General features: G+C 32.6%; 5 protein-coding genes across 5 annotated transcripts in view; 4 read left to right on the top strand and 1 right to left on the bottom strand.

Moving 5' to 3' along the window:
* The window catches only part of LOC25482305 (putative wall-associated receptor kinase-like 16), a 3,044-nt gene extending 2,895 nt beyond the window's left edge, over positions 1-149 (top strand). The window contains exon 3 of the mRNA XM_013610855.3: positions 1-149. This exon is cut by the window's left edge and continues 1,161 nt beyond it. Coding sequence (XP_013466309.3) covers positions 1-50 — 50 coding nt within the window. The 3' untranslated portion in view covers positions 51-149.
* A 9,464-nt stretch (positions 150-9,613) lies between these two features.
* On the top strand, positions 9,614-13,875 carry LOC25482303 (putative wall-associated receptor kinase-like 16). The gene is made up of 3 exons (XM_013610853.3): positions 9,614-10,536; positions 11,951-12,112; positions 12,412-13,875. Exons 1-3 carry the CDS (start codon positions 9,660-9,662, stop codon positions 13,620-13,622), a joined length of 2,250 nt encoding a protein of 749 aa, XP_013466307.1. The 5' UTR covers positions 9,614-9,659; the 3' UTR covers positions 13,623-13,875.
* Positions 13,876-32,507: 18,632 nt separating this feature from the next.
* LOC25482300 (uncharacterized) lies at positions 32,508-46,542 on the top strand. The gene is made up of 6 exons (XM_039829986.1): positions 32,508-33,385; positions 36,083-36,244; positions 36,423-37,628; positions 42,973-43,848; positions 44,879-45,040; positions 45,248-46,542. Exons 1-6 carry the CDS (start codon positions 32,515-32,517, stop codon positions 46,456-46,458), a joined length of 4,488 nt encoding a protein of 1,495 aa, XP_039685920.1. The 5' UTR covers positions 32,508-32,514; the 3' UTR covers positions 46,459-46,542.
* Positions 46,543-49,091: 2,549 nt separating this feature from the next.
* LOC25482298 (putative wall-associated receptor kinase-like 16) lies at positions 49,092-52,514 on the top strand. The gene is made up of 3 exons (XM_013610848.3): positions 49,092-49,963; positions 50,690-50,851; positions 51,160-52,514. Exons 1-3 carry the CDS (start codon positions 49,102-49,104, stop codon positions 52,368-52,370), a joined length of 2,235 nt encoding a protein of 744 aa, XP_013466302.1. The 5' UTR covers positions 49,092-49,101; the 3' UTR covers positions 52,371-52,514.
* An 11,614-nt stretch (positions 52,515-64,128) lies between these two features.
* Positions 64,129-71,549, bottom strand: LOC25482295 (G-type lectin S-receptor-like serine/threonine-protein kinase SD2-5). The gene is made up of 4 exons (XM_024778238.2): positions 70,608-71,549; positions 70,470-70,511; positions 65,786-65,809; positions 64,129-65,520 (listed from the first exon to the last, which is right to left on the bottom strand). The coding sequence occupies exons 1-4, from the start codon at positions 71,449-71,451 to the stop codon at positions 64,274-64,276; spliced, it is 2,157 nt and encodes a 718-aa protein (XP_024634006.1). The 5' UTR covers positions 71,452-71,549; the 3' UTR covers positions 64,129-64,273.
* Between the last annotated feature and the right edge of the window lie 540 nt (positions 71,550-72,089).

Below are 72,089 nucleotides of genomic sequence, written 5' to 3'. Positions count from 1 at the left end.
ATGATAGCTTGAAAGATCAGCCATTGATTGTCTTGGATGATGGAAGATGATTGTGATATATATATACCTTTCACTATAGGATCAATTGATTTTGAAAGGGTTGGTAAAAAGACTTTCTATTGTGAATGATTGACCTAATAAATTTTTTACTTTTGATTTTATTTATTGATAAAGTCATTACATGTATGTAGTTATCACTATAGGATCAATATATAAACTTTCATTGTTAATAATTATTTTAATCATGTTACTAGTATGCAGTATCCACTAATTTCATTGTTAACAATTTGCTAAGGGTTGTCAAGAATGTCAAAAACATGCAGGAATACAACATGTGCCTCCAAGTGAACTACATTTTATTGTGAAGCCTTGGCCATCCAGAGGATGGGCTTTAGCTATGATTGGTGAAATTCACTCTTCTTCGTCGAAAGACCATCGTTTCATTTTGGTTATAATAGATTATTTCACTAACTGGATTGGAAGTTATTCATTTACCAAATGTTGATCAAGAGGCAGTAATCAGTTTTATTCAGAACTATATTAGAGTAATTAACTCCCTAACTAACTTTCTACTAGATTACTTGCTCTCCAAGATATCTAGATTGCTTGCACTCCAAGTTACCTTCTCACTATACTCTAATAAAACTCAAAGTATCAGCGTAGATAGAAACGAGCCAAGAATGTACGTAACATGATTTCCTGAACCATTTATTTTAACGCAGTGCAATTACTTTCTTCTTAAAGTGTCATTGCCTTTTAAATTCTTAGTCTTTTAGAGTTTTAATTCTTAAACACACTGTTGATTTCTGTTGAAAGGCAGTTTTCTTCATCCTTGAAAAATATTGTTTTCAATAAAGAATCATTCAAAGTCCAAGACCATCATTTTCATCACATCGTCATCTAACGACCGACACTCACAACCTCGAGCATATTTAAAAAGAGTGATTCTACAAGACCTCATATTTGAGAGCATCAAACTCTAAAATTTATTATTTGAGGGGTTCAACTAGTAACAATTTAGAATTAAAAATATAGATTGAAGGTGTTTAAGTGGCGAAATATAATAATGGAGTTGTCAAGTTCATAATAAAAAAAGCTAATAAAACAAACTGTCCACGGCAAAAAATTAAGTTTTCTGAGAAGCATTTTAAAATTCATTATTCTTAGACTGAAGATTTATTTTGGTTATTCACAATTTTTTTTATGGTTCAAGTTAGTCCCCGATAAAAATAGAATCTAACGTTGTATATGACATTTTTATATCAAGAAAAAATTAGTGTTCGATTCAGTATAACATAGGAATTAATTTGTACCTAGTATGAAAATACTAATGACTAAATGGATATTCCAACACTCCTATTTTTATATGTCAAAAATCAAGCAAATCGTTAATTAAACAAAATATTTTAATAATATACCAAATATGAGTTAACAAAAGATTTGAATAATTCAGCACTATAAGTTTATTTTTGTTTAGCATTACAAAACTCGAAATTACATGCTGCAAGTATCTTGACTTATTTGAAATATGAAAAAAAATATATATAATTTTTAGTTTTACTTTCCTGATTTTGTACGAGGGCGTAACTCCCCAAATTAATTATTTTCTCTTATATAAATGAAAAAGTAAAGAGCGACGGCTAAAAGACTATGACACTTTAAATACTTAAATACAATTTGTCCTTAATATAATTTTTCCTTTAAAAACAATTTGTCCTAAGAAAAAAAAAAAAATTGTCCTTAGAAAAAGTCAATAGCGAACGTCAATTTTGGGCACAATAATGTAGAGAGAAAAATTCAATTCCTGCTCTAGAATTTCACAGTGAATTTGACGCGGAGAAGGACAATTTTTTTTTTCCTGCTCTAGAATTTCATCATTAACTAGACTTTCCACCCGTGCTGCCGCACGGGTCATATACATTGTAGATATAGTAGATAAAAACAAATCTCAATGCATATCAAAGAGAATAAAACATGTGGTCCCAAATATATGCAGATGTTGGAATTCGAACCTCAGACACCACACTTATTTACCTTAAAAATATTAATTTTTATCAATCGTGTCTTACTTCATTCTTTTGTTAAAATTATATGTCAATGTTATATTATTGGTATGTTACTTCATCTTTTTTTTTTTTTGACAAAATGTTACTTCATTATTTTGTAAAAATTATATGTTAATGTTATATTATGTACCTAAAAATAGCTCATTCTTAACCTCAACATGTAAAATGTTTTATTTAAATAATTTTCCTTTTACCGAATATTTGACATTTACCGTAAATGATACCCTTTAACTGTTTGTTGAAATGTTTCTTCCACCTGTTTGTAATATTAACAAAAAAAAATGTTGATATAATCTTTCAAAACCCTTTTATTCCAATAAGGCGATTTGTTTTGTTGAAGAAATAGGGCGATTTGTTTTGAAGAAACAGGGGAAATAAAGCGATGCCGATTTGCCTTGTTCATGAAAATAGGAGATTAGGTGTGAGCATTAGGGTTGTTCATGAAAATAGGAGATTAGGTGTGAGCATTAGGGCCGGGTTAAAACAGTAAAATTATTCAATAGGGTTTAGGATAAAATTAGGGCTTACGGGTTAACTTTAATATATAAGAAGATTAGATGTGAGCATTAGGGTTGTTCATGAAAATAGGAGATTAGGTGTGAGCATTAGGGTTAAAATAGTAAAATTATGCAATAGGGTTTAGGTTAAAATTAGGGCTTACAGGTTAACTTTAATATATAAGAAGATATATAAGAAGGGAATTTAGCATCAAGGTTAAAATAGTAAATTTATGCAATAGGTTTAGGTTAAAATTAGGGCTAAAATATGCTTATGTGTTAACTTTAATATATAAGAAGATGTATCGAGAAATTGAGAAGGGGGAAAATTCAATAAGGTTAAACAAATGAATTTAGCATCAGGGTTTAAAATAGTAAATTTATGCAATAGGTTTAGGTTAAAATTAGGGCTAAAATATCCTTCTATGTTAACTTTAATATATAAGAAGATATATATAAGAAGGGAATTTAGCATCATAGTAAATTTATACAATAGGTTTAGGTTAAAATTAGGGGTAAAATATGCTTTTGTATTAACTTTAATATATAAGAAGATGTATCGAGAAATTGAGAAGGGGGAAAATTCAATAAGGTTAAACAAAGGAATTTAGCATCAGGGTTAAAATAGTAAATTTATGCAATAGGTTTAGGTTAAAATTAGGGCTAAAATATGCTTCTGTGTTAACTTTAATATATAAGAAGATGTATCGAGAAATTGAGAAGGGGGAAAATTCAATAAGGTTAAACAAAGGAATTTAGCATCAGGGTTAAAATAGTAAATTTATGCAATAGGTTTAGGTTAAAATTAGGGCTAAAATATGCTTCTATGTTAACTTTAATATATAATAAGAAGATGTATCGAGAAATTGAGAAGGGGGAACATTCAATAAGGTTAAACAAAGAAATTTAGCATCAGGATTAAAATAGTAAATTTATGCAATAGGTTTAGGTTAAAATTAGGGCTAAAATATGCTTCTATGTTAACTTTAATATATAAGAAGATAAGAAGATACGTAGGTGTTATCATGGTTTTTGGGTGCCAAGCCATCAATTGGACTTGAACCTTTCGACCGTTGATATCTCTCTTTTTTCTTAGGAAGGGTAAAAGGAGAAAAACCCTTCAAAAGTTCTAGATTCGGGGGTCGTTTTCGCTACGGGAAGGTGTTAGGCACCCGGAGCGATTATGGTATTCCATAAGAACCGCTCTCCTAAGTTTATTTCTACGCTTTAGTTTTATTGCTTATTTGTAAAAAAAAGAAGGTGTGATTAGTTAAGAATGGGGGGTGAGAAGAAGTAGAATTTGATTTTTATTTCGGCTTGGATGAGTTTTGACTCATTGCCTACGTACCCTTTTAAGGGATCAAAACCGTTCGTAGTTCATTCTCAAAAAGGTTTTGTTTTTGTTGGTTGATTTTAAGTTTGAAAAGAGATTTTGAAGAATAGAGATGAGAGGCCTCAAGGGCATGAGATTTGGAAAAAAAAGTGAGGTGGAATTAGCTTTTTCAAAATGAAGTCCAAGTATAGTTAAGATTTATTAGAAATTTTACTTAAGAAAATAAAAGGGGAATAAGGAGTTTTGACTCCTATTTTATTTTTGCAAAAATTGTTTTCAAGTGAGGTTATTTGCATATTTTGGAAAAAAAAATTGGATTTTCTCTAAGTGTTCAAAACTAAACGTTCATCTAATCATGCAATCCTAACCATACATCTATGCATACAATCCTAAGCATACATCTAGGGTGAGTGTGTGCGTGTCGGTGCGTCATAGTGTCCATAGTCCATATTACAAAAATTGCCAAAATACATTCTATGGCCCCTTTGCCAAGCTACAAACCAATGATAACAAATTACACCTCTAAATGAATTAATACTTGCAAAAATAAATGCTAAGCTAAAGAAAGTGGAGGAGGTAGTGAAATGCTATGAAATGTATGGCACATGAGATGAAATAGTTAGTAAAATAAAGCATAGAGTAAAAGGAGTGCACAAAAAAAATTATTAAGAGGAAAAACATAAAAGAAACTAGTAAAGTGACAAAATGTGCATGAGAATGGTCATAAGGCTCTAGCATAGATATGACCCATAATCCCTTCATCATGGCATTTTTAGAAGTCTTGTTTCGTGCCATAATGTGAAAAAATGGAACATATTTGATACTAAAGTTTATAGCACACTTTCAAGATATTGTGGCACTTTATTTACTAGCAAAATGCATACTAATTGCAAGCCAAGAATGGAGATGAAATTGAGACATACAAGCAGCAAATCAAACATATAATCAGCAACAAATTTATCACAAAATTGCATTCCAAAAGTTCAAATCACATGTCAACAATTCATGAGGGATATGCTACTAAAAAATGCACAAGTTTAGGTCTAAACACACTAATTAACCAAGAAATATCACATGCTTTTTTTTATCATTTTAAAACCATTGAGAAGTATAAAAAAGTCATGAAAATACGTCAAGAAACATGTGATAATTTTTGGAGATTTTTAGAGCAAATTTAAGCATGCAGAGGTTCAAACAGCAAAGAAACATGGTGCAAATAGCAAAAAAAACAGCAAAAATCGAAAATAATAGGCCCAAACCAAAATCAGAAAGCCTGGAAGCACAGGAAGCGTTGGATTAATCTAGCGATCAAGAGAGAAAGGAAAGAACCGAAAATAAACCGGTCCGGTTTAAAGCTCTATATATAGAGTTGGATCCCGGTTTATTTCATTTGTTTCTTTCTTTTCTCTTTCTTCCTTCCTCTAGAGAGAGAAGCTCTCCCCTCTCTCTAGAAAGATGAAGCCGTGCCGCCTTCCTCCTCCTTCTTCTCCGGCGAAACAACAAGTTCCGGCGCGGTGGCCGGTGGTGGCACCGCCGCGCCGGAGCGATCAACCTTCTCCTTTTTCAAAACAAAACACGTTTCTAGGCTTCCTCTTAGGCACTGAGTTCGATTATGAGCTTATTTTTTCGAAAACAGTTGTGGATTCTTCTAGATCTACATTTTAAAACTCGGATTCAAACTTTTTCACACACTTTCAAAACAACCTTCACATCACACACAGCTAGGAGATACGGAAAACGGAAGGAGAAGGACGGAATCGTTACCTTTTCGCTTCGGATTTGGTGCTATTGTTCTGTGATTCGAATTTTGTGTTGATTTGGACCGGATTTGCTTGCTGTTTTCTTTCGGTTTCTTTCTTCTTCTCTCCCGATTCGTCTCCTGTGCGTTTGTTTTGTTGCTGTGCGCTGCCTCGTGCTTGCTTCGTGCTTCACGCTTGTGCTTGCTGCGCTCTTGCTTCGGCTTCGTCTTCGTTGTTGCTTCAGCTTCGTTGTTGTTGCTGCGTTTTCGATTCTGTTTGCTTTCCCTCTTCTTCTCCAATCCGTCTCTGTGATCGTGCCTGGATTTGCCACTTTCGGTGGTGAATCTGCACTTGGATTGCAGAGCAAAGATTTGATGATGATGATTCAATGAATCTTCTGAGAATTGATGAGAAATTTCGGTTTTGGTTCTTTTTTGTTCTTGTGGATTTTCTGATTTGATCCTAACAGAAAGGAGAGAGAAAGATGAAATCTGTTTCTGGTGATGTGTATTGCAATGAATGGATCTGTTATAAAAATCTGACACTTATTCCCTTTTATATGCTACCATGTGTGCCTGCAAAGCCAATAAAAAAGTGACATCTGGACTGGACTAAAATTTGTGCGAAAATTTGGACCAAAATGCCCTTTGGGGCGTTTCTGCAAAAAAAGTGATAATAAAAGGACTGAAATGCAATTTTTAGAAACTTTTGGACTTAAATGTAATTTTAAAAATAAAATTGGACTAAAAAACAAATTTGATAAAACGTAAAGTGAAACAAAAATTAAAATCAATCAAAGGACTAAAACGAACCAATTACTGACATGAGGTATTTTAAAATACCTCCCTGTCGGATTTTTGGTAGGAAAAGACCAAAACGCCCCTGGGGACTAAACTGACTCGAACTGACTTAGACGCGAATTTTTTGAAATTATTCTCTTAATAAAGACTCGATAACGACTCGCAAACAATATTAAAAGCAACTCAGAGACAAACACGGGGACTAAAATGGGTTCCACTGCAGGAAATGACCAAAATACCCCTCTGTACGACTTTTTGCAAATTTTGAAATAAACTGTAGAAAAAGCAATGTAATGATTCAGAGACACTTTTGAATGACTTACAAGACAAGTAAAGACATTTTGAAAAGTTTTATGCAAGAAAAACATAAGTAAAATTGTGATTGAAAATACTGCGAGGCAGAGACAATTTGAACTGTGCAGTTGAAATTTGATAACTGACAAAGTTTGCAATGAAATTGGGCCCAGTATTTTTAGGTCCAAAAACAGGGTATAACAGTAGGGATAACTTCAATTTAAGCATTAGTCATGAGTATAGAGGGAGGAAATCATTTGTATGCTTGCTTCGAAGAAATGGTCTAGTGTACTCAAATAATATAATATAATATCTGTGTGCAGTTTTGACTAATTTAATAAATAAATATAGGGTTAAATATGTTTTTGATCATATAATATGTTAACTTTCGTTTTAGTTCCTCAGAAAAATTTCTTCAATTTTTGATCTGTAAAAAACTTTCCATCTTCACTTTTGATATAACAGTGAAAACAACGTTGTTGTATATAATGCGGGACTTATCTTAGGTCAACAAGTAGATTTGATAATCTTGTTAAAAAAAAAATGTTACAATACTTGCTCATGACAATAATTAAAAGAAACCATCATTGAAGATAAAAAGCAAAAAGTTGTGTATTTATACGCAGTACGCACACATAGATATTACATAATAAAGGTTATTTCTTTGCATATGTAGGTGTTTGATGAAAATATACATATTTAAGAAATCTCACATCACTTAGAATTGAAAAGAAAGAAGTCCAAGACTATATATATAGGATATCTCTTTTGGTGAAAGTGAGACAAATTAGAGTTTACTAAACGAGAGAATCATTAGGAAATCAAATGTTAAGGTTTGTTTCTTTAGAGATATAAACTAGGTTAGAAAATATTTGAGAAACACATTGGGGATAAATCATTGAGCCACTTGACCATGAGAAGAGAATCAAGAAAAGAAAATGGTAGAAATAAGAGTTTGTTCTTAGAGAATTTGTTGAATGGTAATTTCTTGTAAGAAAATCTTTGATAATGAATTAGAGACACTTCTCTCATCCAAAAATAGGTCAAATGTGGGTATAAATGCTCCTCCTCCTCCTCCTCCTCCTCCTCCTCTTCCTATTCTTATTCTTCCTCTTCCTCTTCCTCTTCCTCTTCATCTTCATCTTCATCTTCATCTTCCTCTTTTGATTTACTTCAGATTGAGTAATGTGGTCATATACTTTGTTGCATTGTTTTATTTTCCCCTTTGAGGTTGTTGCTTTTAGGGATGGAAATATACTATGTCGAAACAGACCTTGCTTAAATAGGTTAGACTTAGTTGAAAAAAAATAAAGTCTAAGTCAGGCCTACTAGTCTGTCAAAGGCTTCCTTTCAAACCTAACATGGCCTTTCTAAAATTCTGGTCTGACTAAAACGTCTCAATTTGGTTCTTTATCTATTATGTCGTTTCTCATTTTGGTCATCGCCGTTAGTTTTTTAATGTCTTATATTCTTGATATAATTTCAACCATTTGATTGTAGGACCATCTTATGTAACGGTGAACCACAAACACCTAATTTTTTTTGTTTTTCTTCATCTTCTTCCTTCATATTATTCTTCATCTTCATATCATTTTTCTACATCTTCATAAAAAAAAAAAGGTTAATAGTGCTTCAACCCCCTGTAATTTAGGTCATTTCTGGTTTTCCCCCCTGTAAAATAATTTTTTTGAATTTCATCCATATAATATGAAGATTTTTTGGTTTTGGACCTTCATGAAAAATTTCACCCCCTGTAATTTGAGAAAATTTATGTTTACCCCCCTTGTAATTTGAGCAAATTTCGATTTACCCCCTGTTAATTTTAGCAAATTTCGGTTTACCCCCCTGCTATATCTTCGATTTTGTACAGTCAAAATTCATGAAGGTCCAAAACCAAAAATATTCAAATTACAAGGAGGAAATCCAAAAAAAATATTTTACAGGGGGTAAAACCGAAAATGACCTATATTACAGGGGGGGTAAAACACTATTAACCCAAAAAAAAATCCAAAATTAAAACCTCATACTACGTTTTTTAAAACTCAATCTTCATCTCGTATTCTCTCAAAAACTCATAAATTCGATAAAATTAACCCATAAACATTTATTTCCTAAAAGATTAATAGGTCAATAAAATTTAAATAGAACATTTGACATATTTATAAAATGGTTAATAAGCATGTATTTCCTAAAAGACCAATAGGTCTTGCTAACCAGTGCCCTAATGATTAAGGAATCTATAAATAAAAGTTTTGTTTTGAAAATAAGAGTTTTAACTTATGATCAAGTAATAATTATACACATTTTTATCATATTTTTTTTACTTGTTTTAGCTTCTTAACCAATACCTTAGAACACTGGTGAACGTTACGTTGTCCTTTTCTTTTTTTCAGATCCTTTCGTATGCTATTTGCCTAAAAAAAAAAAAATATGCAAGTTGATCATTTACCCTAAAAAACATACAACCGAAATATTAATGAAAATGTTTGAGTTTTACCTTAACCACTTTAAAGTTGTGATGATTATTTTTGGGGTCATGCTACTAGGGCACTAGTTAAAGAAAAAAAAAAAGAAAATATTAAAAAGAGCAATTTTATCCTTGTTAAAGTTTAATTACATATCTTAAGTATAACATTTGTGCTTCTTTAACTAATGCTTTAAAGACACTAGTTTAATTTTCCTTACTTTTTACGACTCTTTTTTAAATACCCGAATGCCTTACTTTTATGTGAGCATACCCATGTCAATTTGGTTCCAAGTCAACGAAACTTAACTAGCTGTCAAAATAAAATATATATATATATATATATATATATATATATATATATATATATATAACAATATTAAAATCATATATAAATAAATGAACCCCTCTTCTCTTTTGCTTCAAATCAATCAATGCAAAGAACTAGTCAATTGAAATACACACAATGAAACTGAACACAAAGCTCACGCAATTATGCACAATTTTATTACTTACAATATTCATGGTAACAATAGTATTTGCATCCAATGAATCCTTTCCTTCATCTCTACCCGGTTGCAAAAACACATGTGGAGATGTCAAAATTCCATATCCATTCGGAATATCCAATTCATTAATACCAAATCATGGACCTTGTTTTCTAGACCCCTTCTATAACCTCACTTGTGAAAACGACACAAAATTATTGTGGAGCGATATACAAGTTTCCAACATAAGCGTCATCGAAGGACAACTTGAACTGTTGTTCTTTGTCTCCAGCAATTGTGGTAATGGTAACGGAAGTTACAATCAATCCTTTTTAGACATTTTTGATGGCAGATTCAGCTTATCAACCAGAGAAAATAAGTTTTTAACAGTTGGTTGTAACAGTATCGGTTTTCTCAGAAGCACTTACGAGAAAGAAACATTTTACACCGGTTGCTTAACAATATGCGACGGTACTCGAAACAGAATCGAAAACGGAGCATGTTCGGGTATTGGTTGTTGTCAAGTTGATATTCCACCTATGATGAGGAATATAACTATACAATCTTCTAATTATCTCGATTTAAACGAATCTTTGGGATGTAGCAATTCGTTTGTTGTTAAAAATGGATTTTATAATTTCTCTGTTTCTGATTTGGACAATTTTCCTTCTGAGAAGCTTCCTTTGATTCTTGACTGGAGTGTTGGAAGTAAACATTGTAATGCTTCAAAGATTGAAGATGGTTATGCTTGCAAGAATAATAGTGATTGTTATGATGAAGACATTGATTTTGGTTATCGATGTAAATGTAAGGACGGTTATGGAGGAAATCCGTATCATCCAGATGGCTGCACAGGTAATTTTCTTAGTCTACGACTACATCTTCCGCAATATTAGAGATCTTATTTGATAATCTACATTATTGACTTAACATATTTTATCCATATATTTCTACTAATATACAAAAGATAAATAGTACTCATTCCGTCCCTAATTATAAGACTCTTTTGAGAATTGTTTTTATCCATTTTTATAAGACCCCTTTGTTATTTCCAACTACATTAATTATTTATTTACATACATGCCCCTATTTATTATACATATTTTTCTTCAATCAGCAATAAATAACATGTTGAAAACATAAACCACCTCTCTCTCTTAAGGATAAAATTGTAAAAACAATAGTGATTACAAACAACTTTAATACAAATATTCACTTTCTTAATTCCCGTGATTTTAGCAAAAGGGTCTTATAATTAGGGACGGAGGGAGTATTATATAAGATGTTGAATTCATATTGATGAATATTTTCAAGATATTAAATTTTCATAATTTTTTTCTAATAGATAATTAAAGATATCAAAAGTAAAAAAAATATGCATTGATATATCGTCCATATTTTTTTTTCATGTAACCAAAAAAATATGTGCGACAAAGTAAACTGTGTCACTTAATATGAGATGGAATGAATATTTATTCATGTAGTTTAAAATATTTATTTCTTTTTGCAATAAGTATAATTTTTTTTTTTTGTATTTTTTGCTATCAAGTAGTTAATGGTTAGAAATTCACTATTTATAAGATGAATAAGTGGGGTATTTGGAGGTCAAACCCCATATTTTAGTACGTCAAACATTGGACAATTTATGTTATAGAATTAATTTTTATATGGTCCATATTTTAGTTGGCATATTGGACCCCTCAAAAATAAATTATTATTGGTCTTTCAATTATTTTTTTTAATTATTATTGGAAAAACATGACCCCTTAGATGAATCTCATTGACTTTGACTATAAGTTTTTGGTCTGCAATTAGTTGGCATATGTATCCCATTTACTTTTTTTTTCCCTACAATTTGACTATTGAAATAATCTTGACCATATATGTAATTTTGTAATTTCATTCACTAATTTTGTTTCAAATATACTCCTTATTCTCGGTTAGACATTCAACATGATCCCTTCCTGTGATTTTTTCACATGAGGAAATGCATTCTAAAACAAAACCATCTACTCACTTTCTATTGGAGAGTCCCACCGATGAAAAATGAGTGGTTTGTAGTTAACAAGATTATCCGATCATTGGAGAGAATCTAGATCCGACACGGAACAGATCCTCTCCCATAATTTTTTCATATGAGGGAATGTAGTGTAAATCAAAATCGTCCATTCACTTCTTATTAATTCTTTGTACAACTCAAGTGATTTCATTTTATAAACCGATTTTGTTTATGATAATACAATTATTTCTGTTGTATACATGTTTGCAGACATCGATGAATGTAAGACGGGGAATAACACATGCATAAGTGAAAAACATTGTCGCAATACTGATGGATCTCATGAATGTTTTTGTCCTGATGGACAATCTGGAAATGGAACGTTGGCAGGAGGTTGTCATAAACAAGATGTTATTACCAAGGTTGCAATTGGTAAGAACCTAAGCATAGCCTAATTTATTTTCAGTTCAAATTATATTCATGTATAGTGTGTGTCTATATATATATATATATATATATATATATATATATATATATATATATATATATATATATTTTCATCAAATGTTTTAGTTAAGATCAAATTGATCTAGAATACTTGAGTTCGATCATCCACTCTGTAACAATCTTTATTTTATACTACTATTACTTAAACTTTGGTCGAAATTAAGGCCACAAAATTTTATGGAAAAATTCATGAATCAATCAATTTCAACGCATTTCATATGCAGGAGCAAGTGCTGGAATCATTGTTCTATTTGTCGCGATTTCTTCTCTATACTTGACATACCAAAAAAGGAAACTCATCAAACTCAAGCAAAAATTCTTTCAAAAAAATGGTGGTTCCATTTTGGTACAGCAACTATCTACAAGAGAAGACACTTCTCAAGCAGCACAAATATTCACAGAAGAGGAACTTAAGAAAGCCACCAAAAAATACGACGAAAGCTTAATCATCGGTAGAGGAGGTTTTGGTACAGTTTACAAAGGAGTTTTACCTGATAACAAAATTGTCGCTGTAAAAAAATCCAAAATAATTGACGCAAATCAAATTGAGCAATTCATTAATGAGGTAGTTGTTCTGACCCAAATAAATCATAGGAATGTTGTCAAACTCCTAGGCTGTTGTCTAGAGACAGAAGTTCCTTCATTAGTGTACGAATTTGTTAGCAACGGTACACTTTTCGATTTCATACAAAGCACTAAAGATAAAACAAATAATCCAACATGGAAAACACGTTTAAGGATAGCAGCGGAGACAGCTGGAGCTTTATCATATCTACATTCAGCTGCATCAATTCCAATTATCCACAGAGATGTTAAGAGTACCAACATTCTCTTGGATGACAATTACACCGCAAAAGTTTCTGACTTTGGAGCTTCCAGATTGGTTCCACTTGATCAAACAGAGATAGCAACAATGGTGCAAGGAACACTTGGATACTTAGATCCCGAGTATATGCAAACACATCAACTAACCGAGAAAAGTGATGTTTATAGCTTTGGAGTGGTTCTTGCAGAGCTTCTAACAGGTGACAAACCTCTTTCTTTTAACAGGCAAGAAGAAACCATTAGTCTTGCTATGCACTTTTTGTCTTGTTTAAAACAAGATAAACTTTTTGATGCTATTCAAGTTGGAATTTTGGATGATGAAAACAAGAAAGAGATTAAGGAGGTTGCTATTCTTGCTGCAAGGTGTTTAAGACTTAGAGGTGATGAAAGACCTAGTATGAGGGAAGTAGCTATGGAGTTGGATGGTATAAGGTTAATGGAGAAGCATCCTTGGAATGATACAGAACAAAACTTTGAAGAGAGTCAACACTTACTTCATGAGGCATCTTGTAGTATCTACAATGAAACTGGTGATAGCTACAACCCTGGATATAGTGGGTATGATAGCTTGAAAGATCAACCATTGATTGTCTTGGATAGTGGAAGATGATTGTGATGTATATGTATGTATGTATGTATGCACTCTTTTTATTTTATTTTTTTCAATTGATTTTGAAAGGTGATGTAGGAGGGTTTCCATGGTACTTTTATTTTAGCCCGTTTTTAATAATTTATGTTTTATTTTTTATTTTGGATTTTCGGCAAATTAGGATTTTGTTATTTCACTAGTATTTAAGCTTAACATTTGTAGCCTAAGAGGCAAACTTTTATTCTTTCAATAATATTTTAGAGAGTTTTTTCAATTTCTTGTGGCTTCCGGATCTCTATTATCACAAGTTTAGTGCTTGCTAGTCTCCGCTTCTGACTGCATTAGTTTGTATCAGAGCAGGCTTTTCCTGTTCTTTTCGTAACATGTTCAACCATGGGAGTTCAACCGGTGACGAAAGCAGAGCTTGAATGCATATCCACGGCTTTTACCACGGTCATCAATGCTCTGACTACACAAGTGGAGATGTTATCAATTTAGGTGAATAACCACGCCAACAACAACATCAACAACAACAGAAAAAGTCAGAACAAGAGAGGTGGACCGATTAGGGTTCCACGTGGTGGAAACAATTGAATTATTAAGAATTTGAATTCTTCAAAGGTGGAGAAGACTACTGAGTTGATGAATGAACAATGAACGAGTCAACATCGTATCAACCAAAAACATTCATTTGGGGAATTTGATACTACACTCAAACCACAAACCACGGAAAAATAATATGGAGGGTTCAACGTCTGAAAAAACTGTAGAAACAAATTTGTCCTCTATTACAGGAACAAAGAATGAATCATCTCTCTAATATGCTGCTCCAAAACAAAAGGGAGTCGAAGAAGGAACTACATTAACTCATGCCAAGACAACAACCTTAGCTCATTTAGGATTAGTCAGTTCAGCACAGGAACACAATGTTGATTTCATAGACTCGCTGGTAACTACTAAGAAAAAATAATTACGAAGTTTGTCTAAACGGTGAAGTTTTCATGAAAAAAAAAAAGCTCAATTCCTAAGGATGTTGAATTTAGAGTTCTAGAATTTGAGCCTTCTCTGAACAATTGCATTCCTCTGCCTTTTGCATTTCAGAATCCTTTAATACCTTCTAAAGGGAACCCTTCTCAAGTAGTGGAAGACTCAAATTCTCCATCTCTTGTCATGTGGCAACTTGAGACAACATCACCGTTTCGATTCAGAGCGGAGGTTGTTCTGAATCTTGTTCAATTGCCACGGTTTCACAACCTCCAGGTTCTGCTTTCACGGATTCCTTGTTATACCGCAATATTAGTCTCTAGTCATGACAGAGTTTTTGCGTCTGACATAAGGAAATCAACTTAATCCACTAACATCATAACCTTATGCGAAACCCATTATGTGTTCGATGAAATGATATTTAGTAGCACTTGCTACATAGATTTCAAACAGAGGCATCCAGATACAACTAAGGCTTTAGTGAGTGGTTTCCCAATGACAAATTTAAGGCTTTGTTTGTGAGTTTTGAGGGGAAGGAAAGGAAAGGCTAAGGAAGGGAAGGGAAGGAAAGGGATGGAAGGGAGAAAGGAGGGAAAACCTTCCCCCCTTGTTTGCGAGTTAAAAAGCGGAAAAGAGATGGAGGGCTTATGTTATAATTTTACTATTTTACCCTTTTTTCTCTTAAAATCAATACATTGTTATACATTGTAATTTAACTTCTAATTTATTCAAAACAACTTATCTCATGAAAAACAAATTATTACGATCTATTTTTAAAAAACAACTTATTTATAAAAAAAAAAAATAAAAAAAAAACTTATTACAATCACTTTTTAAAAACAACTTATTTATACAAAACAACTTATTATGGCCTCTTTTTAAAAAACAGCTTATCTTATGAAAAACAAATTATTACGATCTTCTTTTAAAAAACAACTTATTCAAAATAGCTTATTTATACAAAACAGCTTATTATTACCTCTTTTAAAAAAAAAACAGCATATTCAAAACAGCTTAATACGATCTCTTTTTCAAAAACAACTTATCCAAAACAGCTTATGTATACAAAACAACTTATTACAACCTCTTTTCAAAAAACAACTTGTTCAAAGCAGCTTATTTATACAAAACAACTTATTACAATCTCTTTTTCAAAAACAACTTATTCAAAACAACTTATTTATACAAAACAGCTTATTACGACCTCATTTTCAAAAATCGCTTATTCAAAACAACTTATTTATACAAAACAGCTTATTATGACCTCATTTTCAAAAAACACTTATTCAAAACAACTTATTTATGCAAAACAACTTATTACGACCACTTTTTCAAAAACTGCTTATTCAAAACAGCTTATTTATCCAAAAAACCTCATTTTCAAAAACTGCTTATTCAAAACAGCTTATTTATACAAAACAGCTTATCACAACCACATTTTAAAAAATAGCTTATTCAAAACAACTTATTTATGCAAAACAGCTTATCATGACCTCATTTTCAAAAACAGCTTATTCAAATCAGCTTATTTAAACAAAACAACTTATCACGACCTCATTTTCAAAAACCGCTTATTCAAAACAACTTATTTATACAAAACTGTTTTTGAAAATAAGTTGTTTTGAATAAGAGGTTTTTGAAAATGAGGTCGTAATAAGCTGTTTTGTATAAATAAGCTGATTTGAATAAGCGATTTTTAAAAATGAGGTCGTGTTAAGCTGTTTTGTATAAATAAGTTGTTTTGAATAAGCCGTTTTTTTGAATAAGCTGTTTTTTAAAATGTGGTCGTGATAAGCTGTTTTGTATAAATAAGCTGTTTTGAATAAGATGTTTTTGAAAATGAGGTCGTGATAAGCTGTTTTGCATAAATAAGTTGTTTTGAATAAGTTGTTTTGAATAAGCTGTTTTTGAAAATGAGGTCGTAATAAGCTGTTTTGTATAAATAAGTTGTTTTGAATAAGCAGTTTTTGAAAACGAGGTCGTAATAAGCTGTTTTGTATAAATAAGTTGTTTTGAATAAGCCGTTTTTTAAAATGAGATCGTAATAAGCTGTTTTATATAAATAAGTTGTTTTGAATAAGCGGTTTTTGAAAATGAGGTCTTAATAACCTGTTTTGTATATGAATAAGCCGTTTTTGAAAATGAGGTCGTAATAAGCTGTTTTGTATAAATAAGTTGTTTTGAATAAGCAGTTTTTGAAAACGAGGTCGTAATAAGCTGTTTTGTATAAATAAGTTGTTTTGAATAAGCCGTTTTTTAAAATGAGATCGTAATAAGCTGTTTTATATAAATAAGTTGTTTTGAATAAGCGGTTTTTGAAAATGAGGTCTTAATAACCTGTTTTGTATATGAATAAGCCGTTTTTGAAAATGAGGTCGTAATAAGCTGTTTTGTATAAATAAGTTGTTTTGAATAAGCTGTTTTTGAAAATGAGGTCTTAATAAGCTGTTTTGTATAAATAAGTTGTTTTGAATAAGCAGTTTTTGAAAATGAGGTCTTAATAAGCTATTTTATATAAATAAGTTGTTTTTAAAAAAGATTGTAATAATTTTAGTAATGTCTAAAATTGGAATTTTGAATTATTAAGATTGCAAAATTGTCAATTTGTATGTTTAACCCCTCAAAATCTCCCCAATTTAGGGGAACTTTAAAATTGGACAAATGAAGCCCTTCAAAACCCCCAAAAACCTTTCCCTTGTTTTTTTAAAACTCGCAAACAAGGGTTTTGACTCCATAAGCATTTCCTTCCATTCCCCTCCCCTCCAAAACCCAACTCGCAAACAAAGCCTAAGAATCATTCTTTTGGAAGACAACACATATGTTGATCGGATTGTGAATGGCTTCATCTTCATGAGTCTTATCTTGAGTGTAGTCACACAAGTAGTGGAAAGAATTACTGTCTCGTAAGTCGTTGGCCTTGTGATGGATGGTTACTACTGGATCACTTTTCTGCGCACAAACCATATTTTAGGCTTCCTCCAACAGGTTTGGTGCATCACATGACATACAAACCACTGTCAAAAATTATTTTCTTGAAATTAATGGTTAGTTCCTTTATAGTGGATTATATGTTTGAGCATTTCTTTGTAAGATGGATACATATAACTCCAACATAAAGGGTGGCAAGTATATACAAACAGAGAAGTTAGCAACATTTTTCTCTTATTATTTAGCTACGGATTACACCTTTTATGTGACACAATTTATACTTGAGAGTTGCAACCAGGATCACTACTTTATCATGCATGATTGCCAAGGTGTCTGAAAATGGTTATTTGAAGCTCATTATTGTTCTTAATGGGATGACTTTCCTCTATGGTTATAGACAGACTAAGCTTGTAGCATTTGGAAGCTGTGTTAATTGAGTTGCACAAATGAACATGGTGGAATTTGTTCAGCAAGGAAAGGAGAAGTTTCCTAACTTAGAAGTGGCTTATATACAAAAGTTTGTTGTGGATTCTGAAATCCTATTTTCCCAGTTGGTATCCATAACTTCTTAATTACATTTCACCCAATGGAATCGAAGAAGGTGGTCTCTTATACTTTGGAGGAGTCAACATGCATGGAAGCTCTTTATCATAATGAGAATTCGGGGTTAAGTTCTACAGAGGTGGAGGAGACTGAGGTAGAAGGGTTTCCATAGTATTTTTATTTTAGCCTAATTTTAATAATTTTTGTTTTATTTTCTTTTTCGGAATTTTGGCCCATTAGAGTTTTATTATTTTCCTAGTATTTAAGCTTAACATTTGTAGCCTAAGAGACGACTTTTATTCATTCAATAATACTTTAGAGAGTTTTTTCAATTTTTGGTGGATTATTGAACCCTATTAACACATGTTTGTCGCTTGCAAACTTGTTTCATTCAATCTAGGTTTAACGTTTAATAACCTGCGCTTCTGACTGCGTCAAAAGGGTATGTTAAAAGACTTTGTATTGTGTATGATTGACCCAATAAATTTTTTTACTTTTGATTTTATTTATTAAAAAAAGTCATTACATGTATGTAATTCACTATAGGATGAATAAACTCTCAATGTTAATAATTTTTATTTTTATTAATCATGTTAATTAATAAACTCTAAGCATGCTTCTTGGAAAGGAAGCTTCTGAATAAGTATGAAATAGTCATCCTTGCTAAGGTTGTGCGTACTTCACTTCCAGCATAAACTATTCAAATTTGTTGCTATCCCCCATATGCTCGTGAAGCTCTAGATAGGACAGTGCGGAAATTCATTTGGCATGGGAAAAGGGCCAAGCCATGCACATGGTTGGTTGGAACAAGATCACAAAACCTAGGAAGCTTGGAGGTCTAGGATTTCAGCCAGCATGATAACAAAACACAACTTTGTTGGGAAAACTTGTTTGTTGTCTTAAGCAATCAGACACAAAATTATGGGTGTCTATCCTTGCCAATAAATACTTAAAAGAGGGTAAAATGTTTATATACAAATCAAGGACGGTTCGCCAATTTGGAATGCAATCCTCAAGTCTCTTGATATTTTAAAAGATGGTTTCGCCTAAAAAATTGTTGATGGAGATACAAATATGTGGTTCCATCCTTGGATCGTCAAGCATCCTCTTATTAATGTGGAACAAAATATCTCTCCCGATCATTTATGCCTTAAGATTAAGGACTTATGGGATGATGGGAAGAGCATCATTGTTGAGCTAAATCTTCTTATCCCCTGAAATTGTTGCCTCGATGCAGGAGTGGAAACCAACCATAATTACATTAATTGCTGACCCTTGGGTGTGGATAGACAATTTAAACGAAGAATACACAACAAAAAGTGCATATCACCGGCTCTTATCTCGGAGGGATGGTATTGTCTCATTAATTAGAGAAATAGAATTGGAGTTAGTGTGCAATTTTTTATCTGGTAGGTTTTGTAACGCTCCTATTTCTATTAAAGCAATTAAACATGCGAATAATACATTTATTCAAGAAATAGAGATTACGTCTTATTCAAAATTCAAAAACCGATAGACATGTATGTAAACCTCAACAGTTACAGCGGAATATAAATCAGAGTGATCAAATATATACATGTCATGAGCAAATAAATCATATCCAAAAGATAAATCTCAAAACCCAAACATCGGGTAGTCATCAACAAAATAATAATCCAAACGAAAATATAAACAACCTAATCTAGACCGACACGACAAGCCTAGATCAGAGCCGGCACGACACCGATATCGGAGGAAGCTCCCGATATCCCAAGCAAAGACTCACCGAGACTACTCCTGCACAACGTCTACTCACCCATACAGGCAAGTAGGCGGTTAAAACCACTGGGGGTAAGCATTACATTATCATAATCCAGATAATAATCAAATCGAATAAATATCATGTACTTGAATAATAATAGTCATGCATAAATACTTATATCACAACTTGATAGTTCATATCCACATATATCAATCACATGAATAATTATCCAATCATAAATATTCATTCACAACATCAATCACAAACAATCATTATCAACTTTCATTCTTCTCCATTCATCACCAATCACATATTTCACATAGGACTCATGCTATGATATGCACTTATTGACACATAAATGCATGTGGTACCAAATCTCAACAAGGTCGTCACCTCCGATGGACAAGTCAACATCGCATGTAAGGCTCACCTCTGCCTTACAATAATCTCGAAGTAAAAGATTCATCCCTTTTACAGCAACAACGACTATGATGCATGGACATGTGTAAGGACTCGATAATGCGACAACAATTCACAATCTCAACCTCAATATATAGGACAACACCCAATTATATTGATTATCTCCACAACATTGCATTATCAAGAAAACATGCCCACACAAATAAATCATAGTATTCACCATCACACATCAACATGATTATCAATAATCAACAATGTCATTCAACATCAACTATATCGTATAGTTTCACCATTTCAAGCACTCTCATATTCCAAGTAAGCTAGCAAAATACATCTCATGATAAATATCACATCCCAATTACATATTTACATACTCAATTATTCACTCTAAATACTTCATTAAGCCCAATATCAAGTTTGGAAAAGTTTCACGGCTTATAGAAAAAGTTATGATAAGTTTTCACCAATAATCCACATGACCCATGTGTAGTAATTTAATCATATCTCAAGTTCTAAAAATCATTGGACGTCAAACCAAAACCAAAAGATAGCTAACATAATTGTCTACAACTTTCATGTTTACCATAAAGTCCAAATCAAAATAGAAATATGCGAAAACGATGCAAGAGCGCGAAACAGGGGAAGCTGTCACTGGGCTGCTCGCCTCGCGAGTAATGTTACTCGCCATGGCGAGCAATTCCAGTGGCTACTCGCCACCAACTCGCCTCGCGAGGATGACAGTTTGCAGAAAATTCTGTTTTCGTGAAAAATCCATTTTCACCCCAAAATCCCAATTTTTGACCTCCCAATACCCAAATTGATTCCAAAGATTTACCCAAATGTTTTTAGACATGAAAAGATACTCAAATCCATATACAAACTTGAATCAAACATCATTTTAAACAAAATCACCATTTGACCCATTTTCTCAAAACAACAACAACATCTCATTTTTCATCATCAATCCATAATTATGTATACTCAAGTCATAATTCACTCACAACAACATGGTTTGTCAACAACAACATCCATTGAAACTTGTTTCTCACCTCAATTCAACACAACTTATCACAAATCATTAATTAGGCAAAATTTCACAACTTGACATTTATACATACATTGAACCATGTAATTTCATCCACAAACATACCATAATCATCAATTCATGTATAAGCAACAGCAACATAACAAGAGCACGAATTTGACATGAATTGTTCATCAACCCATTTTCATACAACATGAGACGATGTAAAATTTGAAATTGATTATGATGAAAACAAACCCCCTTACCTTAGATGATGTTTAATCTTAACTTAAGCTTCACTTTAGCTCCTAATTGCTTCAATCTTCAAGTTTCCCCCTTCCTCTAACCTTGTTCTTCCTTCACCTCTCACTTCTCTCTCTACCTCTCTCTAACTTAGTGAAATGAAAAGGAATGAATGAATTTGCTCTCACAACCCTAATGTTATCTCCCCCTAGTGGGCTTAACTTAGTTTTAGTGGGCTTAACCCGTTTCTATTCAAACCACAATTCTTAAAAGTTTCTATACACTCAACGGTAATTACTAACAACGGTAAATTATAACCAACGGTCACTAAACGGTAAAAACTAATCACTACACTAGTAACTTAGTAAAATAAGGGTTCTCACTAATTATTAAAATAATTCTCATCAAAATTACCATTTTATCCTTACCCGTCAAATGACCAAAATACTCTTCTAATACGGTAATCCAATTAAATGCACCCAATGACAATTAAATACACACAAGCACAATTAATCACATACAATCACACAATAAAAGTAATTAAATAAAACTAGCTAAAAATCGGACTGTTACAGGTTTAACTACACCAAAAAGAGACTTTAATAGCACTTTTTTCCCTTTAAATAACACTTAAAAGTGCTATTAAAGCTGCCGTTATAAGTATACCTTTTTTAATAGAAATTTTAAAGTGCTATCAAAAGCTTTGCTTTTAGTAGGGTTATTCCAAAAGCGCTATTGTATTATGCATTTTTGCGCTTTGAAATGATAATTTGGACAGGGTTGAATAGCGTTTTCCTTTAGAAATGCTATCTTAGAATATAACTTTAATAGGGTTATCATACAAAGTGCTATTAAAAGGTCAAATTCGTATATACAAGCTAACTATACTCAATTCCAGACAAACAATCTGCTCATATTCTCTTAACCAAAGAAATATTGCCTAAGGGGATGTATTTGATTGAGATTTTAAAAGACTATTTTAACAAAAAAAGTCTTGAAGATTTTAAAAGATTGTGTAGGAATGTATAACTTTCAAGATTTTTATAAAAGACTTTTAAGATTTCAAAAGATTTTAACTCCAAGATTTTTTAAGATTTGAAAGTATTTTATGAGAATTCGTAAGATTTGAAATGACTCTACCAAATAACCACAAAAATATAAAGTTACAAGAGTGGATGACTAAAGATAATAAAAAATCAAAGGTTTGCATGATAAAAAATAAAATCGATACAATTTTTTAATTTTTCAATAACAAAGTGGTTCTAGTCAAGGTTTTGCAACTCGAGAGTTTACCTCAACTCGTTTTACCTAGGTAAACTCGACTCGTAAACTCGAATCATAAACTCGCACGAGTTTACCTAAAATTGAAATTTTATACAATTTATTATATGCATGACATATGTAAGCTAATATAATACTGTAAAAAGATCAATAGTGAAAAATATAGACTTAATTATAAATGCAAAGTAATAAGTTAGAAAACAAAACATGGTTGTGAACCTAGAAAACAAAACATAACCAAGTTTAAATAACAAGCTTCTGAATATTAACAAACAGTAATAAGTTATTTAGAAAAAATGCACGTTCACAAATTCACGAGATGCCTAAACTAAACCAGTAACAGTGTAACACCGCTATTTAGAAAAAAACATGTAATCTATGTTAAATAATAGAAATAGAAACAGAAATAGAAACCTGATGATCAAAGTTAAAAACCCTAACAATAACATGTAACAACTATTTAGAAAAGATGCCTTTTGAAGCTTTGATGATAAAAGAAACAATAAAGGAAAGGAAAAAGATAGTCTGAATCTGAACTTTGAAGTACCTTTTGAACTTTGAAGTACGTTTTGAACTTTGAAGCTCTGTTTTTCGTTCAAACAAGATTGTATATATGCCTTCTAATCTAACGTTACAGCTGACAACAAACACCACCACAATACCACCGCAACCCAACTCGAAAACGCAAAGAATCGGAATCGGAATTTCAATATTTCTCCACCGTCAGAATTTCTAGGTTTCTCCACCGCTCCCCTGTTCTTGAAAACGGAAAGAAAATGAAACGAAACGTTAAAATCTGGATGGGACCCCGTAGTAATTTTCACTTCAGTTGAAACGTAGAAAGTTTGGGCTTGAAAAAAATGGGCCAAACAAAAAAGGGCCATTTTTGAAGAAAAAAAATACAGGAGTAAACTCGCAAAAAACGGTAAACTCGCCCGATTTTACACGAGTTTACTGAGTGTTAACTCGGTCAAACTCGTCAAACTTTCTGATTTTACCAGAAATCGAGTTTACCTCCGAGTTAACACGTTTTTAGCACCTAAACACGTAAACTCGGTAAACTCGCCGAGTTGACACGCGATTTGTGGAACATTGGTTCTAGTTTCATATCTTCTTAAGTAATATTTTTTCACATCTCTAAACTATTCTACCATAAATTATCTTCTTCTTATACATGTTGTTCAGTTTGAAAATTGATAATATTTTTAACACAATTAAAAACTTCAAATTTGAAATAACTTTTTTTAACAACTAACCGATGTGTTTTTTTTTACTATTAAGATTGACTACTAATATAATAATAATAATTACTTAATAAAATCAAAAGTTATTCTTAAAAAAAAAAAAAAAATACTGATAATAATATAAACATGTAAGAACAGAAAAATGTATAAAAACGTACTGAAAATGTGTAAAGATGTAAGGATATAAACATGATCTTTAAAAAAATGGATTGATAAACTTTTTTTTTTTAAGGAAGGAAACGTCCTGATAAACATGTAAACGTGACCTTGAGTAAAAAAAATGAAATTCTGGAAAAAGAAAAGAAAAACAAAAAAATAAAATAAAGAAGGATATCAACAATAACACATGTTGATGAGTGAAGTGGGGGAAACAATGAAAGAACATATAATATAACGAGAGTAAAAAGAGTCTCAAGAAATCTCATGTCTTTGTATGAGAATGTTACTTTTACAATTTTAAAATAAAAAATCTCACAAAATCCATTCTACCAAGTAATCCATTGAAATCAATACATTTTTGAATACCAAGAGACAATTTTTAAGTTGTAATAAATCTTGATTGAATACCACCAGATTTTGTTGGACTCTTTAAAAAATCATTAAAATCCTAATTGAATACCACCGGAATTATTTCTAATCTTTTAAAATCTTGATTGAATAACTCAAGATTTTTCTATAACCAAAAAGTCTTTTAAAATTTTTCCAAATCTCAATCCAATACACCCTCCTAAAAACATCAAAATGATAACTGAACACAAATTTTTAGACAAAATACAGACATCGTATTTGTATTTCACTATTCATATATACCTCATTTTTTAAATTTTTTTTATGCTATTCCTTGTAACCATTTCTCTGCAAGATCACTCACCGGCGACTTCGAATGCCGCCACCATGAGAGATGTTGGTCATGAGACAAATTTGGAGGTCAGAAGATAGAGAGAGCGACGGAGGAAGCCGACGGCGTGATGGGGAAGCGACGGTCGCCGGAGGTGTGATGGAGAAGACGAGATTGAAGGTCAGGTCTAAGATTGAAGATGCGAGAAAATGACGAATGTGATGGATGACGGCGACGGTGTTGAGGATGGCGTGTTCAAATCTGACGATTGAAGGTCGAAGACGACGGTGGTGAGGGCAGCGTGATGGAGTGGTGGTGTTGAAAACGAAGGGTGTGATGGTGAGGACGGCGGTGATTGACAAAAACGATGGTGGTGGTGACCGATGAGGAGGGTGAGGTGGTGAGGTCGGTGGTGGTGAACATTATAGTTGCAGTGAGAGATGAAAATAGATTGGGGAAGAGAAGAAGAGGAAGGAAGTAATAGAAAGGGGAAGAAGTGGGTGAAAATACCAAGTTGGTCCTATGTTTAAAATCATATTACCATTTTGCCATTAGTGTCTAGTATTTGTCTAAATATGTGTTTACTTATATCATTACTCAAAAAACATGGACAACAAAACAACAGTAACTAGTAACAACTTCAGTTTTTAACATCAAATTCATGATTGCATGATGTTCCCACATTTTTATCATCAAATTTTACCTCTCCTATTTCCATTGCATTTGTCGTTGTGAATTTTTTTCACCCACGTCACACCATTTTAACAACTGTTTTCTTACTTTATATTATATCTACCCCCTTAAAGATGAATTTCGTCCTCGAAATTTTAGGATCTGACTAACATATCAAAGTTTGCGCTATGTTGCCCTGCTAAATTTCTAATTATATTCTGACAAGATAAACAAGATACAGTCGAGTGAACTTAATTTTCTACAATGCTTCAAAAAGGTTTCCTATTTTTGTAGTTTTATCCGTTGTACTCTATAACTAAACTAGTTTTTTTAATTTGTCACTAGGTGCATATTTTAGTACAACAACCAACTTCCATGCAGCAGTACACATTACATAATTAAAACACACTTATATTTTTTTATGTGAAACACTGAAATTGAAGCATAGTACGTTTTTCTATTTTAACTAACAACATACAAATTAAAGTGACATTTACAAATAAGTTAAGTTCAATTTTTTTTATCAAAAGACGACTAGTGTTAATCACTACACTACCTTTAGAAATATAAAACTTAAGACTGAATATATAATTTAAGTTAAAGAAAGAATATACTTGATAGTAAAAAAAGAATTCTCTAAATATTTTATATCAAACTAAATGAGACAAGTCGTTGATTCAAATTCACTTTAGTTCTAACATGAAAATCCAATTAAAATTTGGAATTTTCTAATATAAGAATACTAAAATAAATGTAGTAGGGACATTTGATTAACAAGGGGATATCTTCCTCGATGGAGGTATATGAAAACACAATAGGTACTAAGACCACACTACTTTTCTTATCCAAGGCTTTACAAGAATTGAAACTACTGAATTTCTGAGAAAACCCACTCACAACATTTATAGGGAAAGGACAATTTATATCACGTGTTACAGACGACGACCACTCCCTACATGACCACTCCCCGCCCTCGTCAGCCTTGGGTGTTACAAATGATGAAATCACAAAAAAAACTTAAACCGATGTGAAAATCGCTTATTTAAATAGAAGGGAAGAGGAAAAACGATTTAGAGGTGTGATTTAGGGTAAAAAATTTACAATAAATCACCCCTCTTTGATGGATGAAGGAGAAAAAAAATTAGAGTTTTAGGTAACGGCTCACAATAGAGAGGGGACAGAGAGCAAATTCTGAATTATTAGTGTGCAAGAAAAATTTAATAATTTAGATATTGATATAAATTTGAATAAATCTACCATAGAAAAAGAACATTTATGTTTTTATTTACTTATGACTAAAAACATTTACAGGTTCTTGCCAATCAAATTATTTGTATTCAAATTTACTTTTAAATTGTAATTCAAGTTATTTACTTTTAAGGATGGTAATACATTCAAATGAAATTTATTTATCCCTTGAAAATATAGAAAATATGGATATATATGCAGCTTAACCACATTAATTTTGATATCATTAGTGTTAATTCATTTCAATTCAGACTGTAGTCTTGAATTGTAACCAAAAAAAAAAGACTGTAGTCGTGAATAGAATTTTTATGAGGTGAAGTATTCATAAATGTTCATTAAAAAAGAAAGATGACATGTGTGTTCTTGAGAAATTTTGCAAGTCATTTTTTTTATTGTTTATTACTATATAGATAGATATAGATGTTATTCCCGTGAGCTTAACTCAGTTGGTAGAGATATTTGTTATACCCTGATTTTGGACCTAAAAATACTCATCCAAATTGCTTTTCCACCACTGATATTTGTCAATTTACTGTTGTTTTACTCTGAACCTTTACTTTGTTTCATCTGCATCTTTTACTGTCTATGTTCCGAAGTATTTTCAATCATGATTTTGGCTTTGATTTTCTTGCATAAAACCATCCAAAGTGTCTTTCTTGCATTTTATTTCAAAGCATCTGCAAAAAATCATACAAAAGGGTATTTTGGTCATTTCCTGCAGTGGAACCCATTTTTGTCCCTGTATTTGTCTCTAAGTCTTTTCAATTTGACTGTATAAATCATTGTTAAGTCTTTGTAAAAAAAACCCATTTCAAAATTGCATTTGAGTCAGTTTAGTCCCTAGGGGGCATTTTGGTCTTTTCTTGTTGAAATTTCGACAGATGTATTTTAAAACACCTCATTTTTGTAATTGGTTCATTTTAGTCCTTTTGTTGATTTTATTTTTGGTTTCACTTTACGTTTTTTCCAAATTACCAATTTTAGTCCAATTTTATTTTTAATTGCATTTTAGTCCCTGAACAGTTTCTAAAATTGCATTTCAGTCCCAAACATTTTAAAAATTGCATTTTAGTCCATTTTCTTAATTACAGTCCAGTCCTTCAATTTTTCTTTTTTGCAGAGAGGTCCCTAAGTCCAATTTCAGTCCAACGTCGAGCCAACTAAGTCCAAAAACAGCTGTCACCATTTCATTGGGTTTCAATCACACATGGCGGCCTATAAAAGCTGCATTCACTGCACAAGTCAGAATCAGAGAGCCACAGAATTCACGCCACATCACAAACAGAAGAGAAATTTCTCTCTCCTTTCTGTTAGGATCAAAACTCAGAAACTACCAAGAACAATCTCAAACCCTAATCTTCCAGAACCATTAAATCCATACAATTCATCAACAAATTCAGTGAATCTTTCGCAATTCTCAGAGATTCATCACTGAATCTTCATCATCGAATCGGTTTTCTTCGCAATTCAAGGCGCGAATTCATCACTGGAAGTGACGAATTCCAGCACCGATCACGAAGGAATCAGTGAGAAGAGGAGAGAAAGAAGACGAAGAAGATTGAACCGGTGAAGAAGAAGAAGAAAGTGAATCAGTGAAGAAACACCGATTTATTTTCGGTTTCACGCAACAAATCATCAAACAGAAGCGGTTCAAGTTTTTCCTCGAAGATCTTCGTTCAAAATCTCCGATTAAAACCACAGGTAACACATAAACTTCACCTTTTCTTTCTCAAAAACATCAACAAGACCGAATCAATGTAGATCTATGGAGTTTTAAGAAACGTTGTTCAAAAACTGAAAAACTAAAAAATAACTTTGAAAACCGTAAAGTTTTTCTCCGATCTACATCGATTCCAAGCTTGCATGCAAATTCTGGCATCAAATTCGTGTTTAGAATGAGGAGACGAGTGGATTAGGTTTAGTTTGGTGAGTTTCTGGTAGGTTTAGGTGTCGGAATCTAGTGATCTCGCCGGAGAAGATGAAGATTTCGGCGGACCTTTGAAGGTTCCGGCCGATCTTCATCCCCTCCGGCCGTTTCTTTCAGAAACCGGCGAGGGAAGATGAGAGTTTAGTGAGAGAAGTAGAAGTTAGAGAGAGAAAGGAGAGGAGGAAATGAATTGGACCGGTGCCTAAACCTATTTATAAGCACCTGAACCGGTCCGGTTCATTTTCGGTTCTTTCCCTTCCTTTCTGCGCCCTTAGATCTAGGATTTGGCATCTTGGATCAATCCAACGGTTCCTGTGCGTCCAGATCCAATGGACGTTGGGCCTGGGCCTTTTCATGTGGTTTCCCTTCGTTTTCTTGATTTTCTTGCTATGCACACCCTGTTTCTTGCTATGTGAACCCTCTGTTGTCTAATTTTTCTTGTAAAAATTCCTAAAAAAAATTATGTGTTTCTTGATGCATTTTTAATATTTTTGTGATGTTTTTACATATTAAAAATGATAAAAAAAATATATGTGATGTTTTCTTGTTGATTTGTTCTTTTTTTGACTAAACTTGTGAATTTTCTTGCCATAATTTGTTCATGAGGTCTTGGCACGATATGAATGATTGATATGCACTTTTATGATGGATATGCCTCTGATCATGTGTTTGTTTTACTGTTTATGATGTGATTTGTTAGTTTCTTGTGTTGCAAGTAATGTGTATTTTTTACATTTTTGTTATTGTTGTTGTTTTTACCGTTTTGTCTCGTATTTCTTTGCTTACTTGTTCTATCATTTTATGCCTTATTCTACTAACCGTTCTATTTCATGTTTCATTCACCTCATAAGCATTTCTATCACTCCATCTCAACTTCCTATAGTTTAGGTCCTTTGATATTCAATTTCTATGGCATGTAAAGTTTAGGTAGCTTTTATTTCTCTTTTAATTTCTTGCAAGACCATAGAATGTAAACTAGGGCCTATGTAATGGACAATGAACTCTAATGATGTACACCGACACGCACACACGGTGTATGTTGATTTACCATCTTAGATGCATGTTTAGGGAACGCGATACTTAGAAAAAATATTCATTTTCCAAAACTAGCAAATTCCATCACTTGAAAATTTTTCTAAATAAACCTTGGAGCCAAAACTCCATTGCATTTTCCCTTTATTTTCTTAAGAAAAACTCAAATGAACTCTAATTCCAACTTAGACTTTTTTTTAATAATTGAACCAACCATTCACCATTTTCTTCTCTCATGCCTTTACGGCCTCTTTCCCTTCTTTAAAACCATTTTTCAAAACTTAAAATCAATTGAAACACACAAAAATATTTTTGAGAGAGAACTACATGGAGTTTGATCCCTTAAAAGGGTATGTAGGCAAGAGGCCAAAACCTCTCCAAGTCCAATAAAATAAAATCTCAAACATTTTCTCCCTCCATTTTTAACCTAAATAAACTCTTTTTTTTCAATAAATAAGCATAAAAGTAAAGCGTAGACATAAAATTAGGAAAACGGTTCCTATAGAGTACTATAGTCGTTTCGGGTGCTTAACACCTTCCCGTAACGAAAACGACCCCCAAACTTAGAATTTCTAAGGGTTTTTTTTCTCAATTTTACCCTTCCCAAGAAAAAATAGAGATTATCAATGATTGAAAGGTTCAAGCCTAATTAATGACTTGACACCCCAAAATCGAGATAACAATATTATATATTATATTCAGGGATCGAGGTTCGAACCCTGAATACTTCACTTCTCCATAATTAAATTGTGTGAGTTCTAGTCACCAGGGATATTATATTCCCTTATCTTTTATATATATATATATATATATATATATATATATTATTTCCATGATTTTCTACGAAGGAGTATGTCCCGTAATTTAATTTTTCTCTTATAAAAGGAAAAGTCAAGAGCAACGGCTTAAAGACTTTGACACTTCAATAGAATTTGTCCTTATATATGGGATAATAATCCCGTGGCTATAAAAGACGAACGGCAATTTTGGGCACGACTAATGTACAGAGAAAAATCCTTCACTGTGACTTTCACGCAGAGAAAGACAATTTTTTACTTTGGACGTCTCTTTTTTTGGTTACATTTGGAATAGTCTCTGATAATGAAAATAAACTTTGAGAAATACACATTGATAAGTTTATTTTAGATGGTAATCTCCTCCCTGTTATGTATTTCTCAAAACTGTTTATCTTCGATGTAAAACAACTTATGCAAATAAATAATTTTTTTTATGTTTAATTCATAAGCTTGTTAATGTAGTTTATGAAGAAAAAAAACAGTCTATAAAAATATAAGTTTTGTTACTAAAAACCTAAAATTAACATAAAAATTTATTTATTTGTATAACCTATTTTTAAATAATGTAGAGAGAAAAATCCTTCTCCTGCTCTGTGGAACTTCACGGTAACTTTCACGAGTATACAATGAGGAAAATATTTGTATGCTTGCTTCGAAGAATTGATCTATCAAATAAATTAGGGTCTGCTGGGATAAGGGAGAAGATTATCAATTAAGATAACCATATGTATTATTCATAAGCTTGTCAACGTAGTCTATGAAAATAAACTTCAAAAACAAATTGATAAGCTTATATATGTTAATTGGAAAATCAACTTATGCAAATAAATGTAAGTCTAATGCTATATATATAGTGTGCTTCTTATATTTTGAAAAAATAGTTGAAGTGAGGCAAACTAGGGTTTATTAAAAGAAATAATCCTTAGGAAATCAATTGTTAAGGTTGGTTCCTTTTAGGATAGAAACTTGGGTTAGGAAACATTTGAAAAAAACACATTGACATTTGAGTCTCTTGGCCACGAGAGAATATTTAGGTAAAGAGTAGAAATTAGAGTTTGTTTTTAGAGAACTTGTTGAAGACTAATTTTTTGTAACTCTTTTATCTTTTTGTAAGAAACTCTTTGATAATAAATTGTAGAAATCTCTCTCCTCCATAGGTAAGTCAAATTCGGGTCAAACTTGGTGAACAAATATCGTTGCCGTCTTCTTACCCATTGCCATCTTGTCGTGGTGTAATAGTAATTTGCTTCAAATTGCACTACTAGAAAAAACAAAATTAGCGAGGGAAATTAGTAACGGAAAAAATGAAATTCCTCACAAATTTCTTGGTCGCAAAATTTAGTGACGAAATTAAAGAGGGATTTTACGTTTTTCCTCACTAAATTTAGTTTTTTTAGTAGTGTTGAGTTATGTGGTCACGTACACCTTGATGGATATTGTTTTGTTAAATGAGTTTACTTTTTGAAAGTTAAATCAGTTATATTTTGAAAAAAATTTATTTTCCATCACCTAATTAAATTTTATTTACAAAAAAAGATCGACGAAATAAAATTTAACTTTTCCGATTTTTTATTATTTATAATATCGAATTTTAATTATTTTTTATGATAAAATGTAAAAAAAATTAGCATGATTTTTATAAACAATGAAATAATATTTTTTATTATGAAATGATATTTTCTGACTTATAAATAGCCACAAATAGCTCTTTATTTTGTAAAAATGATAGTTAATTTATAAATTTTTAAAATAAGAGTACCAATCCACCTTAACTTATAAATGTATCGTAGAAATTTCCTTACTTATTTCGACTATCTTTTACATATGTAGAGCTTACTGTTATGCGACCATACCGAGTCAATCTTCGTTCCAAGTCAACAAAATTAACTAGCAGTCAAAATCCCAAAAAAATATCATTTATAAATAAATGAAACCCTCTTCTCATTTGCTTCAAAAATCAATGCAAGAACTATTCATTTGAAATACACGCAATGAAACAGAACACAAACCTCACGCAATTATGCACAATTTTAGTACTTACAATATCCATGGTCACAATAGTATTTGCATCCAATGAATCCTTTTCTTTATCCCTACCTGGGTGCAAAGACACATGTGGAAATGTAAAAATTCCATATCCATTTGGAATATCCAATTCATCAATACCAAATCAAGGTCCCTGTTACCTAGAGCGCAAATTTGAACTCATATGTGAGAATGACAAAAAATTAATTTGGGGCAATCTAGAAATTTCCAACATAAGCGTCATCGAAGGACACGTTGAAGCGTGGTTTTTCGTTTCTAGCTATTGTGGTAGCGAAAATGTAACTCATTTCGCCAGATTAGGCAGTACTTCCGGGGTCAGCATATCACCCAGAGAAAATAAGTTCTTAACAGTTGGTTGTAACAGTCTCGGTGTTCTCAGAAGCATTTACGACAAAGAAAGATATTACACCGGCTGCTTAACAATATGCAACGGTACTCGAAACAGAATTGAAAACGGAGCATGTTCGGGTATTGGTTGTTGTCAAGTTGATATTCCACCTATGATGAGGAATATAACTATACAAGCTTCTAATTATCTCGATTTAAACGAATCTTTGGGATGTAGCAATTCGTTTGTTGTTAAAAATGGATTTTATAATTTCACTGTTTCTGATTTGGACAATTTTCCTTATGAGAGGCTTCCTATGATTCTTGACTGGAGTGTTGGAAGTAAATATTGTAATGCTTCAAAGAATGAAGATGATTATGCTTGCAGGAATAATAGTGATTGTTATGATAAGGACATTGATTTTGGTTACCGATGTAAATGTAAGCATGGTTATGAAGGAAATCCGTATCATCCAGATGGCTGCACAGGTAATTTTCTTCACCTTCTTCTGAATATTATTTAAGGCAATATTACAAAGGTTTTTTTTTTTCTTCACTTTAAATATTTTTCGTCCCAAATAGTATACAAAGTTTTTTTTTTTTTTGGTTTTTTTGTCAAGTAGCCTGATAAAAAATCATTTTTTTAAGATAAGTAAATGGAGTGTTTAGAATTCAAACCCCAACCCACATATATATTAATTTTTATATGGTCCATATTTTACTTGGTATATTGGCCCCTAAAAAAAAAATTATCGGACAAATTTAACCTCTTATATGAATCTTACTCACTTTTGGCTCTGTTTGGAAGTTTGGAGGGGAGGGGAGGAGAGCATTTTTGAAAAAAAAAAGAAGAAGAATCAAGTAGAAAAAATAGAAGACATTGAAATAAGAGGACTTTATGGGTTAATTTTTTATTCATAATATAACATTCTCCTCCTCATTTGAGGAAATTCAAAAATTGTATTGGATAAAGATTTTGGAAGGATTCGTTTATGAATTTTTTAAATCCAAAATTATAATATATTTAAATTTAAAAATATATTAATCATAAGCATTAGTTTATCATTATCTAAAAATTTGTTCTTTAAAAAAATGTCATTGATTTTTTCATTTTTCTATATATTTCTCCCCTCCAAGCTCTCAAACAAAATCTTTGACTACAAGGTTTTGGTCTACAACACATTTATCCACATATTTTTTAGGTCCAAAATTTAAATATTGATCCCCATCATATTTATGTAATTTTGTAATCTAATACACTAATTTTGTTTCAAATGTATTATTCACTCTTAGACAAGGAACAAGATCCCCTCTCGGGTGATTTTTACACATTGCAAATCAAAACTGTCCATTCATCTCTCATTGAAGGGTCTCACAGACATCAATAAAAAATGAGTCACACGGACATTGATGTTAGACACGCTCAGGCCCGGCCCTGAGGGGGTGCAAACAGCTCAACAGAGTTGGGCCTCCCTCAGTCATGGGCCTCAATTTTTTTTTAATACCCACTAGTATTATTGCCCTCCAATTTTTTTTAATATCCCCAGCCATTTTCTGTCCCCTTGTTTTAGTCTTTTAGGCCTATTAGAATTAGGTCCTCTTACTTTTGGTGTTAGGTGGGGGTTCCTCATGTATACGGTAGTCATTTTCACCTTTGGATGTACCGCATATATACGGCACCTTATATTTATCTTTTAAAAAATATAAATAGAACATTGTTTTTTAAAACAAAAATACATTTTTAATTTATCACCGGCCTCTTTTCATTCCCAGAGCCGAGCCTCCGAATTCTTAGGGACGGCCCTGGACACGCTAGTGTACTCCAAACATATTTAATTCTAAACAAAATTACACAATTCATCCTTTAACTTAATTTTAGGTAACACTTTAATCCTTTATCTTTTTTTTTTTTCCAATTTAGTCCTTTAAGTTCTTTTTTTTTTTTTTTGACAAAAATAAAAAGATATTCATTCATTCAAATTGAGAGATTACATCATTCAACACCGCTAAAAACGTAAAGGATGAATCTGCGAACAAACTCACATCATCCAAGTTAATAGCAAATAGCGGCATAATGCCTATAAAAATATATGATAAAATTAAAGTCACCGGAATATCTATGGCCTCCGGATCTGCAACGTTGACGTCCAAATCTTTGATTGAATAATCGATCTTTCAATAGGAATAAAATGAACACCGCAAGAAGACGGGAAAGCAAACAACGCCGCACAAGACGACGAACAACAAACCACCACACTTAGATGATAAAATCACACAAAGAAAAAAACCTAGATCTATGTGAAAGTCACTTATTTAGATTGAAATAGAGAAAAAAATATGAAGAGGGGTGATTTCAGGTCAAGAATTGACCCAAAACCACCCCCCAATGAAGAAATGGGATGAGAAAACTTAGTGAGAGAAAATTAGGGCCGGCTTGTTTAGCCCTTTAAGTTCTAAAATGACAATATCTTATCATTTTTATGAGATTTTTTTAATGAAATTTGATGAGTTTCATGATTTTTTTTTGTAGTTTTTGATTTTTTTCATAAAAAGGATAACTATGTTGTCATTTTATAATATAAAGGACTAAATCGAGAGAGAAAAAAAAAAATAAAGGACGAAAGTGTTACTTAAAGTTTGTGAGATAAAATAAAAATATGTATTTCACATATTAATAGTCCCATTTGATTTAGATTTTTTAGGAAAAAAAATTATTATTTTAGTAAGAAAATTTGTCATTTTTAAGTGTTTGTTTACCCTTAAAAAAAAAAAAAAAAGTGTTTGTTTAGAATTTTAAGAAAAATCATTTTATCAAAAAAATTTATCTCGACTTTAAAATAAAAAGCTATTAAGATTAGCTTTTCTCAAAATCTTTTTTTTTTTTTTTCAAACATAAGGAGGTAAGACATGAACTATTTAATTTTTTTTCTTTCAAAAATGTGAATTTTCTGAAAAGTAATTAAACAAACACAAATAGCTTCAAATTTTCTGAAAAATATATATATATTTTTTATGTTAAAACAAACACACCCATTCTTGACATCTTTTCTTTGTACATATAAACAAATAAACATCAACTCAAGTGATTTTCCTTAAAAAAATCAACTCAAGTGATTTCACATTCTCGTTAATATACAAATTTTATTTATGGCAATACCATTATTTCTGTTGTATACATGTTTGCAGACATCGATGAATGTAAGTCACCAACTAACACATGCATAAATGAAGATCATTGTCGCAACAAGGATGGGTTCTATGAATGTTTCTGTCCTGATGGACAATCTGGAAATGGAACAAAGGAAGGAGGGTGTCATAGACGAGATGTTATTACCAAGGTTGCCATTGGTAAGCACCTAACATAACCCTAATTTATTTCTAGATAAGATCAAATTGATGAAGAATACTTGAGTTCGATCATCCATACTATAACAATCTTTATTTTAAATTTCATAAACTTAATTTTTTAATATTAATTTATGGAACAACTCATGAATCAATCAATTTCAACTCATTTCAAACGCAGGAGCAAGTGCTGGAATCATTATTCTATTTGTGGTGATTTCTTCTCTATACTTGACATACCAAAAAAGGAAACTCATCAAGCTCAAGCAAAAATTCTTTCAAAAAAATGGTGGTTCCATTTTGCTACAACAACTGTCTACAAGTGAAGACACTTCGCAAGCAGCTCAAATATTCACAGAAGAGGAACTTAAGAAAGCCACCAAAAACTACGATGAAAGCTTAATCATTGGCAGAGGAGGTTTTGGTACAGTTTACAAAGGAGTTTTACCTGACAACAAAATCGTCGCTGTAAAAAAATCCAAAATAATTGACGCAAATCAAATTGAGCAATTCATTAATGAGGTAGTTGTTCTGACCCAAATAAATCATAGGAATGTTGTCAAACTCCTAGGGTGTTGTCTAGAGACAGAAGTTCCTTCATTGGTGTACGAATTTGTTAGCAACGGTACACTTTTCGATTTCATACAAAGCACTAAAGATAAAACAAATAATCCAACATGGAAAACCCGCTTAAGGATAGCAGCAGAGACAGCTGGAGCTTTATCGTATCTACATTCATCTGCATCAATTCCAATTATCCATAGAGATGTTAAGAGTACCAACATTCTCTTGGATGACAATTACACTGCCAAAGTTTCCGACTTCGGAGCTTCAAGATTGGTTCCACTTGATCAAACAGAGATAGCAACAATGGTGCAAGGAACACTTGGATACTTAGATCCCGAGTATATGCAAACACATAAATTAACCGAAAAAAGTGATGTTTATAGCTTTGGAGTAGTTCTTGCAGAGCTTCTAACAGGTGACAAACCTCTTTCTTTTAATAGGCCAGAAGAGACCATTAGTCTTGCTATGCACTTTTTGTCTTGTTTAAAACAAGATAAATTTTTTGAAGCTATTCAAGTTGGATTTGTGAACGATGATAACAAGAAAGAGATTAAGGAGGTTGCTATTCTTGCTTCAAGGTGTTTAAGACTTAGAGGGGATGAAAGACCTTGTATGAAGGAAGTGGCAATGGAGTTGGATGGCATAAGGTTAATGGAGAAGCATCCTTGGAATGATACAGAGCAAAATTTTGAGGAGAGTCAACGCTTACTTCATGAGGCATCTTGTAGTATTTATAATGAAACTGGTGATAGCTATAACCTTGGATATAATGGATATGATAGCTTGAAAGATCAATCATTGATTGCCTTGGATGATGGAAGATGATTGTGATATGTCAAAATATATATACTTTTATTTTTGTTCTATCCATTTGAATTATTTTTGTATTCTGTGTGATTGACCCAATCATTTTCTTGATTTTAATTTTATTTATTGAAAACTTTCGGTACAATTCATTATAGGATCAATAAAATCTCTATGTTATCAATTTTGTAATCATGTTATTGGTGCAGAGTATCTACTAATTTGTCGTTACCTAGATTCTGTTTGGTAAAAATAGCGGATAGCTGATAAGCTAACTGAAGTGTTTCGTAAAAATAGCAGTTCAACTAGCTGATAAATGTAAAATGAAATAAAGGGTATTCTTAATTCATAATAAAAATTATATCATTAATTTAAGTATTTGTAATTTTGTAAACTAATTTCTCTTTAAAAAAATACTTTAAATTTATTAATTTAATATATCCTATGTATTATAAATTAAATTAAATTTTATCTTATATTTATTATCATTTAAGTGTTTCCACTTTATAAAAAAAATAACATTTACCTCAAAAACAAAAAAAAAAAGGTACCACTAATAGAGCAATACTAATAACAGAGAATAAAGAAAATAACACTTACCTAAAAAAAAAAAAGTAACACTAATAGAATAATAGTATTTTGTTTCGTAAAAAAAAAACGAAGGTATATAATTTTTCAAAAAAAAAAAAAGGTCAGCTGATATATATACAAAAATTGGAATAAAGGGATAGTAGTCTTTATTACGTAGCTTATTATAAAAATTATAATGGATAAAAATACAATTTAAATGTAATAATAAGGGTAAAATTGGAAGAAAAAGGGAGAAGCTATAAGCTCAAACGCTACTTGGAATAGCTTCTGAAAAATAGCTTATAAGTTGGTGAAAAAGTGTTACCAAACAGAGCTTTTTTTTTCAAACGAACTTATAAGCTATAAGCTAAAAGTTAAAAGCTCTTTTTTGGGGTTAACCAAACAGACCCCTAATCTCATGTTCCACTTGTTTACCAAATAGAGTTGTGAAGTTTAAAGCACTAGATTTTGTGATTCCTTGTTGGCGGTCACCTTTGGCAGCTATTACCATAGTTAAACATTTAAAAAATTTGTTAGCATTAGGTAAGGTTTCACGAAGTCTAGCAAGCTTATTCACACCATGAGAAAATCTCTTTTGCAAATCTGCAAACAATTTCATTGTGCATCATACGAAAGAGCTCATATCTTTGAACAAGTGTATTTATCTTCGATTGTTTTACCACAATTGTCTCCTTGTGGATGACTTGTAAGGTATCCTAAATCGCTTTAGCATTATCTCCATGTGAGGAACGATAGTACTCTTGATTCCAAGGGAAGCAATGAGTATGTTTCACACCTTCATATCATATTGAACTTTCTTAGATTTAGCATCTGTCAATTGATCTTCTGGCTTATTAAGGACGGGAATGTTTTCAATTTCAATAGAAGGCACAAATGACCAATTCAAAAAGGTGTTAGATAATAAAGTATTGCACTTAAGCTATTGAACCTTTATATCAGTAAGTTACAGTTTTATTATATATTCTCTTATAACATTTTGTGATATCAAGTTATTGATATTTTATGAAACCCTAGCCGTCTTTGTTGGTCATATTCTCTCTTTCTCTATTTTGTATATGTATTGTTAACATGGTATCAGAGCCTAGTTGATTGCACTTCTCCCCCTATTATTTCTTCTGACTCATTGCACTTCTCCCCTTTTTTTAATTCTTCTGATGGATTGCATTGCACTTCCCCCCCTTTTCATTCTTCTTATTGCATTGCACTTCTCCTCCTTTTGATTCTTCTGATCGATTGCACTTCTCCCTTTATGGATTCTTCTAATTGATAGCATTGCACTTCTACCTATTGATTCTTATGTATGGCTACTTCTCTCTACTGGTTCTTTTGTTTGGATGATTTTCTCTTTGACTGGTTAATGGTGATGGTTCTTGATGCTCTCTCTATGAAGATAACTCACTTTGGTTGCTGCTCTCCATTGGTTTTGCTAACAACTAATTTTGTTTACTGGGATAATGTTTCAACTTTATATTATTTAGTTTGTTTTTCGTATTTTATTTGACAAACTCACAATGCTTCTTGTTGATGCATCATAAGTCACCGAGTACTCACAAGTACGTTTTCGCATCTTCACGTATTCACCAAATTTCATCAAGTATATAAGTCACCGAGTTTCACCAATGCAAGTATTCGCCAAGCAAATAAGCAATGCCTCATTTAGTCAATTATCAATTGTATGCTATGCGCCTAGACACAACTCTGTATGCATGTGGTACCGATCACCGTCAAGGTTGTCACCTCAAGATACAATTGTATTATAATCACCTTCGTTGAATACAAAGTATTCAAATCACCTTCATTGGATACATAGTATCCTAATCCCCGTCCTTGGATATTAATATCCTACTTATGAATGCATGAACATATGATTCAATAATGCAAACGTTCAAATTAAACAACGCCTCACCGACATAAACATCGACATTTTTCATACAAGCAAGCACCATTAAATCACCGTCATTTTGCATGTAAGAATTCACCATAAATAATAAATCACCATCATTAAAATCATTATCATAAGCATCATCAATAACAATCACCCTAAAGAAACGACAAAGTTTCAAAATCACATTTCATATAAAAGACGGACAACTATCTGCATCATGACATTCATCATATTAAACACTCAATCAACTTTGATTCATTCTTATTTTACCATATCATCATTAATATAAAACCAATTACAAGTTCTCCGGCCAATATGAAACCACATTTTAACAAACTTCCTCTATTTTCACAACTTTCTACATTTTCTAAGCAATTCAACAAAAAAAGGTAAACATGTTCTAACACCTCAACAAAGCATATACACTACTCACATATTATCGCAATAGCATATGCATATAAGCATCATAGGACAATTCCTATAAATTCCAAAATTTCACTAAAAATTCAGAAAAATTAAATTTTATTTCTTCAACGTTTTTGGTGAATAAGATTTAATTATTATAATTCTAGGCAATAGAAAACAATTTTTCTATTCAAAAAATAACACATTTAACTATTAATTTATTGATTTGGTGTACCAATACACTCAAATTTTTGGGTGTACTATATAATTTGCCTAATTTATATACATGGTCCATAAATTAGTCAGCATGTTAGACTAATTATATATTTTATAACCTAATTGAAAAAAAACTAATTGAAAAATGATATATATTCATAGGAATGCAAGAGATATTTAATATATTATTTTGGATGGCATTTATTCAAAAAGAAAAATCTAACTTCTTTTATCTACAATTTGATTGCTGAAACGGTCTTCATATTCAAGTTATATATTTTTTGGCAAGTATTATAGTGTTAGAATTCACATTTTTAAGGTGAATTAGTGTGGTGTCCGAGGTTCAAACTCCGACCTCTGCATATATTACACATTGTCCCTATCAACTTAACTAAGTTGATGGGACATATTCAAGTTATATTGTTTACTTGAAAATGACCCCATAAATGAATCTAAGTTTTTTTTAAAGGAAATGAATCTAAGTTATTAAGTGGAATTATTCTTCAAAGTTCCTTGCTAAACACGCGGTTGTAACAATATATAGTACACTTACAATATAACATATTTTAATAAGAGTCATGATAACTTGTGTCCTAATTCCTAAGGACACATTATAATAAAACTAAAAAGGAGAAACATTCTCTTAAATTTTGTGCATTCAGTTAATTAAAAGTTAAAAATCAAATTCAAATGCATTGATTATAACACAACATTTCTACTTGTGACTCATTAATTTGAGTTTTAAAGGCACAAGTTAGTATTTTCCTTTTAACAATTAGCTAGTTCAACTCTTTAAAGTGATATTTATTTCTGTTCCTGTCATATATGCATGACATGTTTTTCTGTTCTTCTCATATAATAGTAAGTTATTTTCATAGTTTGAGTGTAAATTTTTTGTAGGGTTGAATTGTGACCTTTTTTTCCCATGAGAAATGGCTATTTATTGTAAAAAACTATCTACGCACAGACATTTGAAACTATAACTGCCACTAACGGCCTAAAACACCTCTTCAATTTGAATTTCAAAAAACATGTCTCAGTTATAACAATTATTCAATCCTATCCAAAACCAATCTTCTCGACACCTTCAATATATGTCGAACAATGACCTTTGTAATGCCAAATTTTGCAAAGTCTATTCCTTCGATAGAACGACAAACAATCAATCCTTCATATTCTCTTTTGACTATATTTAATTTTAGTCTGTCGAAAATGCAGGCTAACAACAAGTGAGAGACTTCATTTGCTTAATCACACAAGAAAGAAACTTCTAATATCAGAGTTTAATCAAATAAAGAGATTGTTATAATTTACCACATTAGTGTTGGTTACATTAAATGTTGATTTCAGAAATTGAAATAATTATAGGGTCGAAATTGTGTATTTAAAAACATGTTTACTATAATTGAGAAATTGACAACAATAAAAGACACAATTACAATTAAACTTGAAATGTATTTAATTATAATATGAAGAGAAATGCTAGCAACACTCTCTTTTGAGCATTCATCTTACTGACCTATATTTTTAAAATGAAACTCACATAAAGTGGTAGGACATACATTGATTTCACCCAATAAAAGAGTGAGTGCAAGATAGAGTGGTCAAAAGAGAGTGTGGATAGCATTCCTCTAATATTAAAAAAGTAAATTTACTCATAACCCACTTGGGTTGGCCTAGTGGTATTGGCTTGGGACCTGGGAGTGTGCTCCTCCTCAAAGTCTCAGGTTCAATTCTCTCTGGTGCCAATTTGAGGGGGTTACTTTAGTTTCTTCAAAAAAAAAAGTAAATTTACTCTTATCATTCCTTAACTTTATTTCAAGCAACAATTTCGTTCTTTATACTTTTTTCGCGTCATTTTCACTCTTTTAATCAATATACAAATGACTTTTCAAGATTCAAATCTATATTTTATTTCGATATGAGCTCTTAATGTTCAAATCTATAATACTTCACTCATGTTTTCATTTGAATTTTATATTTGATACTTGATAATTCTTATAAAAATGAACCAAAATAACATACATGCCGTGAAAGAAAAAAAAGAAAGATAAATGACGATAATTTTGGATGTTATAAACATTAAACCCAATTCATATTTCACACGTGCCACACTAGTTACTTTCATGAGAGAATACCAGTTCAATCTTCCTTTCAAAGTCAACAATTAAGCAACAAAAGACAAAGTCAAAAAGAAACCATAGAATAAGTCTTGCTAAACATCATATATAAATATATGAAACCCTTCGCTATTGCAATAAAGAAAGGCAAGGAACAATGGAAATGAAGACAAAGATATCACAACTATGCCAAATTTTAATTGTTGCAATATCCATGGTAAGAGTATTTGCATCCGATGAGTCTCTTCCTTCATCCCTGCCCGGTTGCAAAAACACATGTGGACATGTCAAAATTCCATACCCTTTTGGAATATCCAATTCATCAATACCAAACCAAGGACCATGTTTTCTAGAGCCCAAATTCAATCTTACATGTGTAAACGACACAAAATTATTGTTAGGCAATTTACAAGTTTCCAACATAAACATTCTTGAAGGACAACTTGAATTGTCGTTTTTTGTTGGAGGTTATTGTAATAGCACAAATTACAATCGACCCACGTTAGGCACTGCCAGTTACACCATATCAAGAAAGGAAAACAAGTTTGTAACTGTTGGTTGTGATAGTTATGGTTATCTCAACAGCATTTACAATCAAGAAACATATTCAACCGGTTGCTTAACAAGATGTAACGGTAATCGAAATCGAATCGAAAATGGAACATGTTCGGGTATTGGTTGTTGTCAAGTTGATATTCCACCTATGATGAGGAATATAAGTGTACAAGCTTTTGATTTTCCTAATTCCACGGATTCTTTAGGGTGTAGTTATTCATTTGTTGTTAAAGATGGATTTTATAATTTCACTGTTGATCATTTGGATATATTTCCCTATAAGATGCTTCCTTTGGTTCTTGATTGGAGTGTTGGAAGTGAAAATTGTAAGGCTTCAAAGGGTAAAGATGGTTATGCTTGCATGAAGAATAGTGATTGTGATGATGAAGACATTGGTTTTGGTTATCGATGTAAATGTAAGGAAGGTTATGAAGGAGACCCATATCATCCAGAAGGATGCATAGGTAATTTAATTCTTTCTCTGAATTTTTTATTTACTTTTTCATTTCCATCATCAAAGTAATAATCTATAGTTCTATACATAAGAAAGTATACTTTTCATCCCAGTAACATACACGTTTCTTTTTCATTGGTTTTAGACTTTTGGTACGTGAAACATTGAAAAGTTTATGCTTATATGATTAATTTATATACATGGTCCATAAATTAGTCAGCATATTAGACTAATTATATATTTGATAACCTAATTGAAAAGTGATATATATCCATAGGAATGCAAGAGATATTTAATATATTATTTTGGATGGCATTTATTAAAAAAAAAAAAATCTAACTTCTTTTATCTACAATTTGATTGCTGAAACGGTCTTCATATTCAAGTTATATATTTTTTGGTCAGGTAGTCTAGTGGCTAGAATTCACATTTTTAAGATGAATAAGTGTGATGTCCGAGGTTCAAACTTCGACCTCTGCATATATTACACATTGTCCCTACTAACTTAACTAAGTTAATGGGGACATATTCAAGTTATATTCTTCAAAGTTCCTTGCTAAACACGCGGTTGTAACAATATATAGTATACTTACAATATAACATATTTTAACAAGGGTGATGATAACTTGTGTCATAACTTCTAAGGACACATGATAATAAAACCAAAAAGGAGAAACATTTTCTTAAATTTTTGTGCATTCAATTTATCAAAAGTTAAAAATCAAATTCAAATGCATTGATTATAACACAACATTTCTACTTGTGACTCATTAATTTGAGTTTTAAAGGTACAAGTTAGTAATTTCCTTTTAACAATTAGCTAGTTCAACTCTTTAAAGTGATATTTATTTCTGTTCTTGTCATATAGGCATGACATGTTTTTCTGTTCTTCTCATATAGTAAGTTATTTTAATAGTGCAGTTCTAAAAATTCGACGCATTTTGAAACGGAAGGAGTATTAGCTAAATTGATTTTACTTTTTCTGTAATATAGTGATTTTGTTTTTGACGATACAATCATTTCTGTTACATACACTGCAGACATCGACGAATGTAAAACTTCAAATAACACATGTATAGATGAAAGTCACTGTCGCAACACGGATGGATTATATGAATGTTTCTGTCCTGATGGACAATCTGGAAATGGAACACTTGAAGGAGGTTGTCATAGACGAGATATTGTTATCAAGGTTGCCATTGGTATGTCACTAAACATAGCCCATGTTTATTTTGAATAATCATTAGTTAAATTTATTTAATTTTAAGTCGAAATCCAGATTATCAAGGTTTTTCACATGAAGAGCCAAACTGTTTTAGGACCACAAATATTTGTGATTCAACATGTTAGCTATCGATATTATTTTATAGAACAATTTATGAATTGACTTCAATACATTTCAAATGCAGGAGCAAGTGCTGGAATCATTATTCTATTTGTGGCGATTTCAGTTCTATACTTGACGTACCAAAAAAGGAAATTAATCAAACTAAAGCAAAAATTCTTTCAAAAAAACGGAGGTTCTATATTGCTACAACAGCTATCAACAAGAGAAGACACTTCGCAATCAGCTCAAATATTCACAGAAGAGGAACTAAAGAAAGCCACCAAAAACTACGATGATAGCTTAATCATCGGCAGAGGAGGTTTTGGTACAGTTTTCAAAGGAGTCTTACCAGATAACAAAATCGTCGCTGTCAAAAAATCCAAAATAATAGATGCAAATCAAATTGAGCAGTTCATTAACGAGGTAGTTGTTCTGTCCCAAATAAATCATAGAAATGTTGTCAAACTCTTGGGATGTTGTTTAGAGACAGAAGTTCCTTCGTTGGTGTATGAATTCGTTAGCAATGGTACACTTTTCGATTTCATACATAATACTAAAGATAAAGCAAACAATCCAACATGGAAAACACGTTTAAAGATAGCAGCAGAGACAGCCGGAGCTTTATCGTATTTACATTCATCTGCATCAATACCTATTATCCATAGAGATGTTAAGAGTACCAACATTCTCTTAGATGACAATTACAATGCAAAAGTTTCTGATTTTGGAGCTTCGAGGTTGGTTCCACTTGATCAAACCGAGATAGCAACAATGGTACAAGGAACTCTTGGTTACTTAGATCCGGAGTATATGCAAACACATCAACTAACAGAGAAAAGTGATGTTTATAGCTTTGGTGTAGTTCTTGCAGAGCTTCTTACGGGAGACAAACCTCTTTCTTTTAATAGGCCAGAAGAGAATATCAGTCTTGCTATGCACTTTTTGTCTTGTTTAAAACAAGATAGAATTTTTGAAGCTATTCAAGTTGGTATTTTAAATGATGAAAACAAGGAGGAGATTAAGGAGGTTGCTATTCTTGCAGCAAGGTGTTTGAGACTAAGAGGGGATGAAAGGCCTAGCATGAAGGAAGTGGCAATGGAGTTGGATGGTATAAGGTTAATGGAGAACCATCCTTGGAATGATTCAGAGCTAAATTTTGAGGAGAGACAACACTTACTTAAAGAGGCATCTTCTAGTATTTATAATGAAATTGGTGAAAGCATTAACCTTGGATATAGTGGGTATGATAGCTTGAAAGATCAACCATTGATTGCCTTAGATGATGGAAGATGATTGTGATATGTCAAAATATGTATACTTCTTTTGTTGTTTTATTGATTTTAGAAGATTAGTGATTAGATTTGGTTTTATGTATGATTGACCCATACATTTTTGTCATTTTGATTATGATAACATTCATTACATGTATGTAATTCAAAATAAATCTTCGTATGTTATCGCTATACAATCAAAGTTGTCGATCAAACCCATTTGGTTGGCTTGGTGGTGTGCTCCTCTCAAGGTCTCATATTCAATTCTCCTCGGTATCAATTTCGGTGGATTAATTTGACTTCTTCAAAAATAAAAAGTTGTTGATAGCTAATATTCGTCAGGAATCTACTTGATCACATTTACTGGAATTTCCGCTCTCAATCATGTTTTTCCATCTACAAATATCGAAGCTGAGACATTATATAAGGGTTCTGGGTATAAGTCTTCTTAAATCATCGTACTGTCGAAATCTCAATATAATAAGAATAATACAAAGCATACAGAACATAGCTAATATAGCCATGGTCAAGAAATAAATCCCCATTCATTTCATTAGATCACACTAGGCCAAATGATATTTTACCATCCCTTTGTTTGCAAGAAATAGCAGAACATTATTCTAAACAATACAAGACCAAAGATCTTCTTTTAAAATGATTTAAATATTATCTAATTTCAACTATTGAGAATTTACATCTCCACATGTTACATGGAATTCTTGTTTTAAGTTAAATGAGTTTATGAAATGTGAAAAAAACATCTTAAATCACAATACTTTTATTATTTTTTCATTTATATGCAGAGTCATATGATTCAGCTCACCATCATCCCTAGGAATGTCTTTCAGAGTAGAAAGATGTACTTGAGTTTAACAAAACCTATGAAATGGAAAACCTCAGTCATCAATAGAGACTGACTATCACATATTTACTATGGAGTTAAAATTTTACCTATTTATCTCAATACCAAATATTCATCAAGCTTTAGATCAAATTTATTGTTTTTATTTACCTATTATACTCAATACCAAATATTTATTTATGGAGTTAAAATTTTAAGAGAAATAGTACAAATGGGAAATGATACACCAATTAACCAATTGATATACTTAATTATACAAAAGGACTTAATTCTTTTTTAAATGCGTATATTGTTTATAGAATTGTTTTTTTTGGTTACAATTGTTTATAGAATAATGTTAACACTTCATATTCTTGTTTTCCTCAAAAAAAAAAATCATATTATTGTTGTGTCTGCATTTAACAAATTAAAATTAAAGTTAATAATATCTTATTAAAGATCAACAATGTGTTACTAAGATAAAATGGATTTGTTTTATTGTCGATTGAAAAAGAGTTGTTAAACGAAACCAATGACAATAATTTAATAAATGATTTTGTGTTTAAAAAGGTTTGAAAAGTGAAATTTCGAATAAAAATATTAATTTCTAAAAAAATACGATTAATAATTTTTTTTTGCACAAACTAGTAATAACTTAAAAGACTTCATTTTAGATTTCTCCTTCAGCCTCAATATGCATTGGGTCGGTCCTGCTAATTTTAATTAAAAAGAGGTCTAGGTTTGAGTCTCGCCAATACTAATTTCGTTGAACAAGCTCTAAACCGAAATGACTATAGAACAAAACACCAACCAATTGCAAGACCAAGCACAGTTCACTGAAAACCCAATCCCAGGTCAAATAGAACCATGTTTTTCAAACACAATCATATCACATAACCAAATCAGAATAACTTCCTTTACTCAAATCACCAAATCAAAATTGACATCCCAAAACAACAAAACCAGAAAGAGTGCCTATCTTTCAAATGGTTTCGATGGAAAACGACGTGCAAATTATAACTAAAATTAAGGTAGGGACTAACTAGTTTTGATGTGTTTAGAACTTAAAATTGATTTACAAGGATAATAATGTACACAATTGATGGCAGAAAACATAAAGAAACTGTCAAAATTACACAAACAAATATCCAAAATCAAACCACTAACACCCCCAAATGAATTGATCAAAAGAAACACTCAGCACAATTCAAGGTCTACACCGTAAAATATTTACATTTTTACACTAAGAAAAATACATAAAAAAATGATGTGATGCCTGATTAGATAAAATCTGACAAAAAGTTCAATATTTTCAAACCCACCATGATCAAATCAAACTAAATCTACAAAAATCAGAAACAATAACTTAAAAGATATGAGTTCGACGAAGGAATGAGAACTAGTAATAACTTAAAGACTTCATTTTAGATTTCTCCTTCAGACTCAATATGTGTTGGGTCGGCCCTCCTAAAAAATTAATTAAAAAAAGATCTAGGTTCGAGTCTCGCCAATACTAATTTTGTGGAAATAGTTTGCCTTCTTTAAGAATAATATTTAAACTACTTTAAATCCTAGGACGGCAACATCTGCATTGATTGCATGACTGCATAATGCAATCTAAATCCCACTCTAATTACTTTAATCACAGTAGACTAGTTCAATGTTCCTTCCAAAGTTAACAAAATTTAATAATCAGCGAAAGACGGCAAAGTCACAAAGTAACCATAGATTTATTATTTTTTTAAAACCATATAAATTTATAAAAACCTTCTCTATTGCTACAAAGAAATGCAAGGAACGAGTCAATTGAAATTAATAAACACAATGAAACTGAACACAAACCTCACGCAATTATGCACAATTTTAATTGTTATAATATCAATTGCAAGAGTATTTGCATCTGATGAATCCTTTTCTTCATCCCTACCTGGTTGCAAAAACACATGTGGAAATGTAAAAATTCCATATCCATTTGGAATATCAAATTCATCAATACCAAATCAAGGACCATGTTCCCTAGAGCCCAAATTTAATCTCAAATGTGTAAACGACACCAAATTGATTTTTGGCAATTTAAAAGTTTCTAACATAAACATCCTTGAAGGACAACTAGAATCGTTGTTTTTAGTCTCCAGTTATTGTAATAGCACAAACTACATTCTATCCGGTTTAAACAGTCCTGCTTTCACCATATCAAGCAAGAAAAACAAGTTCGTAACGGTTGGTTGTGACAGTTACGGTTATCTCAACAGTGTATACAACAAAGAAACATATTCAACCGGTTGCCTGACAAGATGTAATGGTAATCGAAACAGAATAGAAAACGGAACATGTTCGGGTATTGGTTGTTGTCAAGTTGATATTCCACCTATGATGAGGAATATAAGTATAGAAGCTTCTGATTTTCCTAATTCCACGGATTCTTTGGGGTGTAGTTATTCATTTGTTGTTAAAGATGGGTTTTATAATTTTTCTATTTCTCATTTGGATAATTTTCCTTATGAGAGGCTTCCTATGATTCTTGACTGGAGTGTTGGAAGTAAATATTGTAATGCTTCAAAGAATGAAGATGATTATGCTTGCAAGAAAAATAGTGATTGTGATGATAAGGACATTGATTTTGGTTACCGATGTAAATGTAAGGAAGGTTATGAAGGAAACCCGTATCATCCAGATGGCTGCATAGGTATTTTTCTTCATCTTGAATATTAATCTATTTGTTTAGATTAAATTATTATTTTTGTCCTAATAAGAGTTCAAATTTTTTTCCTTGATTAATTATATCCTTTTAGAGAGCCAATAAATGATGATGATGATTAAGGAGGATGTGGATGATGAAAAATGATGAGCCAATAACTACTCTCTTGAGGATGGTATTATAGGGGGACCAAAATTGGTGTGGATGAAAAAAATGGATAGCACTTGTGTGACATAGAGTTGGTTGACATTGATCAATCACAATATCACAATGCTTGAGAAAGAGAGAGAAACACAAGCATTGTGACATTGTGATTGGTCAATGTTACCAATGTCACCCAACTCTATGTCACACAAGTGTTGTCCGAAAAAAATAGTTGATTTTCTTAGTAGAGGGACCAAAAAGTTGGTTTTTGAATTAGGGGGATTGAAAATTAAAAAATTTGTAAATAGGGATCAAAATTGCATTTAAACTGTTTTTTATAAAGGGGCTAAAAATAAAATTTGCTATATTTATATGGATAAAAAACTTATTTAACTATCACCTATTTATTTATTTATTGTATCCCATTAACTATTTTTGGTTTTCAAACAACAATTTGATTCTTGAAACCGTAATAACCATTTTTATGAAATTTTGTAATCTCATTCAGTAATTATGTTTTAAATAGGTTGGAAATTTTTTACCCCTTACATGGATATAAATTATTTGCAGACATCGATGAATGTAAGACTTCAAATAACACATGCATAAATGAAGATCATTGTCGCAATACTGATGGATCTCATGAATGTTTCTGTCCTGATGGACACTCTGGAAATGGAACATTGGAAGGAGGGTGTCATAGACGAGAGGTCATCACCAAGGTTGCCATTGGTAAGCACCTAAGCATATATACCCCTAATTTATTGGGTTCAAATTATTAACATGTGGAGTATCAATCTATATATATTCGTCGATAATTTTATTAAGATCAAATCAATCGAGAAAATATTCAAATTCAATTACAACTCTAGATCAATCTTAAGTCTCATTTACTTAACTTTAAATTTTCAGTTTTCTTCTTCGTGAAGAATCGAGGGATATGACTAGAATTTCTATTTTGGATTCAACGTGTTAATTAGATTTTGATGTTAATTTATAGAACAATTAATGAATTGGCTTCGAACACATTTCCAATGCAGGGGCAAGTGCTGGACTCATTGTCCTGTTTGTGACAATTTCTTCTCTATACTTGACATTCCAAAAAAGGAAATTCATCAAACTAAAGCAAAAATTCTTTCAACAAAATGGTGGTTCCATTTTGCTACAACAACTATCTACAAGAGAAGACACCTCGCAATCAGCTGAAATATTCACTGAAGAGGAACTTAAGAAAGCCACCAAAAACTACGATGAAAACTTAATCATTGGCAGAGGAGGTTTTGGTACAGTTTTCAAAGGAGTTTTACCCGACAACAAAATCGTTGCTGTAAAAAAATCAAAAATAATAGATGCAAATCAAATCGAGCAGTTTATTAATGAGGTAGTTGTCCTATCCCAAATAAATCACAGAAATGTTGTCAAACTCTTGGGATGTTGTTTAGAGACAGAAGTTCCTTCCTTGGTTTATGAATTCGTTAGCAATGGTACACTTTTTGATTTCATACATAGTACTAAAGATAAAACAAACAATCCAACATGGAAAACCCGTTTAAAGATAGCAGCAGAGACAGCCGGAGCTTTATCGTATCTACATTCATCTGCATCAATACCGATTATCCATAGAGATGTCAAAAGTACCAACATTCTCTTGGATGACAATTACACAGCGAAAGTTTCCGATTTTGGAGCTTCGAGGTTAGTTCCACTTGATCAAACCGAGATAGCAACAATGGTTCAAGGAACTCTTGGATACCTAGATCCAGAGTATATGCAAACTCATCAATTAACCGAGAAAAGTGATGTCTATAGCTTTGGAGTAGTGCTTGCGGAGCTTCTGACAGGAGATAAACCTCTATCTTTTAATAGGCCAGAAGAGAGTATTAGTCTTGCAATGCACTTTTTGTCTTGTTTAAAACAAGATAGAATTTTTGAAGCTATTCAAGTTGGTATCTTAAATGATGAAAACAAGGAGGAGATTAAAGAGGTTGCTATTCTGGCAGCACGGTGTTTACGACTTCGAGGTGAGGAAAGACCTAGTATGAAGGAAATAGCTATGGAGTTGGATGGTATAAGGTTAATGGAGAAACATCCTTGGAATGATACAGACCTAAAATTTGAGGAGAGACAACACTTACTTAAAAAGGCAACTTCTAGTATTTATAGTGAAATTGGTGATAGCATTGACCTTGGATATAGTGGGTATGACAGCTTGAAAGATCAATCATTGATTATCTTGGATGATGGAAGATGATTCTGATATCTCAAAATATGTATACTTGTTATATTGATTTTAGAAGGGTTGGTAATTAGATTTTGTACTATGTATGACTGAGCTATACATTTTGTCATTTTGATTTCATTTATTGACAACATTCATTAGATGTATGTAATTTAGAATAAGTCTTTGTAATGTTTTTATTATAGGATCAATAAAATCTTACATCTTTTATTTTCTATGATTTTGATATAAAGCATATGACGTTGTTGATAACTAGTATTTAGTAAGAGAATCTAACTAGTCAGTCATATTTAGTGGTATTTCCTCACAAGATAATGTTTTTCAATCTACACAGATTGAATCTGAGACATTATTTAAGGGGACCTAGTCTAGCTCTACTTTTTTTTAGGTAGACCAAGAGTATCGACTTACAACAAAGTGGTAGTTAGATATCCCAACTAGGTTCACCCCCTAAATACCTCAAATAGACAAGCATACTCATAATAACACGAGTATCGAGCCTAGCTCTACTTAGATCAACATAATGTTGAAATCTCAATATTATAGGAATAATATCCTCAAGATCATCTTATTTAATCCTAAAACAAAACTCCTAAATAAGATATTATTCAAAAAAACTATTCAATGACCCAAAACATATGGGTTATGCCTACATTCTTGATTGATGGTTGGAAAGGAAAGCAATGGAAAAATACTAGGGGTGACAAAATGGATGGATTGAATGGATATGGATTTGGATCCTAATGGATGGGTCAAAAAAATTCATTAGTCCATTAAAATCCACTATTTTTTATTTTTTTTTTAAAAAATCATCCAATCCATGCATTAAGTTTTATGTCCATCCAATCCATCCATTATTAGATTTTAATGGATGGATTGTCCATCCGATCCGTTTAATAAAATGTGTTATTTATTTTTTAAATTTGTTTTACATAATTATTGTGTTTAATTAATTGGTGCAAAAAACAATAACATTCAACTCAATATTTATTGGTCTAAACCCAAAATAAATTGTTTAATTAAGCCCGATTTCTATTTTTTATCTAAGCCCAAAACATTTTTTTTTTATAAAGTCCAAAAATTTTACTTTTAAAAATAAAATAAATAAAGGTAGTGGTGCACCGACGTTGACCGGAGAAAACCACTGTTGACCGACGGCGCACGGTAGCAATATATGGCCGGAAATTTGGATTTTCCGACGAATCACGGCGGAGCTTCGACAAGGTCACGGTGGCTGATGGTGGCTGTCCGATGGCTTTGGCGGAGCTTCGATGACCATAGATTCTACTGACTTTTTTTTTTATTAAGGAGAATGGGCTGATTCTTTTTTAATTGAATGAGCTGAATCTTATGGACCAATTATTTGAGGAAAAAATATAAAGATTTTTTTTTTAGGCCCCCATAATTAAAAACATAGCTTGTTTTTATTTATTAACTAAATTAATTTAAATTATGTTTAAAATAATTTTATATCCAATGAATTATTATTAATATTTAAGGTGATCCATTGGATTTTTAAAATAAGATGGATGGATTGGATGTATCCATAATTTTAATTGGATAGATTAAATCCAATCCATTAACTATTTTTTGTTTGGTGGATGGACTGTATGGATATTATAGTGAATGAATTGGATGAATATGGATTTGATGGATCATATTGCCACCCCTAAAAAATACAAAGAATAGAAAGCAAGGCTAACATGGACATTGTTAGGAAATAAAGCCCCATTCACTCATTAGATCACACTAGGCCATATTAGATTATCATGATAATAACAGCACCAATTTTTCATGGGTGATATTGATTGAACACTGTTTCAAGAAGAAGAATTTGTGAGGGAAAGGATCGACACAGAATTGAGAGATTGTAGGGAGATTAAGATAATGGAAATCAAAGAATATTTTCATCAGAATGGATAGCATAAATGAAATACTTCACTACGTTCTATTTATACATAAATTTTTCTAGTTTTCTTAACTAACTGGGCAGTTACATTGTTTACACCCATAGTTCCTGAAGCATGGACGTTTAGTGAGTCAATTTACGCTACCATGAATAGATTCACACAAGCATGCTTGGATCGTTTATTTTGGAATAAAAATAGTTATCCAATCTAATAAGCTTAGAGAACAAATAACACTCGATTTATATCCTATATGGTAAAACATGCTAAATTTCCATATGTATAGATAGGTTCACGCTAGAATGAGATTTTAATTTAACATGATTACATATTTAAGGACTTCAAATGAACGAGAAGCTTTTTTAACACACGGTAAAATATATATAGACGAATGAAGCGTTACATACGAACAATGTAATAGGCAAAGTGGATACCGTAGATTGTTATCGTGAATATTTAAGCCATATTATCTATTACAGAATTAGGTTCTCTTTCCATTGAGTCATATAAACGAGTGTAATCATCACTCGACGTTGTTTGGTCAAGGTTGGTTCTTTGATCGTCTACAATCGTATCATATGGATAAAGGGTTGACTTTGGAGGCATTTTCAAGGCTTTCAATATCTTCTTCAAGCATCTACACTACTTTGCTCATTGAGGGACAATCATATGGTTTCAATTGTATACACCAAAGTGCAACTATGATCATCTTTTTTACTATTTTATTTTCCTCCTCTGTGACATCTTCTATTTCTATCTCTCCTTCTTGTCCAAATTGATTATAAATTCAAAACGGAAAGTAAAGTTGACTTGAATGCTCTTCTTCGGAATTTAAGTTTTTGCTTTTACTTGTCATCTCCATCAAAAGCATCCCAAAACTATAAACATCGGCCTTATAGGACACTCCCCCGATATTTATGTAAAACAATTCTAGAGCCATATATCCAATTGTACATCTTGATGCAGTCATATGACAATGCTATTCTCTAGCGGATATAGCTTTGCGAGTCCAAAGTCAAAAATCTATGGGATAAAGTTCTCATCTAACCGAATATTGTGGGGCTTGATATCAAAATGTAAAATCTTCATTTCACATCCATGGTGGAGATAAGCAATTCCTCGACCTAGTCCAATTGAAATATCATGTATTTGGATGCAGCTTAATTTTTTACTCCCTTCTTTTGAGAAAATGAACTTATCAAGAGATGCATTGGACATGAATTCATAAACAAGGGGACATTTTTTTATGCTCCTAAGGCGACTGTTTTAAGTGTTGCCTGAAAGTGGAACTATATATGCGTATAGGCAGCGGTTTTAAAACGTTGCAATAGGTATTATCTATAAAAATAAAAATGAAAATTCAGCAGTAACTTTTCCCACTATATGTCCCAATTGAAAACATCTACAAGATCTATGAACAAAAACTATATGTCCTAAATCGTGTTAAACAACCAGTGGCGGAGCTATATATATATATATATTTTTCTTTTTTTTTACAATGAGCTATATATATATAGACATATCAAGTGAGAGGAGTAGCTTAAATGAGAGGGTGAGAGGATATAATATCATCCCTTAGATCAAAATATACGGTCAAGATCAAATTCCAATAAAAAAGCTCGGCACACTTGATTAAATTACACATGTTTCTTCCTCTCTTGAAAAGTGCTGCTTCATCTTTCACTTCGGTTTCCTGTTTTTTCTTCCTCTCTCTTACTAGCTACAATCATAGGTTTTCTTCACTTTCATCTTTGTTCAATTGCTTTAGGTGTTATGACCACTGCTTCGGTTTCCTTCAAACTGTACATCATGCCTCATCTTCCTATTTATTAATCAATTTAATTGGTTATTTTATCATGATTATTGGGGTGGAACAATTAAATTCTAATCGTTCTTTAAACATTTTATACTTTTTCTGGGTAAAAAATTTCAATTTCTATATTTGGAAAAGCACATAGAGATTGTGGTTGGCTGAGCTTGTTGTTAGTGAAGGTTCTGATAATTTAGATTTTCAGAATGTTTAGTAATTAAAAAAAAACTATAGTTTTCAGAATAAAAAAAATCAAAGATCTGGACTTTGATATGTAAACTTTCAATCAATGTCGAGAAAGAGGGCATAGCAAATTTATGGATAAAAAAGATGGTATTGGTGCTGCTATGAAAAAATAAATTGCTGAGAAGAAATTCAACTTTTAAAATCCATGGAGTAATTTTCTGTGAAAAAAGATGGGGGATTTGGTGAAAAATTGGAATGAAAGCGCAGGAAGACGAAGGGTGAGCACAAATAGAAAAAGGGTGCATGTGAAAAGAAAAAAGGAGTATTTTAATCACAGCCGTTTATTTACATCTAAGGGTTGAGATTTAACCCTCTCATCCTCTCATAATAAGGGTTGAGATTTAACCCTCTCATCCTCTCATAATAAAGAGTGTTCTCATTTGATATGTCCTCTATATATATATATATATATATATATATATATATATATGCTTCTTATTATTATTTCAACCATAAAGCCATTAATTTCGTTCACTAAAAAAATCCATTCATTTTATCCTTTTTTTATTATTTTATTTTAGAGAAAACATGTCATAAACAATTTTTTTTTTATCAAAACCATAAATAATATATGTTTTCCACCCCAAAAAAAATATACATTTTCCTAAAATTCTAGGTAATGTATTTTTTGAAACACTTACTATATTTTCTTAATTTTGGGGCATCTAATAAAAAAAACACCTAAAAATAATTATAAAATTTACATATTACATTAAAAAAAATATAAATTTATATGTAAATATTACCATGACATTATCACATTATTAATCATTCGAATAACTTAAAACTCAATCAATAACCACAGCTACTTTTTTTTCTCCTAATACTCAACTTTTTTCTTTTTACAACAAACTCTAACTCAATTAAAAAAAACTAAAACTACATTAGATGTAATATTACACTTGAGCTGAAAAGAGGCTCACTTGCTCAAAGGTTTACACTAATGGATATTTTGAGATAAGTTAGAAATGTTGGGATGCAAACTTCAGTCTCAAGGAGTTGTATTCCAGGAGACCTTGCCAATACTTGAGTCTGAAATCATAAAAATGGTTAACAAATTAGATTAAATAAACCAAATGAGACCTAAAAATAGCCGTATGTAAAGTAAATTAACAAATTTCTCGTTTTAATGGTGTTACTATATTTACAAGATGAAACCTAAAGATTAGCCACATACAAAGTTTCATAAGAAATTAACAAAGTGTGAAACAAAATACATGCATTATTAGAGATACTAAATTACCAATTATATCTACAATCATTACACGCCAAACCAAATAACAGGGCTAAGTTAAACATACACACCCTAAACCAGAAATAACTTATTTCATATATGCCACTCACGACAAATCAAAAGTTCAACTCAATTGATTTTACAAATAGGGGAAAGATCATATAATCAGTAGGTTGAAGACCAAATCTGAAGTTGCCCCTAATGTATGTCGTCCAACTCAGTACATATAATTAGCTTGCGATGGAAAATTTCAATAGCATCTAGGTCAATAACAACCTACCATTTTATTATATCACTACATTCAAAAAAACAAGAAAAGTAATTAATGAGAACATGGTACATGATCAAAGCTTTGCAATTCAACATTGTGTTCACAAGGATGGAGACTTTGAGCACCTTGTAGGACGAACAAGATCAATCTAAAGTCTAAATCATAGTGGCCAAATACTTTTCATGATAATTAATATTGTAACTCATGTTTAATGGAAGAAAAAAAAAAACCATGTTAGAGAATAAAAAGATGAAAATAAATTAAATAATGAAAAATTATCATATGCAAAGCTGCCTATAATGCCTTGCAAATAAAATGATACAATAATCTCGAATCTAACTCATTCATATAACAACCATAAAGCAAAACAATTAAACTTGAGGGATTTGAGACCATAGTCTAAAGTTTTAAATGGGACTCCATCAAGCTTCTAATAGAAAAATAAAGTTTCAAAGTATGGCGCTATGTCAGGGAAAGAGGGTAATGCCTTCATATTCACTGGATTACACACAACCTATCAAGCATGGACTCTAACACGGTCACCAAATACGACACGGACACGGACACATCGACACCGCTTATGTAAAAAATATAGGAAAATGACACTGCTACTTATGTTAATTTATTTATAAACGATATAATATGAAAATCAAAATACATATATAAGAATCTAACTTGAGAAATTTATTTCATTAGAAAAAAGTTTAAAACAAGATATCATAGTATTTTACCTTTATTTATTTATCTACTATCAAAAAAGCTAAAAATGTTATAGCCAACTTTAATGTCTATAACCACCAATTGATCTACATTTCTTAATCATACGTAACTCTTGTATCTACAATTTGCGGAAGCAAGAGATAAAAAAATGTTTCAGTTATTGGCTGAGTTGTCCGACACGGCTTGTATCAGTGTTATATAGATCTCAGACACTAGTCCTAGGAGTGTTGATCTACAAAAAAAAATCTATTTTATTTAAGACACCGATCTTTGTTGTCTGACACGTGTTGTTCGAGTTTCATAGGAGTATCGGACACTGGCACGTGTAAGACACCACGACACGCTAATCCTAAGGATGTACGTGCTTCATAGCACACAACTGGTGGTGGTGCTGCTGCAATTACGTACTACTGAATAATACGCACAACAAGAACATGGCAATTTGAGAATGGGATGACCATATAATCCAATTTTCTTTTTGAATATAATTCAATTAACCTCTTCACATAAACTTTATTTCTTTTATTATAAGAACACTAAATACTATAACATATTATTTTAGTCTAAAAAGTTACGATTTTTATTTTAGTATTTATACTATATAGAAAAAATATATGTGTTTTTGCAGACATTTTCATTACCTATTTTACCTTTTATTTAAACTATTTTATTTAATATTTTACCCTTTAGTAATATTATTTAAAAAATCCTATATATTATATATTTTTTAAATAATTCTTTACTTAATTGATTATTAAAGAAAAAAATAAACTTGAAAATTCAATGAATTAACACACAAATATAAAAGTAATATAAAGTTATATTTACTGGTTTTTTACATATAATCTTAAAGATCAAATATATAAATATCTATAACATAATGTACGTAATTCATTTAAAATTGTTTTCCTCGCCGTTTTAACTTACAACGTTTTTACGAAAATGTTTACAATTTTTCTTTGCTAAGCATTATTTAAACATATTAAAAATATTATTTATAAGAATTTTTATAGGAGTATTTTATTGTACTTTTTTATTTATTTTTTTAAAATGTACGTAATTTTTTTGCTAAAAAAAGTAATTTTTAACATAAGCCAACTCGTTTAGCCCGTGGCCAGAGTAAGGCTGGGCTCGGTTAGTATTTTTCAAGCCCGTATTCCAACCTTGCTTTTTGGCCCGGCTCAATAAATTCTGAAGTCCGTTAGACCGGCCCTATACAGATCGGGTAGTCGATTTTGACAGCTATACAAACAGTAGAACAAATATTATACATTTAAAAAAATAAAACAAATACAATATAACTTATTATCGTTTTGAATGACACCAACAAAAATTAAATAGATACATACTTTCCCCAACAAAAATATATAAAATTGAAATAGATATTTCAGTGTGTCATTATTTTGTGGATTTAGATCGTCTGCAGTCAAAATTGCATGCGATTATACAATCAAGAGAGATCTAATCGTATAATCTTAAGATTCAAACCGGTCATTGTGTGCTCCTTTCAAGATTTTAAATTCAATTTCTTCTGATGTTAATTTTGATGGGTTAGTTTGGTTTCTTGAAGACAGCTACTTTAAATCTCGGACGGCCAAATCTGCATTGATTGCATGACTCCATGCATTTTCAATTGTATGCATCTAAATCCCACTCTAGTTACTTTAATCATAGGAGACTAGTTCAATGTTCCTTCCAAAGTTAACAAAACTTAATAAACAGCGAAAGACGGCAAAGTCACAAAGTAACCACATAATAAATTTAATAAATATCATATATAAATTTATAAAACCCTTCTTGCTACAATAAAAATGCAACGAACGAGGGTGCAAAAACACATGTGGAAATGTAAAAATTCCATATACATTTGGAATATCGAATTCATCAAATACCAAATCAAGGACCATGTTCCCTAGAGCGCAAATTTAATCTCAGATGTGTAAACGACACCAAATTAATATTTGGCAATTTACAAGTTTCTAACATAAACATCCTTGAAGGACAACTTGAATCGTTGTTCTTAGTCTCCGGTTATTGTAATCGCACAAACTACATTCGACCCCGTTTAAACACTCATGCTTTCACCATATCAAGCAAGCAAAACAAGTTTGTAACAGTTGGTTGTGACATTATTTAAGGGGCCTGAACAACTGTTTATAAGCGGGGTCAATCCTCTCCTCACAAGCCGGTTTTGTGGAGTTGTGCTACGCTCAACCATAATTTCTAAGATGGTATCAGAGCCTTCTCCAAGATCCATTGGACCAACTGCAATAAGGTTACCGCTATCGGGTCACCCACCATTTATGTCCACGAACCAAGCATCAGGTTTCAGCTATCGGTCCACCCACCATTTATCTTCACAAACCAATCCCAATTTATGTCCACGAACCAAGCTCAATAGTGCTAGTCGTGAGGGGTGTGTTCACGAGTCCCACATCGGACAAAAGATGGTCTGAACATGTGTATATAACTGGGGGCAATCCTCACCTCACAAAACGGTTTTGTTGGGTTGTGTTAGGCCCGATCAAAAAGGGAGGCAACACTTACTTAAAGAGGCATCTTATAGTATTTATAGTGAAATTAGCGATAGCATTTGAAATTGGTGATAGCATTGACCTTAGATATAGTGGGTATGATAGCTTGAACGATCAACCATCGATTGCCTTGGATGATGGAAGATGACTGTGATATTTCAAAACATGTACACTTGTTTTATTGATTTTAGAAGTTAGTAATTAGAATTTGTACTATGTATGATTGAGCTGTAAATTTTATTGATTTTAGAAGTGAGTAATTAGAATTTGTACTATGTATGATTGAGCTGTAAATTTTTTCATTTTGATTTCATTTATTGAAAACATTCATTACATGTATGTGATTCAAAATAACTCTTTGTAATGTTTTTATTATAGGATGAATAAAATCTTAAAGCTTTTTTTTTTTTTTTTTTTTTATGTTTTTGGTGTTGTTGATCACTAATCCTCGCAAGAGAATCTAACTTGTCATATTTAGTGGTATCTCCTCGCTCGATCATGTTTTTCATTCTACAAAGATTGAATTTGAGACATTATTTAAGGGGTCCAAGTCTAACTCTACTTTTTTAGGAAAACCAAAAGTATCAATATCAAAATGTGGTAGTTAGACATTCCAATTAGGTCGACACCACTAAATACCTCACATAAACAACCATACCTCACATATATGATTCACTAAAGGAAATATTATTGGTTTTGAGTGCATGTATGAGCTTTGGGTAGGCAGGGTGACCAAGGCGTTGATGCCAAAGCTTGAGCGTGGGTGTGGTGTGGGCAAGAGAGGTATGAGGAGTGGATGTAGGAGTGAACCTGTACACATTATCTTCATTCAACCCGCGCAGAAGTATCTCCCCCGTGCGTAAATCCTTCACCTCGAAATGCCAAGGAAAAAATTCAATAGAAACATTATTAGTTTGGCATAACTAAGAAACAGAAATTAGGTTCTGAGTGACAATAGGAACACATAAAATATTTGATAATTTTAAGTGAGAAAAGGGAGTGGAAATTTTGGCAGAACCAATATGTGTGATATGATGGGAAATTTCCCATGTCATTTGTGATATGATGGGAAATTTTACCGTTTGCAACTTGCAGATTATCATATCCATTGTAGTCACTCTTGATGGACAAATTTCCCATGTCATTTGTGATATGATGGGAAGCGCCGGAGTCAAACAGCCATAATGGAGGAGGAGGCGGATAAGAAGGACACGTGGCTTGGGCAACATGAGCAGACGGATTGCGGTGTTTGTTAGGATAGTCGTGGATCTTATAGCAGGTTCTGGCCGAGTGACTAGATTTTTCACAGTATTGGCAGATAACCGAAGCTTTCTTGTTGTTTGCATCAGCAACGTGATTGTTAGAGTTGCGGCCACGGTTGTAAGTGTTGCCTTGTCGACGACGCTGAAAATGATGAGCAGTCATTGGGAGAGATGTGTTCAAGCGTTCTTCACGCTCAAGGAACATTTCAAAATCAACAAACTTGTCATATAACTCATGAAAGAGTAATGGAGAGTCTCGTGTGCGAATAGATGCTGTAAATTCGCGGAAGGATGGTACCAAGCCATTGAGAGCATAAATGACGAGATCAAGGTCATCAAGTGGATGTTCAATAAGAGATAGCTCATCACTAATGGACTTAATGGATTGCAAGTAAGAGGATACTGATTGCGTACCCTTGGAAATTGAACTGAGACGCTCCTTAAGGGACATGATGCGAGAGCGAGACCGATTGCTGAAGGCTTGCTGGAGTACAAGCAATGCATCACGTGAGGTATCGGCAGAAGCCATGACAAAGCGCGGGCCTCCGGATCACACGAACCAAGAAAGGCAATGTACAATAGTTTGTCTTGACGGATCCACTTGGAATAGGCAGGATTAGGCACTGTCTTACCATCAGATTAAATTGTTGCAAGGGGACGAGGGGTGTCACCAGTGACATATCCAATAAGGTCACGTGCAACAAGAAGGGAATGAATTTGTTTATACCAAGCAGGGTAATTAGAGGAGTTTAGTTTAATGGGAAGGTGAGTGGAAGTATTGGACTCTAGTAACTCTTTTGGTTCTGTGGTAGCCATTGCTAGGATCGTAAAAAATGCTGTTAGGCAAAAAAATTAAGGATGATACCATATAGAGAAATAGAATTCGATAATATTTCATTGATAATAGGTGCAAATATATACAGCTAGTTTACAATACAAATTGGTCAAAATTAATGATGCCTAGTAATGCTAATAACAACAAATAATGTACAATGATATTGCTAGAGTAATTTTAGGAAGGCATATAACCGAAGATCAGCACCTATAATGATATGGATCGTTGACTATATACAGCTGCAGATTAGTGTGAATTTAATGCGCCTATACTTAGATCAACGTAACGTTGAAATCTCAATATTATAGGAATAATATCCTCAAGATCATCTTATTCAATCATAGCAAAACTCCTAAATTAGAAAATATTCAAAACATCTATTCAATTCCCCAAAACATATGAGTTATGCCTACATTCTTTATTGATGGTTGTTATACCATTATGTATGAAATGGTTATGAGGAAATTAATCGAAAGATACAAAACATACTAGAACATGGCTAACATGGCCATGGTACAGAAATAAAGCCCCATTCATTTCATTAGATCGTACACTAGGCCATATTAGATTATCATAATAATAACAACATCAATTTTTCATGGGTTATATTGATAGAACACTGTTTAAAGAAGATGAATTTGTGAGGGAAAGGATTGAAACAGAATAGAATTGCATACATGAAATACTTCACTAGGTTCTATTTATACACAAATTTTGCTAGCTTTCTTAACTAACTAGGCGGCACTTACCTTGTTTACACCCATAGTTCCTGTCGCATGAGTAAAATTACGCTACCATGGGTAGATTCACACAAGCCTGCATGAATTGTTTATCTTGGAATTAAGATAGTTATCCAATCTAATAAGCCTGAAGAACAAATAGCACACCATTTATCCAAAAACATACCGTATGCTAAATTACCATATAGATAGGTTCACAGTAGAATCGGGGTTTAATTTAACATTATTACATATTTAGAGACTTCAAATAACAAGAAGTATTTTAACACTCGATATAGAATACACAATGAAGCACTACATAAGAACAGTGTAATAGACAAAGTGGATACAAATTAAAAGATTGTTATAGTGAATATTCAAGCAATATTCTCTATCAGAGAATTAGGTTCTCTTTCCACATAATCATAAGAACTACTGTAATCATCACTCGATATTGTTTGGTCAAGGTTGGTTCTTGGATCATCTACAACTGTTTCATGTGGATAAATGATTGGCTTTGGAGGCATTTCAAGGCTTTCAACATCTCCTTCGAGCATCTCCACTACTTTGTTCATTGAGGGGCGATCAGCTGGTTTCAATTGTATACACCAAAGTGCAACTATGATCATCTTCTTTAGTATTTTATTTTCCTCCTCCGTGACATCTTCTATTTCTATTTCTCCTTCTTGTGCAAATTGATCATAAATCCATAAAGGAAAGTAAAGTTGGCTTGAATACTCCGCATGGGCATTTAGGTTTTTTCTTTTACTTGCCATCTCCATCAAAAGCATCCCGAAACTATAAACATCGGCCTTATAGGACACTCCCCCAATATTTTTGTAGAACAACTCCGGAGCCATATATCCAATAGTACCTCTTGCTGCAGTCATTGTGACAATGCTATTCTCAATCGGATATAGCTTTGCGAGTCCAAAGTCAGATATCTTTGGAATAAAGTTCTCATCAAGCAGAATATTATGGGGCTTGATATCAAAATGTAATATCTTCATTTCACATCCATGGTGGAGATAAGCAATTCCTCGAGCTACTCCAATTGAAATGTCATGTATTTGGCTACAACATAATTCTTTACTCCCTTCTTTTGAGAAAATAAATTTATCAAGAGATCCATTTGACATGAATTCATAAATAAGAGCGCGTTTTGATCCCTCAATACAAAATCCTAGTAATTTCACCACATTCACATGATGTATTCTTCCGATGGTCATAACTTCACTAATAAAATCTTGCCCATTACCTTTTGACTTACCCAGCATCTTGATTGCCACACAAGGACCACTACGTTGGTTCCCCTGGAACACAGTGCCAAAACCTCCTTCACCTAATTTGTCTTTGAAACCTCTAGCCATTTTCTTAATTTCTCTGTATGAATATCCAATGGGCATAAGGTTGTTTTGTTGTAGATATATTTCAATACATTCATACATTGACCAATGTCTTTTTCGCCATTTGTATATAAGTAGTGCAATAAAAAATGTTATTCCGAACAGAATTCTAGCAGACAAGAGTGATGGTAGAATATAGTGTCCCGTCGTCATTCCTACTTTATATTCGGCAATACCATCATAGTCTGAGTTTGATCCTTTTATTATTTCACGCAGTCCTGTAAAGTTATTATACCAAGATGAATATTGATAACAACAAAATTTAGGCATCACTTAAAAAATAAAAAAATTAGGCATGTTTTATTATGACTGAAAAACTGTAATTGAATATCGTACACTACACAAAAACGTTGTTCTGTTTTTAATTTAAGCATTATTGCATATGTGACAAAAAGGTTGTGTTTCAAGCAAAAGTTATTATTGGCAATATTAAATTATGCATGTGTTAAACATTTGTCACAACAGAAAGATTAAAGAACTCACCTGCTAAGATTCCTTCGATAGTATCTGAAAGAAAGAAAAAAAAAAGAGTAAAGTGAATAGCTTAGTGATAATAGAATAAGTTTTTTTTGCTGATATCATAATATTATCTGTGTTTCATAATAATTTGTCTATTTAATAAAAAAACGATTGTCTCTAAATGTGCAATTTTTAAGGCGACATTGATTATATATATTTCTAATTTTACATCTAATTTTCGGAAAAAAAATAAAATAAAATTGCACAATTAATTAATATATACATCATTCTCAATTCAAAATATTTCATTTTACATTTTTGATATTGGTAAATATAACAATACTAATTAAAGTTAATATAGAAAAATTACTACTACAACCGTCATTAATTATAGAACTTTTTGAAAAAAAACACAGGAATTAAAAAAATTGATTCTTGAATTAATTTTGTTGCCAATTGTTATTGTTTTACATATTTACCATTTATGAAAGAGAATTAGTTGGTGTTTTCATAGAGTATTTTATTATATATTGCAGAAAAATATGAAGTGAACCAAACCAAATATTTTGTGTAAATCTATCAAATAATCAATTATTGTACCAAACAATCAAATCAATATTACTAATAGTGAAAGTATGCTTCAGATAAAACCAACGGATTATTGACTGAGAGAGCGACTGAGAGATGCGAGAGAGTGGCAGAGTGATCAAGAGAGGTGGTTCGTTGTGGCTCCGCCATGAACAACCACAAACCACACCGGCGCTCATTACCACCGGAGGAGAGGACAAATTTGGGGGGACGGGATTCAGATGGTGAGGGTTGGCATGACGTGAGACGGCGACGAGGGAAAGCACTTGGACAGGGCTGCAGCAACTGGGATAGGCGGCGGGAGGATTGGCAGCTTGAGGAAAGGGTCGACTATGGTCACAGACAGTCTAGGGTTAATGGTGCAACGGTTTGGCAGAATAATAACAGGTCTGGAACGTTTCGAGGCACGGTGTTGAAAGCCAATTTGCGATCATCACATCAGGGCATTGCTTTGCGTCGATCAGAGGGATTTATTGGCTAAGATCAGGCGCGCGCTCGTGGTGAACAAGGGAGGAAGGCTGCGCGTGTTGCTTCGACGGAGGAGACAACAGACCAGCACGCAATATCTTAGTACAAATGATTTGTTACGTTCTATTTTACCAATTTTCCGCCTTTTTTATCCAATTTTTCTCTGCGTAAAGGGTTTGAGGTCTGTGGAATTTTGGAAGACGTTGTACCTAGTAGAAGGAATGTGAATGGGGAGGTTTATGGGTTTGTTCGTTTTTCTAAAGTTAGAGATGTTGGTAAGCTTTTAAGGGCGGTGAATGCTGTTTGTTTCGGTAGCTTTCGTGTTCAGGCAAAAATTGCACGTTTTGATCGTGGTGTTAATGGTGAGCCGAATGGACAAAAGAATGGAGATGGTGTGGTAGGAAAACCTGATGTTGTTGTTAATAGAGATGGGACTGAGGGAGGATTTATAGAGAGTACTAGAGGAGGCATTGAGAAGTTAGTTGGTGGTGGTGGCAAGAATGAGAAGGTTGGAAGGAATGGGTTTGCGAAAGGGATTTTGGAGGGAGCTAAATTTTTGGGGAAGGATAAGGAGGTCGTGGAAGTGGTGAGGGTGGGGGATGTGGTCGTTACGGTAAGGGATGGTAAAGGCAGCGATAGGCGTGGTAGGGGTGTGATGGAGTTTGATGGGATGACGGTGAAAGGGAGGATGGAAACGACAAAGGCAGGGGAAATTGTATGTGAAAAGAAGCTACCGAGTGGAAACAAATTGGTTCGGATGTATAGGTCGGACGGGAATGATCTACAGTGGGCACATTCAGGGGTGATGGCCAATGTGGTTAACGGAGAGGCGTTTACGGTGGTTCGGAGTCGTGTCGAAGATGCTGGTTTTGTGGATTTAGACATGATTCCTATGGGAGCTGATAGAGTTTTTCTACGAAGTAACTCAGAGAAGGAAACGTTATCGTTGTTAGGTGAGGCTTAGGAATTATTTGATCTTTTGTTTACGAATATTGTACGGTGGGATAAGGAGGTGGTACCTCTTCGACGGGGTGCATGGCTGAGAGTGTACGGTATTCCAATTCATGCATGGAATGAACTATTTTTTAAATTATGTGTGATGGAATGTGGGACTTATTTGCGTATGGATGACATGTCGTTGGATAGAGGAAGATTTGATTATGCTCGTATCTTGATTTCCACGTCGTCTATAGAAGCTGTGAATTGCGTTGATCAAGTATCAATTGATGGTCGGTTGGTAGACCTAAAGATTGTTGAGGAATGGGGTTTTAATCTTGGTGAGGACGCGTGTCTTTTTGAAGACGACGAAGATCAGAAGTCTATATCAGATGTCGATGAGATGCATCATGATCCGGAAACTTGTAGGAATGTGGATAATATGGTTGATAAAATCGTGAAGGATCTAGAGGTGGAAGACTTAAATACAGTTTTTGAAGCACAAGATGTCGAGTTGGCAGCTGCTGAAAATAGTATTTATGTGCCAACGGCGCTTCCTGATTTGGGTTCACAAGAGGTACCGGAAAATATTGTTGATATGGCGACTTTGAGGAATATAGCTATGTCTGTGTCTGATGAAGTGGAGGTCAACTCTGGTGATGGGGAAAATGCTCAAGATTTTGGCGTTTCTAAAGTGGCAACACAAGATGTGGTGGTTTGTAAGGGAGTTGTCGATCATGGTATGCCGACAGAGTTTCCTAAGGTAGGTATTGAGCATGTATCGTCTGTGTCTGGTCCGCCTTTTGTAGGTAAGAAGTTGCGGTCGGGTTCGTGGAGTACAGAGTGGTTAAAGGATCTTCATGGTGACGGGGGTCTTATTTTTTCGGCAAAAAGAAAATTTGTTAAAGTGGGGAAGAGAAAAGGAAAATGTGTTCAAGTTGATGGTGATGGATTAAAGAGACGGAAAATTGGAGGGGATTTGCGTCATACGGTACATACTTTGAAAAAGGTGACTCGTTTATCTTCTAAATATAGAAATGTTGTTTTACACACTTTGAAGAAGAGAGCTCGTAAGCGGGTCGGTTCCACAGAAAACCAATTAGATAGGGTCGGGTCCAGTACATCCGCAGACTCCTCTTCAGTTTCTGTTAATAAAGAGTGGAATCATTGGGTGGTGTTACATGGAAAGGAGAAAGAGGCGGTTGAGGATGTGTGGGGGATAGGGAAGGCTTTAGGGTTACAGTTTGAGGGGGGACACCCACAATATGTTTGGTGCTCTAGCTAGGACAGGTAAGGGGAAAAATGAGTCTTTGAAGTGCATTAAGGGAGAGAGAAGAAGCTCGGGAGTAGATGGGTGTTAGATGGTGAGGGTGTGGGAGATGAGGATTGTTTCGTGGAACGTGCGGGGGTTAGGGGGTCTGGAGAAGAGACAAGAAGTCAAAGAGTTGGTGAGAGAGAAGGCGCCTATTGTGTTATGTATTCAGGAAACAAAGTTGCAGTTCATTGATGATCTCTTAGTTTCTTCAGTTTGGGGCTCCTCGAGTCATGATTATTCTTTTAGTTCGTCTGTGGGGGCGTCAAGAGGTTTGGTTACAATTTGGGATACTTCAGAGGTAGAGGTGTGGTTTTCTGCTAGAGGTCAGCATTTTCTGATGATTCATGGCAGGTTTGTTAAATCTAACGAAGTCTTTCATTTGTTCAATGTGTATGCTCCGTGTGATCGGAGTGCTCAATCGACTTTGTGGACTTCTCTAGCTGGGAGGCTCCTTTCTCTGAGTGGTTGCAATGTGTGCTTGTGTGGGGATTTTAATTATGTGCGGTCGTCAGAGGAAAGGCGTTCTGTTAGAGGTTCTTTGGGGATAGAGGGTTACGCACCATTTAATGATTTCATTGTTGACAATGCCTTAATTGATTTACCGTTGTGTGGTCGGAAGTTCACCTGGTTCAAAGGAAATGGTCGTTCGATGAGTAGATTGGACAGGTTTCTGCTTTCAGGAGAATGGTGTCTGTTGTGGCCAAATTGTGTTCAGGCTGCTCATTTAAGGGGTTTATCTGATCATTGTCCTATCGAGTTGTCTGTTGATAATGAGAATTGGGGGCCGCGTCCTGTGCGTCTCTTGAAATGTTGGCAAGATACACCCGGGTACAATAATTTTGTTCGTCAAAAATGGATCTCTTTTCAGGTGTCTGGGTGGGGTGGCTATGTTCTTAAAGAAAAATTCAAATTAATTAAAGGGGCTCTTAAGGAATGGCACGCTACTCATACCTCAAATTTGTCGGCTAAAATTGTTTCGTTAAAAAAGAGTCCTAGAAATCAAGTTGGTACTAGTTCTGCAGGAATCAGAACTCGTTTGAAAAAAGGCCAAAACAACAGTATTTTTTTTCCTTGAGCAAGTTCAAAGTGGGCTGCAATGGCCCTTGAAGGCCGTGGTCTAAAATTAAATTGGTAAACTTTGTAGAGAAAGAAGATATGAGTTTCATGGTGGTGCTGTTGATGGCCGAAAAGACTCTTCCAAGGTAGATGTTTGACCAAAGAAGAAAAAACGAGAGATCATCAAAAAGGAAGGAAGTGTCTAGAGAGTGTGTAAAATATAGGGTACATACATAACCCATGACAGAAATTAGACTATTATGGACGTATTTAGTAGTCTATTCTAAAAGCCACGCCCAAAATTAATGTGACAATAGGTTATTTTAGGAAAAAATAAGTTCTTACATTTGGCATTTTGAGCATATGAAGTCATCTGAGACCATATCCCTGCATCACCAAAAATATTAAAAAATAATGAGTAAGAAATTTGTAAATCGGGATGAAATTATGACCAAGGTATTGTAACGATCTAGTATACTTTACCACAATCATCATTAATAAAATATCCTATAAAATTTTTGCAAAGGGGTGTGCAATCCAGAAAGCTTGCGCTGGAATTGTCGCTTGAATCCATGACGGTGCACATCTCTGATTTTTTACAGACCTTATTACAAGAAAACCATGAAACCTCAAATCCATACACTAACGCCTTATGAATGACATCATATGTAAGTAATTGATTTCTTTGCAAACCCGACCAAGAAGTTAGAGTAACTGATTTCACATGACAGCCAACTTGAAAATCTTGAGCAACTAAATCACCAGCCATAGCATAAATAGAATACCCTTTGGAATTCCAATTAAGGCATGGAGCGGTGTTCACATATTTATGATTGTCTGTTACTTGATGGGTACAGTTCAAGTAGACTATATGCTTAAAAGGAAGCTCATGGGAACCTGCGGCCGAGACAATTCGTCTTGATCTGGCCAAAAAGGCATGGTATGGGTCATTGCAATTGTCATCGTCCTCATGATTATAGGTATCGCAGAAATTAGATCGAGACAAAGAATAGAGAGGAAGTGAAGAGCAATTAGATTGTTGAACTCCAGGATCAACCAATCGGATTGTGAAATCGTTGTAGTTGATGGACTGCACATAATATTTTGCAGAGTATAAATATAAACTTGTTATATTATTTTCACAAGCTAGTTCATAACTGCTGTCACCGCAGTGTTTTGGGTCATCTTTTAATCGAAAAGGAGAGCTTATCTTGGAAATTTTGCCACAATATGAAGGGGGGCAAGTATGTTCTTGATCAATAATACTGCTGCTGCCTCGGTGGAGTAGAAGTGTAAATGAGAACAAGACCACCAATACCCACCACATGATGGCGAAACTGTTTTTGAAACTTGGACTTTTTTTCTTTCGATAGAATGAAATTTGGAGTTCAATGTTGTCTTTTTAGGTGTTGGAGTTCACTGTTATAAGCAACAGATTGTTCTACTTAAAAATACCAACCAATACCCACCACATGAATTAATGTTATGTTTATCTAAAATCTTATTTTAAACACAAAAATCAAAACCCTGTAGAAAAAGAGATTTAATTTTATAAAAAAAAAAAAAATAGTTATATAAATTTTCACACCTTATATTATTATTAATATTATTATTATTATTTTCTAACTCAATATTCAAACTCGGCATAAAAATAACCTCAAAATTGAGAGCAGTTTTGCACATTAATTTTGTTGTTTCCGGAACAATCTTAACTTTCTAAAGCCTAACCCTTCCGCCAGTGACTTAGCATCCATCATCCGCCTTGCAACATTTGTGAAATTGAGATTTTGATTTTTGTGTTTAAAAGAAGATTTGAGCTGAATATAACATTAATTCACGATATTTGGAGATACTCCCTCCGTATCAAAATATAAGCAAAATTCACTTTTTAGATTCATTCATTTAATGATGTATGTGGTTCATAATATGAACCACATACATCATATACTTTTTTGATACGGAGGG

Source organism: Medicago truncatula, chromosome 1 (genome assembly GCF_003473485.1).
Source record: "Medicago truncatula cultivar Jemalong A17 chromosome 1, MtrunA17r5.0-ANR, whole genome shotgun sequence".
NCBI classification, from domain to species: domain Eukaryota; kingdom Viridiplantae; phylum Streptophyta; class Magnoliopsida; order Fabales; family Fabaceae; genus Medicago; species Medicago truncatula.
The sequence above is the reverse complement of the archived record's forward strand: the minus strand, read 5'-3'. Positions and strand labels throughout refer to the sequence as shown.

Bases quoted from the DNA above. Each gene is read 5' to 3' on its own strand.
- LOC25482303 (XM_013610853.3), top strand. From the start codon at position 9,660: ATGAAACTGAACACAAAGCTCACGCAATTATGCACAATTTTATTACTT. The intron at 10,537-11,950 runs GTAATTTTCTTA...ACATGTTTGCAG, and splicing joins TCATCCAGATGGCTGCACAG to ACATCGATGAATGTAAGACG. The intron at 12,113-12,411 runs GTAAGAACCTAA...TTTCATATGCAG, and splicing joins TATTACCAAGGTTGCAATTG to GAGCAAGTGCTGGAATCATT.
- LOC25482300 (XM_039829986.1), top strand. From the start codon at position 32,515: ATGAAACAGAACACAAACCTCACGCAATTATGCACAATTTTAGTACTT. The intron at 36,245-36,422 runs GTAAGCACCTAA...TTTCAAACGCAG, and splicing joins TATTACCAAGGTTGCCATTG to GAGCAAGTGCTGGAATCATT. The intron at 43,849-44,878 runs GTAATTTAATTC...CATACACTGCAG, and splicing joins TCATCCAGAAGGATGCATAG to ACATCGACGAATGTAAAACT.
- LOC25482298 (XM_013610848.3), top strand. From the start codon at position 49,102: ATGAAACTGAACACAAACCTCACGCAATTATGCACAATTTTAATTGTT. The intron at 49,964-50,689 runs GTATTTTTCTTC...AATTATTTGCAG, and splicing joins TCATCCAGATGGCTGCATAG to ACATCGATGAATGTAAGACT. The intron at 50,852-51,159 runs GTAAGCACCTAA...TTTCCAATGCAG, and splicing joins CATCACCAAGGTTGCCATTG to GGGCAAGTGCTGGACTCATT.
- LOC25482295 (XM_024778238.2), bottom strand. From the start codon at position 71,451: ATGTGGTGGGTATTGGTGGTCTTGTTCTCATTTACACTTCTACTCCAC. The intron at 65,810-70,469 runs GTAAGAACTTAT...TCTTTCTTTCAG, and splicing joins ATATGCTCAAAATGCCAAAT to ATACTATCGAAGGAATCTTA. The intron at 65,521-65,785 runs GTGAGTTCTTTA...ATAACTTTACAG, and splicing joins TATCGAAGGAATCTTAGCAG to GACTGCGTGAAATAATAAAA.